The 72,089-nt window shown below is 42.4% G+C and overlaps 2 protein-coding genes across 2 annotated transcripts; both read right to left on the bottom strand.

The window, feature by feature from the left end:
- Positions 1 to 33,969: 33,969 nt before the first annotated feature.
- Positions 33,970 to 37,463, bottom strand: IFNG (interferon gamma). The gene is made up of 4 exons (XM_009988272.2): positions 37,341 to 37,463; positions 35,328 to 35,396; positions 34,785 to 34,964; positions 33,970 to 34,095 (listed from the first exon to the last, which is right to left on the bottom strand). Exons 1-4 carry the CDS (start codon positions 37,461 to 37,463, stop codon positions 33,970 to 33,972), a joined length of 498 nt encoding a protein of 165 aa, XP_009986574.1.
- Positions 37,464 to 63,482: 26,019 nt separating this feature from the next.
- Positions 63,483 to 70,222, bottom strand: IL26 (interleukin 26). The gene is made up of 5 exons (XM_086609668.1): positions 70,052 to 70,222; positions 69,634 to 69,690; positions 68,094 to 68,225; positions 63,654 to 63,719; positions 63,483 to 63,569 (listed from the first exon to the last, which is right to left on the bottom strand). Exons 1-5 carry the CDS (start codon positions 70,220 to 70,222, stop codon positions 63,483 to 63,485), a joined length of 513 nt encoding a protein of 170 aa, XP_086465794.1.
- Positions 70,223 to 72,089: the final 1,867 nt, after the last annotated feature.

The following is a 72,089-nucleotide window of genomic DNA, read 5'->3' on the forward strand; positions in this document are numbered from 1 at the left end:
AAAAAGTGAAAAATAGCAACCAATATCCTTTTCCTCTTATTCAGAAACAGGTAATAATGATTTGAGTCATACGTTCCAGGTATGGGAAAGCACATCTGCCACTTGCTTTTAGCAGCTCAAAGTTGAGTTTGAAATGGTTTTGGTATCTTCACCTTGAAAATTAACCAGAGTGGTGCTTAGGAGTTCACTTAAAAATCTGAAGTCCATCGGAAAGGTGGTCTGCACTAAGAGTGGTTTCCGCTTGTAACTATTAGCTTTCTTCCAAGATTACACACACTTAGTGCCAAAACAAGTGTCAGCAGCTTACCTTATTGAATTTCATAGATTTCATAGATTTCTAGGTTGGAAAAGACCTCAGAGATCATCGAGTCCAACCGTCCCTAATACCCATTAAACCATATGCCTAAGTAGATCATCCACCCTATTCTTAAACACATCCAGGGATGGGGACTCAACCACCTCCCTGGGCAGCCTATTCCAGTGGCTGACAACCCTTTCAGAGAAGAAATACTTCCTAACATCCAACCTGAATCTCCCCTGACTAAGCTTCTACCCTAATTCGCTACCTAAGCACTATTTACTGTCAGACATCATTTCTAACATCTGTCCTCCCACTAGTCTTACCAGTAAACACTGTGAAGGGTTAACATTTATCTCCTTCCTAGTCCAAACTTACTTTCCATTGTCCAGATCATACCTTACCCACACAGCAGTCCAGCATTTCCGAAGGATTTGAGGACTCCTACATCAAACCAAAGTATTTAGGAAATATTTTAATTCTGCATTATTTGTAGTGGGCAGTATTAGCACATCAAATCGTATTACTTCTAGGTTAGGTCCTAACTAGAAGTTCCCCTCAGCCAAAATAACAAGGAATTAGTGCAGGCTCCAGCAGCAGTACTCCCGCAGCAATCCAGCTGGGCTGCAGCAGTGATGTTGTCACCCTTAAAAACTTGTTAAGGGCAAACAGGAAATTCATTTTATGTGTAAAGATGATAATTTATTGTTAGTGTAATTGAAATCTTAATAGCATAATCAAGGTATTAGTATTAGCCCAGATCTAATTATTATGGGAAAAGAGAGACAAAGTAAATGAAGAGAATAATTCTGTTACAGAGGAAAAGTTTCAATAAAAACTATACACTTAAAATTCCCATACACACATGTCCTGGCTGTTACCTTCTTCTCTGGTGTGTGCTCAGCTTTCCACTGCCCTGCGAGATTCTAATGTTGATGGCTTCAGTCTAGGGGGCTGGGAGGGACATGACAAGTCATCCACAGCCCAAGTCTGTTGCAGGGAGAAATACCATGCTGGTGTCGATGGCTTCTTCTTCCTCACTGTAGGATCTGCTTGGAGTCATTTTCATATTCTACCTGTTGTTCTTTCTTCATGGGACTGTAAGTCCTCATTAAATCTGATTTTATTACACATGGTGTGTTTTATGTGTTTGTTAGATGCTTTTTGATGGTGCTTTTGCTGTGTTGGTTATCCCTAAAACCAGTATTGCCCAGCTCCAGGTCTGCATTTCTTTATCTGACTATTGGTGAGTTGCTTACCACCGTGCAGTCTCCAGAGCAAGGTTTTAATGCCCAGTCCTGAACTACTCAGCACCTCATCCTGTGTCCACACTTCCCCACCCCTCCACTGTCATACCAGGCCAGTGTTTCTCCACACGACATCATTATGTTAGTCACAAATACCCCATTCTATGCAGAATAACTGCATGTAACTACTGCCTGTATAAAACAATGATTGTACCATCTGAAGACAAGCAAATTAAAACAAATTTAAGGCATAGAATTGTAGCATCATAGAATGGTTTGAATAGGAAGGGATATTTAAAGATCATCAAGTCTAAATTTCTTACCATGGGCAGGGACATCTTTCACTAGATCAGGTTGTTCAAAGCTCTGTTCAACCTAACCTTGAACACTGCCAGGGATGGGTCATCCACAAATTCTCTGGGCAATTTGTTCCAGTGCCTCACCACTCTCAATGTAAAAAAATTCTTCCTATGCCCAATCTAAATCTACTCTCTTTTAGTTACCCCTTGTCCTGTCACTACAGGTCCTGGTAAAAAATCTTTGTCTTTCTTATAAACCCCCTTTATAATATTGAAAGGCCACAACAAGGTCTCTCTGGACCCTTCTCTTCTCCAGGCTGAACAAGGCCAGCTCTCTCAGCCTTTCTTCAAATGAGAGGTGTTCCAACCCCTTTGACCATTTTCGTAGCCCTCGTCTGGACCTGCTCTAACAGGTCCATGTCTTTTTTGTTCAGGGGGCCCCAGAGCTGGATGCAGTACTCCAGATGGAGTTTCACAATAATGCAGTGGAGGGGGGGAGAATCACCTCCCTCAACCTGCCGGCCACGCTGCTTCTTATGCAACCCGGGGTATGATTTGCTTTCTCAGCTACAACTGGATATTGCCAGCTCATGCCCAGTTTTTTTGTTCACCAGTATCTCCAAGTCCTTCTCGTCAGGACTGCTCTCAATTCATCCTTCCTCCAGTCTATACTGATACCCTGACCCAGGTGCAGGGCCTTGCACTCAGCCATGCTGAACTTCATGAGATTCACATGGGCCCCCTCCTCATGCCCATCAAGGTCCCTCTGGATGGCATCCCTTCCCTCTAGCATATCAACTCTGTCACTCAGCTTGGTGTCACCTGTGAAATTGCTCAGGGTGCATTCAACCCCACTGCCTGTGTCATTAATAAATATATTGAACAATAGCAGTCCCAATACACCTCCTTGAGGAACACCATCTGTTATTGATCTCCATTTGGATATCAAGCCGTTGACTGCAACTCTTTGGATGCAGCCATGCAGGCAATTCCTTAACCATCAAATAGTCCATCCACCAAATCTGTATTTCTCCAGTTTAGCAGCAAGAATGTTGTGTGATACCATGTCAAAGGCTTTACAGCAGTCCAGGGAGACGGCATCAGTAGCTCTTTCCTTGTCCACTGGTGTAGTCACTCCATGGTAGAAGGAGATCAGATTGGTGAGGCATGATTTGCCCTTGGTGAAGCCATGTTGTCTGTCTCTAATGACTTGCCTGTCACCCGTATGCCTTGACATGTCTTCCAGGAAGATCTCTTCTATGATCCTACTAGGCATAGAGGTGAGGCTGGCTGTTTGGTATTTCCCAGGGTCCTCCTTTTTATTCATTTCTCTTTTTACAGTTACTGGGAACTTTGCCTGACTGCCATGGCTTTTTAAATATGGTGGAAAGTGGCTTAGCAACAACATCCGCCAGTTTGCTCAGGAGTCAGATGCATCTCAACAGGTCCCATGGACTTGCATATGTCCAGGTTCCTCAGATGGTCTCAAATCTGATCTTCTTTTACAATGGGTGGGTTTTCATTGCCTGACTTGAGATTCAGGGGCTCAAGAGGTGTGGGAAGAGCAATTGCCATTGAAAACTGAGGCAAAAATAATTGTTGAGTACGTGACCACTTGATTAGAAAAAGTTACTGTTACAGATAAAACAAGTGAAAATGAAGTTTCAGGCAGGTCAACACAAGTTCAGACAAAGCAAGTCCGGAGACTTTGGAAACCCAGTGCAAAATCTGTGGCCTGTTCCTAGGAATGGCAATACTGTATGTACAAGGCTGCAGGGCCGCACTAAAACAGAGATCTGTGTAACAGAGTCAGCACAAAAGTGTTTCCCCATGCAATCATGAATGTCCAGAGAGCCTTTTGCTGTTGCACCATTGACCGAGAAGATCCGTTTCCCACACACCTCACCTATGCTCTCAGAAGGCCCACTGAATTCAATAGGAAAAATAGCCATTAATTTCAGTTGACTTTGTGTAGGTTTTGATTCCTGGTGCAATAATGCCATCAGAGTCAGAAGTGAATCTTCAGGGAACGAACATGCCTCCTGCACACAAGGTGCTTCCCTGTGCCTATAGACAAAACGTTGTACGAGAGGTTAGAAAGCTGTGCTGCCCACAGGGCACATCCTGCCCCTATTAAAAGCAAAGCATAATTCAGGTACAGACATTTAAAATTAACAACAATAATGGTGGTGATGATGACAACTATCAGGGTATCTTCATTTTGCAGTAAACTACCGTCTTTCTGCAAAGATGAGTTCTTCAGCTGCTAACCTGTGGGTAGCGTTAGGCCAAAGCCTTTGAATTTATGGTGAGTAATATTATTATGATGATGAGGCAGGGACTCGTTTTCAGTGAAACAGATGATGAGTAAGCTGAAACAAGGCAGTTTTCAAGGAAACACCTCAGTCATACATGACCTGGTGCAGCCACGGAGGTATAAATGACTTTGCTGGGCGTCTCAACAAAGAGAAACGCGTAACCACAGGAAGCAAGCACCCCATTTCATGTTAAGAGTTTATTCTTTCTGTGCCCAAGTACTTCTACAAAGAAGGGACACATAGAGAAAACCAGAGGGCACCCTTTTCACAGTGGGTTTCATTTTACAGAAAAGAAATAGGAAATCCCAACCCAGCAGAATCTCTATGGAAAGCAAAGACCATGCCGTTGTGCCTTCAGCTGCTGTTACAGTTACACCTCTTGCTTATTCCTCTGCTCTCGTTTTAACAAAAGTGCAAATGTTTAACAATACACAAAGTAACAACACGGGAAAATTGCAGAAGGAAATTATTTTTCATCCCCATGTTTTTGCACAGATGTTGGGTTTTTTAAGGAAAATAAGGGCCTTGTGCATTTGAAGACTGCAGTGCAGATTTCTAGTTACACGCTCATAACATGGAGAGCTTCCAAAAATCATTTCCTCACATCAGGACCTCACAATCACCATATTAAATCTTCAGGTCCTTTCCCCAGTGTGAGGGAACAAAACCTACCAGCAGCTGCTATTTCAGAGGGGGTGATGTGTACTCTGCTTAAATAGTCCTTACCACCTCCCCATCCCTGCCTGCCATCCGTCCGTGGACCCTTTCCCTTGCGCTTGCATAACTGCAGCACCAGGCTATAATCCTGGACCAAGACTGCTCAGCTGCCTCTTGTCTTTTACTAGTCACCTGCTGCTCAGCTTTCAATCCCCTCTAAGTGGATTTCACTGACATTTCATAGCTATTTGAGGTACAAATTTATTGGTGGCTTTCTGTCATTCAGATGTTTGCTGTACAGCTATATCATTCTGGTGGCAAAATAGAAGGAGCATCTTAATTTAAGTAGTGAGAGTCTCCTCCCATGACCTGGCTGTCACACTGACAAAGATGAGGTTTTTTTCAACCAGGGAAATACTTGCTGAGAAAGTCTGCCACTGGTGGCCCATGAAAAGGCTTGCCTGATGGCCAGCCAAGACTTATGGCATAGCCAAGAGAGCTCTTAACTGCTCCTGAGATCTCATTTGCAATATCACCATTTCCTGGAAAAAAGACTCCAGACGGGAAAGGCAGAGTAAGTTTTTTTGATGAATTCCTGGAGATATCAGGATGCTCTACCCCAGCTCTGTGCCCCTAGGCTTTTGGAGTGTGCCCGGGGTGGCAGGGGAGGACTCAGTCCCCTCTGCACACCCAACATCTGTACTGGCAGAACACCCATCAATGTCTTTCAAGCAGTTCCTTCAAAGTTTTTTCACACGTTTCTAGACAAATTTGTCTGTGTCCTTGTCTTTAGCAGTTCAGCTTAATCACAACTTTTAGTCTGTATTCTCCTTTCCTAAGATACCTTTATATAAAATCATAGGAGAAAAATCTCCCCCAAAGCTTTATGAAATTTTACAGAAGCAAATAAATGACACCTGGCAGCAGGAAGACATTTCGTCATCCGTTTTCCTTCTGGAGGAGCCAGAGAGCTTAAAATGAAAGAAGATGCAGCAGGAAAGCATTTCCAGCCTCCCTTTTCTCTCCTAAAGAGGGAGCTAGAGAGCTGGGTGGGTTTTTTTAATTGGTTTGGGTTTTTTCAACTAACCTCATAACTGCTGCATCGTATTAATTCAATGAATTTTCTATTATTTATTTAAAATAATGAGAATGGAAATAATTTTACTTGCATTCAGTGATTTCTTTAATCGAGTTTTAGGCTGTCAGAAAAAAAGCTGAGTGGCAAAGTGCTAATAGAAAAACCCTAAAGAATGGAGGTTTGATTCATCTTCAGGCTTGGCTTAAATGTGGCATATGTGATTTACTGTAGCTATTTTTTTCATGGATTTTGCATCTTAAAAATAATAAGTAGAAACAAGAGAAACTTTCCTAAGTGCCATGCCAATATTTCCACACTGACATTGAAGGTCAGATGTTGTATTTCTGCAGTAACATCCTTACTCCCCTACACCTCAATAACTCCCAGCCTCTGAGGTGTCAACTTATTGCTAGAAAAATGAAAATAATCGTTTCCTCTTGTCGTGAACACTATATACAGTTCAGATCATGCAATTCTGAGAAAGATGCATTGAAATTGGAATATGTTCAGAGAATAGCAATCCATGCACTTTACTCATTGTATGTGAACACCCAGGAGGGAAAAGTATTATTTAAGGCAAGGAAAGTCCTTAAAAAAGAATAAGAAGCCACTTTGTCTTACACACCTGTATCCTGAGGAATTAACTAATTCTTCCTCTACTATTCTGGTGGAGATCCTGGTTTTCATAATTACAGATGTCCAACTGAGGGAGGAAACAGAAGGCAGCTAATAAAAATATTAACAATATTTGTTTTGACAGTGGTAACATCAGCAAGTCTGTTGATCTGTTCTGTGTTTTCCTCTATACTTTTTGCCACTTATTTTATGCTTTTCTGTTTCAATTTCTCCTTCTAAAGACAGAAGTAATAGTACCTGTCATCTCCTGTAAAATGCTGTAAAATCTGGCAAAGCAAACTGCAGTGTCTGAATGAGAAGTTTCTATTTCCTGGAGCACCTCTGTATAAAGAAAATCCCATCTTTAAGGTGCTGTAGATTTAGTGTCTGATAAAGACTGGCCAAAAGTGTCTGGAATTTTAATGTGGTTCACCTTGAAAGAAATGAAGTGGCAGTAAAATCAACCACGCTTTAAGGTTTCTTGAATAAGGGTCAAAAAACTTCCTCTTTCAGGGATGAACTATGAACCTATTCTACTCTCTATGAGAACCTTCACATCTTCCTCTAAAAAAAGATATGCTTCAAATGCTTACCTTTCCTGTTGTAGTTGCCTGACTTATGCAAGTGTTGATCCAGCCTATAATCATCCACCATTACTTTTAGACAATTTCCTATTAGTCGGTTACGGTTTTGCACACTGCATGATCAGCTGGGGAGTTTTAAAATGGGTTTGAAAGCAGGCTAAGGGAGTTGAATGCCCTGATAATAGTGGAATTTGAATACTTTACACCTTCCTCTGGAGTTAAGGTATTATGGAAAATTATTGAAAAATTATTACAAAACACTAGGAACAATCTGAGAAATACACTTGAAGATTCCTCACAACTCTGCTAGCTTCTGTAATGACTTGTCTGGCAAGCTTTGTTCTCTGTAAAGCTATGGTTTGTGCTGTTCGATTTTATTTACATTTGATTCACTACAGAGGATACTTCTCTCAGAAAAGCAATATCCTAACATAAAAACATCACGTTGCCCCAAAAGATATTTCTTTACTTGACTGGAAAGAGACAATTTTTAAGTCTAGGCATGGAGTTTATTATACTCTGTCTGTGACACATATAATACATCTTTTAAATTTAAAAACAAGAAGTCAATTTCTTTTCCATTTTACTATTTTAATGTCCCTGTTGCATCTGTTCTGGGCCTGATTCAAAGTTTACAGAAGTAAAGGGATTGCTATCCAATGAATTCAGGAGGTACTGCATCGGTTCCAGTAGATTTAACAGAGATACACAACTCTTTAATAATGTTCAGCAAACGTAAGTAGCTGTCATATATGCCTTCTTGCAGTTAATTAGCACATACTCTTGCTGCCGCAAAGGTTGCTAGAGACAAAGTCTTGGATTTTTCTCTCTTTGACAAATGAGCTCCTGTATTGTAGCTTGAAGCTCTAATTGAAGATACCGGATGAGATTTTCCTGCTGCGGTTAACTTGCCCATCTAAAGCAGCCAAAGAACACAAAAAATTTCCTCCTCTGGTTGAGAAATTATTCCTCATTTGCAACTGAACTGCTTTGCTCCAATGAAGCATGAATGTTATTTGTATAGTACAATGTGCTACCTCATACTAGTAAACAGTGAGAAAAAACTTAATTGATGGTACCACTATTTGACCATTTGAAAAAGCAAAGTAATTGCATTCCAATTCTTTATGTGTATATAAGCTGTCTCAAAAGGCTTTTTTTGGAACATTTAGAGGCATTTGGAACATTAGATATTTAGTTTTAGATATCTTCAGATATTTAGGAGACAGGAACGCTGAGCTCACTTGCAAAAGAGGAGAAAATTGTAAATGATCGAGGAAGATGCCCAAAGACGTGGCCACTTTAGAAAATGTCACCCTTAGCATTTCTCATCCCCTTTGGCTGGCGAAGCCTGTTCCTGGATCAGGTACTAGTGGTGGTTAGTGTAACATTTATACTATTTTTTTGGTAGGTTTTCCTCAGGAGTATCTTTGAATAGAGCAGTCTTAACTAGCTTGAAAAACTGGCACCTGCCTTTGCATGGCACGCCCTTGTCTGGTGCATTCTGACCTCCCACAGGCCCTATACATCTCAGTTTGTCGTATGCACCATACGCTGCCTTAGCTTATTATAGGTCTGGTCCTTATAATCGTCATATCATTCATCTTTGTATTTTCCCAAGGTCAGGCCTGCTGTTGTTCCTCAGCTCATTAATGCTATGCTTTCCACAGAGCCAGTGGAAAAATACTTCAAAAAAGATGGTAATCAGATTAACTGGATTCCACCTGGAAAGGTGGAGGCATAATTGTCAAGAAATTCCGATTTCCACAGAAAGTAATGGAATGGATTACTGGTACATTATGAGTAACCAAAACAGGCTACTGAGATGTTTTTGAGGGGCTGGATTCCTGTAGTCCACAACAGTTTCATGAGGCAACTGTCAGCACCTTTTGATTGCTTTTGGGTGAAGACTTCACAGTTATTCATACCAAAATCCCTCAGCCTCACACTTGCTGGTACCATCCGGTCTGGTCAGATGTTCTGGCTGACCAAGAGTCTGAGGTGAAACATTTCACGCTCCTTCCCTCTACCATGAGCTTGGAAGTCATCTGGGGGAACTCATATCCTGCACAACAGTGCCTGAATTCCCTGGTTTTCTCCTGTTGCACTTAGGCACCCAAATTCCTTCCGCTTCAAAGATGCATGTGGAAAGGCAGGGACAGGCTGGTCCTCGAAGGCAGCTGTCTGGGTCTGTCTTGCAACATGTAGTACCAATTTCATCTGAGGGTAACTTAAGCTAAGCTTTTTCTCTAACATTGTTAATTAGAGCTTTTTTGTGTGGTTTTGCTGTTGTGGGGTGTTGTTTTTTTTTTTTACATTGCAAACTGAATTAATAATCTTTGCCTTCATAAATATTCTCATCACAAAATCCAAAAATACTGTTTAGAGAGCTCCTGAAGGACATCACCAGAGAAGTAAACAAACTAGCAGTTTTTAAGGATAAGTAATAGGCAATTTGGTTTCGCATCTCACTCCCTCCCATAGTTTTCCATCAGGAGACCATGTGCTCAGGGTGCTGAACCTGTGTTTTTCATTCCTCAGGCTGATTGTAGCTCTGAGGTTCAGCTTCACATGCTTTTCTAATGCAGGATCAGGTCTTCAAGGTCCCTGTACAGTTTGTGAGATTTGAGAAACTGTGTGCACATATCTGGTCTGCCTCCCTCCCTTCCCTTGCTCAGTTTATATCAGCAATTTGTATTATTCAAACAGCCAAAGCCATCACGCCAAAACTGTGGGAGAAGCTCCCTGCCCCAAAGACTTTCCCTTAGTGTAACACTGAGAAAAACACCAGAGGATGGACACAACCAAATAGGAAAGTAGGCACATATGGACAACATGACCCAGAGCACTGAGAACTGCATAGGAATCATCTTTGTATACATATACGCAAGCGGGATGTTACAGTGCTTGTGTCTCATGAAGGGGCACTTTGAGTTACATGAGCTGGTTTTCCACTAAATTAGTCTCACAGAATTGCTTCACTATAGCATGTAGAAGGTCCCTGGAGTCACCTGGGTGGGTGTGCTAATGGTCTTTGCTCACCGTGGGCTTACTATGCCTGTGAGGACATAGCCTGAGCATGCTGTGACACAAGTGAGGGAGGGTGAGATGGGGATAAGGGCTGGGTGAGCTAGAAGAGGGAGAAATGATGAGGCAGGAGGAGGTGAACAGTAGTCATGAAGGGACCACTGATCAGCCTGTAATAAGAAACTGGCTTTACGCCAGGGGCTGGGAACAGTGCGTGTCTAGAGAAAGGCATAAAAAAAAAAAAAGATAAAAAAAAAAGATTAAAAAAAAATTCATTTGAGGAACTTATGGGAGGATACTGAGCACTTGGCACATATGAAGACATGCCACGTTGGACATAGGTGATGTGAGGGGAGAGAGGCAGCACAGAAAACCATCAAAGTGGCCAAGGGTAGCGTAATGAAGGCTGAAAGAAGGGATGTATGAAAGAAGAGTCACGACAACTTGACAGTGCTGCTCAGCCGCTGCCACTCATGGGTGAGGAGGAGAGCATCACAGCCACAGCACTGGCAGCGAAGCATTTCCACGGAAGAGCAATGTGAACATCAGCTTCAGTGACCACCTGGGATGCTCAAAGCCTATCTCTTTCCCAAAGAGCAAAGAGAACCTCTGTGTGACATCTGCACCCAGTTTTGGTCTCCGGGCTCAAAGTCAGAATACACATTTTGGTTTTGCGCCCAGCTCTAGAGCTCTGCGTGTTGCTTTTGAATGAGGCTCGTGGGGAAGAGCAGCTCTTTGCTGTGCCGGAGGAGAAGGAGTTCCCCTAGGTCAGCTTTTTGCTTTGCGTGCCAGTAATATGCCCCATCAGCCCTCAGAGCAGTTTGCTACAAGGTGACAAAAAAAAAAGCGTCATTTTTCCAGGCAGTTTAACTTTTTCTACCATACATCTTTTTCCTTGTGGGAATGTCATTAGAATTCACAGCATTCTTTGAAAGTATAGTATTTTTTATTTTTTCTGAGAGTTGCAGGCTTAAAAACCTGTGGTAGCATCAGTCAGGTTTGTTTCCTGTCATTTATTGCCTTGTGAGTATGAACGCTTATTTTTTTTCTAAAGCGTGTATCTTGTGGTCAGCTGCATCTGGTGCTAATACACAATTACGGTAAATTTACATTTTACCAGCTGAAATTTCCTGTAAGCCTTCTGTGGGCTAGCAATACAAAATGAAACTAAGCAAGCCCATTCTAACAAATGAGAAATATTATTTGATTTGATTTATTTTTGTTTGTTTGTTTTTTCATAACAGTAGCTGGACTGGCTGCTGTCCTACCACAGCTTGTGGCAATTACAAAAAAAATCATATGGCAAATAATAATTTTTAAGATATTTACAGTCATTTTCCTCTGTCACGATTAACCTTGATACTCTGCAGGGCCTAATGGGTGGGGATTTTTCTAGTGATCAGTCAGCTCTGAAGGAGCTTGCAGAAGATCTGTTTTGCGCTATGTATCAGTCTAAGCTGTGCATAAGAACAAGAACATCATGGTTTCCTACTTGTTATCTCACATTAACGTGTGTAGCTTCTAGAGGCATAGTCCCCAGGGCCAAAGGGGTTTGCTTTACATGACTTAAATAGCAGTGGCTGGTGCCATTAGATATCAGTAGTATAAGGCATGAATGATTATCAGGTAGTATATGTAGCTGAAACTTTATTCTGTAGGACTTCAGCTGTGACTGGAGATTCTCTACTGTGATACATAAAAATGAATAATGCTGACAATGAAAATTACATTTTTTTCTCCTTTCCAAGGGAAAAAGGAGGGTGATCAGAACTAGTAGCATCCATATTAGTTTGTTATTCCTGTGTAAAATGCTTTTCTATGTTCCCATGTTTGCCATCCAGAAGAGAGGAGAATTCAGTTTGTCCAACCGTTTGCTCTCCATTGAATAGAGAAGCCAAGAAACGTGCAGAATCTTTTTTCTCAGCTGGCAATCTTTCCTCAAGCTGATCTTTCATAATCAGGCAGATGAAGATAAGCACTCACTGTGCTGGTCTGGGATGGAGACAGAGACTACTGAACCTTTCAGCCGTGGAGCTAGCTGAGCACCTTGCTTGCCTGGAGGACTGAATACAAACAGCATCGCCTTGATTCAGTTTGTGCCCAGGCTGGCTGATGTAAACGGATTTGAGGACCCACCATTTGACCTTGCGTGGTGCTTTGTGCCACACTTGCCCGAAGCATGTGGTATGTGCTGATTCGATAATCACACGCCTGAGGTTCACCTTGGCGTTGCATGGGCGGGTGAGGAAACAAGCTGCATGGTGCTATGTGGCCCCACATCTCTGCTGAGCAGTTTGCTTTTGCTTGGAGGAAATTGTTTCTGCAGTGCAAAGGTACCTGGGAACACTGCACATTTTCTTTAAAGGGTGGTGCTTTGTGGCCAAGAGTAGCAGGAAGCCAAGTGGCGAAGGCACTGGCAACCTTTCCAACAGGCTGACAGAAAGAAGGCAGCAAGCAAAACATTCAAAGTACCTTTTTCTTGGGTGTATTTGCTTGTGTTAGAGCTATCTTTCCAACCTGACCTTTCAAAAACCATCTGTTTACACATCCCACACACAGCTCGATCAGCAGTGTGAGGCAGTGAGGGCTGGGACTAGAAACACAGAGCCAAGAAGCGTGCAACCGCCCTGCTTGCACCACACCAGTCACACACACCCTCTGCCTGGCCTCCCCAGTTGGGTGCCAGGGGCCGACCCAGGCCTAGGAGATGATGGGGCTCCTGCATTCTCGTTGAGGCTACTGCAGAGGCTGTGACCACATGGGACTGTAGTCCAACCTTCGTCATCTCCCAGAAGTTCCCAGCTGCTCTGCATGACATCTCAGTGTCCCATGGCCTGGGTTAGATCAGTCATCAAAGCGCTCTTGGCCATTGAGGGCAGCGTATGGTCTGCAGCTGTGCCAGGATGAGAGGGCTGATGGACAGCCTGACAGCTCTCCTCCCTGGTGCGTAGCACTACGAGCCTTTCTGCTCCAGGTGACCTGGATTGTACGCCTTTTCATGGCTATTTTCTGTATCTTGACTGTACTGGAAACCATAGGAGAAAGAGCTTCACTAGATTGATCCTTAACAGGAATTTATGGCTGCATGTTACTATAGTTGTGTGTTATGGAGAACAGATTTGTAAAGGGATATATCCAAAGGCATGGTGCTAATCTGTGCCATGGTACTTTTAATTTAGGCACCTGGATCTGGCAGTGTAGTTCCCACAGTATCTGCCCTCCTCATGCAGAGGATGTGGGAGAGTAGAAGAGGGGGAAAGCTTCCTGAGAAAGTGGATTTCTTCACTGCAGTGTCACAGAAACCATATGCATCAAAGAGATTTTTATGGTAAAAGTCTTCTATAGCTTAGCCATGTGACTAAAATCCCAAAGACAAAGTCATTGTGTCCATCTGCATACACATATGGACATATAGAAGTAGCCCAGACCCATTCCAGACTCTGCGAGTGGGAGATTTTTGGATGCAATTTCAAAATTCCTGACTGTGCTTTGTTCCAGTAATAGTAATGGACTATGGCCTTTTAAAGCTGTAACCTGGCTTGGGTGAGGATAGAGCTTCCTCCAAGGTCTATCTGAGCTGCAGACTCTTTGCTTTCATTGTCACAAGGTGCAACTTCTCAGTGTACAATTAACTTGAGCTGACTTTTATTTTGATTTGGGGAGAGGGAAGAGGCATCTTTGACAAACTTGCTGGGGAAGATAAACTAGGTGAGAGTATTTTTGGAAGGTCATACTGCACATAACACAGCAGGGTGGCCGGGCCTCAGCAGGCGAAGCAGCAGATGCATCACTATTAAAGAAGAACGGCAGAGTGGTCTGTAAGCAGAAGTGAGAGCTGATAGCCGTCCACTGGTGTCCAAAGTTGGTGGAGACCACGGGACAACATATAGGAAGAGCTCAGTGGTCCCTTCTCTGGCATTTTGTACACAGATGTAAAAAGGACTTAGTGAAAGCTGGCATGCATGAGTGATTAACATTGCACTTTATCAAGTCTCAAAGGAACGAACAAATGGTTTCATATCACACCAGCAACTCCCACTAAACACAATTTAGTGTTTGGCATTAAATTGGAAAGCACGCCTCTGTAGTTTGCATGTAGAGCTACAGTTTAGAAGAACTTGATCCAAGATCTAGCAAGGTCCTTGTCCCACAGGCTAAACATGCAATGTCAAACTGACCCTTAAGTGCAATTAACAAATGTGAAATCTGATTTCACCCATTCTGAATTTCAATAGCTTTATCCTTCCCCATTTAGCTTTCATTTTCACTCACCTCAGTTGATGGTTATCATTCATTCTTAGATTCTCTTTATCTGATACTTCTTTAAGTCATACCTATTGTGTTGTTTCATGCTATACCAGTTAAATTCCTTGAGAGTTGATAAGCCTGACCTCAGATTTTCACAAAAAAACACCTGAAGAGATGATCCTATCCACACATAGAACAACTGGTTTGTTTTGAAAATGTCCATGTTTCCAAATAATAGATATTTCTTCTGCTTCCTGTACTCCAACAGAGTAGCTATTCCCAGTCTTTCCTGACTTCTCCCTGGCCAGACTCATAGTCAATAACCCAAACCAATCCAACAGTTAACCGCTATTTTTTGTCTCAACATCTTGGCTTTCGTGATGCTTCCTTTCCCTACCTGTGACTTCATCTGTTTGTTTACCTGTTCACCTGCCCCAACTTGCTGTGGTGGTTTCTTAAGCCGTGTTGTGTACACCTGTTCTTGATCTTTTGGTAATTTATATCCTTCACTCTTGTTTCTGAATAATCTTGTTTACAGGCAGGCATTCGTCTTTATCTCTGCGCTGAGGAAAAGCCACTCCATCCCTTACCCCTTGACCTTGTCTTTTTCGACTAAAGCTAAAGTCCCCGTGGTTTCTCTATGAATGACCAATACGAACTTCAGTTCATTATGGTCGCATGAAGTCATACTTTTCTTCCTAAGTCGCTTCTTTCAAGATCTAGGCTAGTAATATTTCCTCAGACCTGCAAGTCAGGTATCTCCTTCAGGTCAGCTCTCTTTAGTCCTCACATCCCAGTTGTCACTGTGTCTTGCAAGATGTACAGAATCTACAAATACGCAGCCACCAAACACAACACTACTTCCATCTATGCAGTGAAAAATTAACAGCCAGGTTTTTGTTGTATTGTCATTTTCATTCTTGTTCCACTCAGCGCCCCTTTTCTGGCCTTGAGCAATGCAGCCTCAGGAAAACCCAGGGAACTACAGGCCAGTCAATATCACCTCTGTGCCCAGCAAGATTATGGAGCAGATCCTCCTGGAGCTATGCTAAGGCACATGTCAAAAAAGGAGGTGATGGGTGACAGGCAACATGGCTTCCCTAAGGGCAAATCGTGCCTGACAAATTTCATTACAGCATTTGTGGATAAGGGAACAGTAATTGACACCATCTACCTGGACTTGTTCAAAGCATTTGACGCTGTCTTGCACAACATCCTTGTCTCTAAATTGGAGAGACATAGATTTGATGGATAGACCCCTTGGTGGATAAAGAATTGGCTGAATGGTCACACTCAAAGAGTTGTGGTCAACAGCTCAATGTCCAAGTGGGGACTAGTGACCAGTGGTGTTCCTCAGGCATCAGTATTGGGACTGACCCTGTTTAACATCTTAGTCAGCAACATGGACAGTGGTATTGAGTGCACCCTCAGCAAGTTTTCTGACAGCACCAAGCTGTGCCGTACGGTCAACACATTGGAGGGAAGGGATGCCATCCAGAGTGACCTTGACAGGCTGGAGAGGTAGGCCTGTGTGAACTTCATGAAGTTCAACAAGGTCAAGTGCAAGATCCTGTACATGGGTCAGGGCAATCTCAAGCACAAATAGAGGCTAAGTGGAGAATGGATTGAGAGCAGCTAGGAGAAGAAGGGCTTGGGGGTGTTGGTTGATGAGAACCTCAACATGAGCCGACAATGTGCGCTGGCAGCCCAGAAAGCCAACCGTATGCTGGACTACATAAAAAGAAGCGTGGCCAGCAGGTCAAGGGAGGTGATTCTGCCCCTCTACTCTGATCTCATGAGAGCCCACCTGCAGTACTGCATTCAGCTCTGGAGTCCCCAACATAAGAAGGACGTGGAGCTGTTGGAGCGAGTCCAGAGGAGGGCCACGAAGATGATTCAAGGGCTGGAGAACCTCCCCTATGAAAACAGGCTGAGTTGGGGTTGTAAGCCTGGAGAAGAGAAGGCACCAAGGAGACCTTCCAGTAGCCTTCCAGCACCTAAAGGGGGCCTACAAGAAAGCTGGAGAGGGACTTTTTACAAGGGCATGCAGTGATAGGATAAGGGGCAATGGATTTAAAGTGAAAGAGGATAGATTTAGATTAGATCTAAGGAAGAAATTCTTCCCTCTGACGGTGGTGAGGCACTGGAACAGGTTGCCCAGAGAAGTTGTGGCTGCCCCATCCCTGGAGGTGTTCAAGGCCAGGTTGGCTGTGGCTTTGAGCAACCTGATCTAGTGGAAGTTGTCCCTGCCCCTGGCTGGTGGGATTGAAACTAGTGTGTGGTGTTGTGGAGACGCTGGAGGGAAGGGATGTCATCCAGAGGGACCTTGACAGGCTGGAGAGGTGGGCCTGTGAGAACCTCATGAAGTTCAACAAGACCAAGTGCAAGGTCCTGCATGTGGGTCAGGGCAATCCCAAGCACAAGTACAGGCTGGGCAGAGAATGGATTGAGAGCAGCCCTGAGGAAAAGGACTTGGGAGTGCTGGTGGATGAGAAGCTCAACATGAGCCGACAATGTGCGCTGGCAGCCCAGAAAGCCAACCGTATCCTGGGCTGCATCAAAAGAAGCGTGGCCAGCAGGTCGAGAGAGGTGATTCTGCCCCTCTACTCTGCTCTCATGAGACCTCACCTGGAATATTGCATTCAGCTCTGGAGTCCCCAACAAAAGAAGGACACGGCGCTGCTGGAGCGGGTCCAGAGGAGGGTCACGAAGATGATCCGAGGGCTGGAGCACCTCTGCTATGAAGACAGGCTGAGAGAGTTGGGGTTGTTCAGCTTGGAGAAGAGAAGGCTCCAGGGTGATCTTATAGCAGCCTTCCAGTACTTAAAGAGAGCCTACAGGAAAGCTGGAGAGGGACTATTTACAAGGGCGTGTAGTGATAGGACAAGGGACAATGGCTTTAAACTGAAAGAGGAGAGATTTAGATTAGATATAAGGAAGAAATTTTTCACTCAGAGGGTGGTGAGGCACTGGAACAGGTTTCCCAAAGGATCTGTTGATGTCTCATCCCTGGAAGTGTTCAAGGCCAGGTTGAATGAGGCTTTAGGCAACCTGGTGTAGTGGAGGGTTTCCCTGCCCGTGGCAGGGGGGTTGGAACTAGATGATCTTTGAGGTCGCTTCCAACCTTAACCATTCTATGATTCTATGATTCTATCTTTAATGTCTCTTCCAACCCAAACCTCTCTATGATTCTTGTTTATGCTGGTTCAAGATGCTTCAATTTTAGTCTTCTCAGTGTGTCACATTAACCAGGTTGCAATCCCCACTGCATCCTCAGCAGATTTTCCTTTCTCCTTTGTGTCAAAATCTACCTGTAACCATTGACATAGCTTTTTACACTCCTCGTCTTCTGCTCATTGTAGAGATGTCTTCAATCTGGAGACCGTTTTTCTGCTGCTTCACACATTGAACTAAATCATAACTATACATGATTTCTAACAAAAGATCCAGGTTGGTTTAGAACCTGATGGTGTCTAGAAAGTGGACAGGAGTTTCCTGCACATCTGCTGACTTGGTAGAAATGATCAGCAAATACTGGTTTTACTTTGGGGACAAAAGTTCTCTCGGGCCATGTCTGCTTCAAATTGGTCTTCCTAACTCAGTGCTATCATGTTTCAGTCACAAGCTGCTGAGACAAACGTGTGTGCACAAGTTGATGAGACCTACCAAACCTACCATTCTTTATATATTTTCTTAAAACTTTTGGTAGCAACTCCCTGGATAAAAAAGTGTACTTGTTTGAGGCAGTTGTGCTCATAAAACAAAGTCAGCACTGGCGTCCTGTAAGTGCCTTTGACCCCACAGCCTACTGTATGCACAAGACTCAGGAGCAGCCTGTGGTTTTACTAGATATTTTTCCTAGCAGAAAAACCTCTCTCAGAACTGTAGCCTCTGCTATGGGGAAATTGGTTAGCCTCGTATGGCACATCCTGATCACGTTTCCCAACAGCATAAAGCTGAGGCAGAATACCAAAAGATTTAATACCTTCTAGCTGGAAAGTCCTGTATTTAAAAGTGGAGAACATGAGGTCAGTCCATTTGCCTCAGGAATTCAAAAAGTACTACAAGAAATTAAAATTTTCTAGCCACAAGAAATAACTAATTCAGTAAATCCCTGGTGTTTTCTACAACTTTTTCATTAAGAGGAGAGTGGAGAAGTGAAATGCAAACCTCCCAAGGTTCCTGTTATATCTATGAATTACTCTTATAAATGATCTCACCAGCCTTGTTACCTTGACTTTGAGATATGTACCTTGCTATCTATCTCAAAAGGAATACGCGTGTAATATTAAATATCTAACCCTACTGCATAAGCAACTTGGAGCGAAAGAAAGTAAAACAAAAGCTCTCTTTTTATTTTTATCCTTCCCCAAACCGGTGACAATAAAACATTGTGACCCAGGGCTCCAGCTGGGAAACTCCGAATTCCGTCTTAAAGAAAAGTAAATGAGTCTTGCTGGGCAAGCTCTGGCACAAAATTTAGCTTTTATACAATGTAAATTGACAAATCATAAAATTCTGCAAGTGATGAAACTATTCCCACAACTTCTGCAGTTCAATTTTTCATCTCTTGGGAATCCTGTTTGCTCAGCAAATAGGTTTACTATAGGACAGTAACCTCAACACTACAGCGATAACTGCTCAAGAAGGTAAAAAAGAGTCATTTCCACCTGAAGCTATATATGTAATTATTGCTCGAGCTTAACGGCCAACAAGTAAACCAGCCTAGAAAATACAGAATTAATTAAATTACAGACATAAATTGCTTTATTAGTGTAAGATATTAAACATGGATAAATCAACATGCATCAGTTTCCACCTATGGAAAAATGTTCTCTTCCTTGGAAAACAGGTGAGGGCAGGAGAGGAAGGCTTGAGGAGCTGGATGGAAACATCTAATGAATTCAGCCTCTCCTGTGGTAGCAGGCACCAAGTGTGAATGCTGTAATGCTGCACACACTCACACACACATTCCATCCTTAGTGGCAGCCCCTGAAGCTGGATTGATTTACCCCTTGACTGTGGAGATGATGATCCACCTGCAGCATTAAAGGACACCATGGCAATCGGCCTGCATCAGGATGTGACTCCAGAGCTTCAAGCCACCTTCCTCAGTCCCTCAGAGAGGGAACCACAGAGCTGTTCCCTCACGGGTACTCATCTCTGAGTAGGCTCACTCGAGACGTGCTCCTCCGTTCACTTGTGGCTGTGAGGTGAACACTCACGATGGCTTTGCATTTAAACACATTTCTCTCCAGCCACATTTTCTTTCTCATTCTTCAGCTGAGAGAACCCATTTCCACGATGTTCGTTTGCTCTGCCCTTCTGCATCTGCAATACAGACGTGTCTGAGCAATTTTTAATTACCATGGGTGACATCCTTTTAAATGTATTGTTTTTAAAATCAGATTTTTAAAGAATATGAATCATTAATTTTTTCTTGTAAGGCATTGTCAATCAATAGGTGATACAGTTTCTCTCTGTGCCCTTGTAGCAATAATCACCCTTGACTTGGCATCAACCACTCCTTCTCAGTTTTCTTTACTGTCTTGGAAAAGTAACCACAAACTGTTTTTTGTTGGCCATATTTTTTGTTACTTTATTGTCGCTTTGCTTTTATGAGTCAGCCAGACAGCTTGTTCAATGGCCCTGTGACTAATTTAGTGCCCTTTTTTCTGCAAACAGCTACACCAAAGAACACACTAAATAAGATCATTTAAGTGCTACTTTAATGCGCTACGTTTGAACTCTTTGCTCCTTTGCTGCAAACTGTGCTCACTGCTTAGCTTTGACCACAACTGAGTAAGATCATGGTGGGATTCATTCCTCTTCTTAATAAAAGTTTGTTCACCTCAAAATTGTTACAGTTGGCTTTACCATCTCTGCTTGCAAGTGGCCCAGCAAGAGCAGGTATGTAACACTATATATTACAGATATGCAGGGAATCCACAGCTCCTTTGAGCCATACCTCGCTGTGAGGTATGTGCTACCTCTGTAGCAGTTACCCTCTGTTTCACAGGTCTATGGTTTGGGTTTCTGCTGTTTTAGCCACCTGTGCAAGCTGAAGGCAGGCGGGGGTCGGAGCTGAGCTGCATGCAATGTTCCTGGCAGGTCCTTTGTTGCTCAGCCCAGAGGTGAACTTCTGTCCACACAGCTCAGCAATTCTTAAAATTGTGCGTCTGGTGGAAAGAAAATTTGGCTTACCTCTGACACTCTGAGGCAGATGTGGTGATACAAAAACAGGCTATCAGATGGTGGTACTGTATTGGACCTTTTCTTCTGAATTCCGTTACAGACCTTCTCTTCACCACAGCCTTCTCAAACACATGAAAGCTAGCACTTCCTTTTCAATAATTTTCTTTAATGATTAAACTCAAGTGTGTAGTCCAGGTGCTAAGTATAAATGAATTAATTCTGCTGCAGAAAAGTTGTTTTTTGGGCAAATTGCATGAGCACGTGCATCTCTCAATAAGACAAAATGTTGTGTGCCTGTACTTCGGGGTGGCAAAGCAGGACGATAGTGAAAAGGAAATGCATCTTTGTTCTTAGGCAGTCAGACATTTTTAAACTCCAGGCCATCAGTTCTCCTTGGAGTAAAAGTGTAGTAACAGTGCTCATCCTAATATGTCAGAATAGCAAAAGCTACTTTGTGTTTGTTATACATGTCTGCATATTCCTGTGGCTGAGGAGGTACTGTATAGAAGGACTCTTCTAACTCAATAGAGACAAACTAAGAATAGCTACCAGGAAGAAAACAATTAGCAGCAAAAAGGCACAAAACCCACAGACTTTCCTATAAAAATAAAACCAATTAACTACAGGTAAGAAATAGCCAGACAAGATCTAAAACTCCCACACTTAGTTGTTAGACTCATTATTTCTTATGTGGGTGAGTAAGAATCTCTCCAATTAATGGATACCATAAAAGATGTAAGGGACAGAGCGTAACAGTATCAGCTCAACTGAATTAGCTAACAATATTCGATTTGAGCTCATAAGGTGCTAATAAGTTTCATAAACCCAGTATGCAAGTGAGTGTGACAAAAAAAGGAAAAGAAATATAGAGATGATGAGGATGGTCATAATAAAGTCAAATAATTATTTTTAGAAACTGCTCAATTGCATGGCTGAGTGATGTGCAGTCATCTTAAGATATGGATGCCGACGGTGGAGAAAGGATGGTTTGGGCATTTCTGAAAATAGACATGCATGCATTAATACAAATACCCATGCATTCATCTGGTAGAGATTTCCTTTGTGCTCAGACAGCATTACATGGGTCACATCTCATGGGAAGCAGTAGGTCCTGAAAGGAAATCTGTAAGAAAGGATGGGTTTTGGCCCTATTCATTGGCCCAGGGAGGGTGGGCTCTGGAAAGGGCTGAGCAGGTTAAAAAAATCAGAAAACTCTCCTGGGAGTGGGAGAAAAAGAGGGACAGGTGGCCAGAGAAAAAGATGTCTAGTTACAAAGAAGTCACAGGAAAGCACTGGAAATTTGAAACAGAAACAAGGACTGAGGAGCAAGGATAAAACCAGTCCAAAACCTTGCTCGTTTTGCTGTCTCAACAGGAAGAATACAGCTAAGAGAATGCTTAGCTGTAGCTCATTCACTCTAAATATGAGGCTGGAGAAGGTACTGGGGAGCACAGGCATCAGCAGGAGCAGAGCAGGGCAGATGTATTTCATATTTTGTCCCACCTGGAGGTAAGTGCTGACTCGGATTGAGATTCTGACTTGGTATTTCCTAAGATCCCTGCTACATCACTGTGTTACGCTTTCAGAAATACCCCACAGAGAAACACACACGAGCACCTTGTCCTGGAAATGATAGATCACGCTGACAAGTAAGTTAAAAAGAAGTTTATCTTCTTGAAAATTCTTCTTCTGTATTGTCAGCCATTTTCTCACACAATTTCAGAAAGTTTATCAGAAAAGTCCCTTTGGAATAGAAAATGACATAGCAAAATTGAAAACGTGAATTGATGTTGTACATGGTCTAACAAAATAAAAAATAAGTGAGATGAGTCCTGTATGGATAAAAAGAGTGCCTAGAGCTATTAAACAATTGTAGAAGGAGAACAGACCTTCAGATTAGAGCTATTCCTTGGCTCTAGTCAGAGTCTAGAGGTCAGATGGCACTTCCCATGTTCTGAAAGAGCACTTCTTGTTTGAAACAGGACTTCCAGTAGGTGGATTCCATTGGTAATCAAACATCATTTGTGTAAAAAGGGCAAATGAAATTATATTTGGATTTTTAATAATTTTTTTAAGTTTTTTTATGGCATGTGAGGTGCTTATTGGGAAGCAACTTCTATCACTGGATAGAAACTACTTAGCCAAAGTGACTTTTACTGTTCATCTGAGATTGTATTTTTCTCTGTGCAGGTTAAAAGATACCTATTTTGTCCATCTGTGTGTAGCTTATTTTGGAGATACAGGCACAAACGCATGACAATTTCTTCTTTCAATTGCTGTTCTTTCCCTACAGTGTGTTCATGTAGCATTTGTGCGGTTGGTCCGTAAGTAATTTTAGAATTCATAAGAACTCTCTGAAAATGAAGAGCTAGCTTACTAAGACTAGTTCAAGGTTTTAAAATGAATAATTTTTTCCATTTATATCCATGTCACTAGCCACTTGTCATAAATACCATCTCAGAAGTATACCAAGCTACTTTTTACAGTGTTCAAGAAGCAAATAATTTTTACAAAGTCTGTGGAAAGAAATCAGTTGCTAGATGAACGACATGAACTTCACCAACTGGGTAGCATGTGTGGACTTTCATCACTGCTTGTTTGTTTCACGTAAGAAATCTCAACAATTTGTTAGTTTATACATTATTTTGCTTAAACTTGTCTGTTAATCTACACACTAAGAAAACAAGCACACGAATGACAAGGCAAATGACAGCATTTTATATATTTTCCGCAAATCTCTGAAAACTACTGCACATATTTTAAATTAATTGTTTTCTAGTATTTTATGTACCTTGAGAATTTTGTCATTTATCAATAAATTATGGCCCTTCCATAAATTCACAGACATTCTATTCCAAACATTCTTCTACTAAATTACTTTAGCACATTTGTTTGTAATCAAAACCAAAACAGTTGAGCTTTACAGCGAGTAATAAAATCTTTCCAGCATTAAGTAAAGGTGTTCCCTGAGTGTCTGAAGTGGCCAGAAGTATGACTCAGGAGCCAATAGACTGCAAGGCTGGATCATCTAAATTAAATAGAGCCCATGGTGTGGTGGGTTTCTGATGATGTGAAGCAACCCACATTCTTCATACTTCTCAAGGCTGTATAACAGGTGCAAATGTGAGGAATTTTGAGACTATTTAGGGAAAACAAGACTATTCTCAGCAAATGTGAACACTGGTGCTTCTTTTTGGTATAAAATCATGAAAGTGCAGGATCTGTAATAAAGTCTCAACCTCTTCTATACTCTTTCTTTTATTAGAGTAATTCAAATCCCTTTTAATTCAAAAGGAATCTTTCCATTGACTTTTGTAAATTTTTGAATCAATCAACTTGTAACAGAAACCTCAAGCGGCACCAGCTGCATGAAGAGTTATATACTTCAAGTGAACAGTATCCAACTGACTTTTCACTAGAGATAGTACAGAACTGTACATGATCGTTGCAATAAATTGGGTGAAATTGAGTTCTTCAGCATTTGTTTAGTCTGTTAGACAAATTTTCAATTCAGTAAGTATTTTAAATGTTAGTTACACCTCTCAATTTAGCAGTATGGTTCCTTGAAGTAGTGTTGTCATGTAAATACAGCTCAAATGGGGAGGAAATATTTTATAAATCCCTGAAAATACATTTTTAATCAATAGAAAAGCAGTATTTGCATAGTGTTTCTTTTCAATGGTCCTTCTAAAGACAAAGCTAAAATGAGGAGTCTAAATTTGTTCGTATAAGAACATAAATCACTGATACCTACAGTCTTTGAGGATGCAACCAGAAATCTGTGGAGGACACAGGATGATAGTGCAGGGAGACATAAAAGTGGACTGAGGACAGAGTTGTGCATGCCCTAGAGGGAGAGACGCCAGTGAGCAATATCTGTTGTTTGACCTTCAGGAGCATGTAAGAAGGGTGACTGTGCGGGAATTTCCTTACCACTAGTGACATTAACAGCCTAAGGATAACATAAAATCATGAGTTGTGGAATGACTTTCCTTCAAAGTGTCATTGGCTTTGGGTTCTTTGTATATGATGATACACTTTTAAAGAATACTTTTCTGTGGAAATGACTATGCAAATAGATATATTTTATTGCACCTTGTTAAATAGCATAGATCAAATCTGTGAAGTAGTACTGAATGTCATTTACTCCTGTTAATAGCATCTTCCAGAAAACTGCCAGCTCCTTATGAACACGATCCTATAAGCAGCACATTGGAAAGAATAGTGTATCCAGCCATGAACACAGAGAAATCCTCAGCCGCCTCTGAACAATATACTCCTATATGTATCATTCACCAAAACCTGTGTATTGTATCAGATGTGCATGCTGTGTATCTCCACATACTCAGCAGACATACGACTTAAGAGGAGATCTAATTCTGTACAGGACCTTATCCTGTGGAACACTAAATGCATGCAACCACAAGGTGTTTGGAGTGGCAATAACTCACAGACCTGGGTTGATTTAGAGATCATGTTTACCTGACCGACTTGCTTCCCCTTTTGTAAGGTCAGGACCACCTTAGACCTGTGATTTAAGGAGAAGTCTCGCAAGCAACACATTTGCCTGTGAGGCAGCAGTGAGCATGGAGTGGTGCAGGAGATTCCTACCCGCTTTGTGTGATGGGGAACTGAGCTCTCTCATTTTCATTTCCCTCTGGCATGATGTGACCACCATACAGCCACAGATCAAGGAATTACTCTGCTTAGTTTTGCAGGTAAATTCTTGGCATAGACCTTCCTTATTGCTTCCCAGGAAGTTTACTCACTGTAAGTAGGCATCTTGGAAAGAAAAAAGTAAAAGAGGAAGCTGGAAGACTGGTGGCCTTATTTTGCTATCTTGCATCAGGACCAATTGCTACATAATCCACCCAGAAGTCATATCTGATGCTGTTGTTAGACTGTTAAGCTGCTCATCACCTACTCCAACTGCCTACATACATTCCATGCATTGCAGAAGTTGCTGTTATCACTTGTCTGTCCCACGCAAGGCAGCAGAGAGGTGAGTTTTTGCATGAATAGCTATCTTAGGCTGAAAATCCCACACCCGTCTGCCAGGTTTGGTTTTTTTTTTCCACCTCCAGACCTTTCTAGACATTTTATTATTCCTGCTTCTCACTGACCAAAAAAACCCACGTAGTCACTCCTAGACTAATGGAGAAAGATGACCACAAGGACAGATTTGAGCTGACAACCTTCACTCATGAGTCCTGGAGGACTCAAGGGTGAAAGAGCTGAACAATAGACTATGGGGTGTAGGGTATATAACCTGCTTTTGAGTCTGCCTCTATACCAGGGATGCACAAAGTGGGCTTATTGGCTACTAATTTTCTAAAAGGCCTCAGGGGAATCCCAGAAAACTGTAAACTAGTAAAGCTGACATCCCTACCACGCAGTACTGAGACAGGCTGGGGCCATGGATAATTGTGGTGCATGAGAATAGTAAATATGACGTTTGAGACAGGATATACCACACTTCTTGGTAATACCAGAGTTACTGAAAAGCCAGTGAATATACAAACAAGTGGAGGAGCCAAAACAGCATCATGTCCACAGATTTTCAAAAGAACCTCATCTGATTCTCACCGTAAACTATCAAAGAAGTTAAGTTATTGCATTATAAGAAAGTCCTCACATAAATACGCAACTGGTTAAAAGATAAGAAATAATGGGTGGGAATCAGTGAATGGTTTTTGCAGTTGAGCAGGTTCAGTCATGAGAGGGTTTGCCTGGGACCCCTGTCATTTAATGTAGCCATCAGCAACATGTAGCCATCAACATCACAGAGATAAGCAGTGAAATAATTAAGTTTGCTGATATACTAAATTATTCAGAATTCCAAAGAGGAGGTCCAGCTGCAAGAACTATTAAAAGACTTCAAAATACTGAGTGACAAGGCAATAAAATGGCAGATCAAATTCAGTGCTGATAATATGCAGGAATGGAGAATAAGGACAGAATCAATATGCTGCAGAAGTAATGCATAAATCACAGCAACTTTCTGAGACAATGTTGTTTTTTCTTTTGATTTTTCCCCTTTCTAATTTTAACGACTAGATAGTAGATAATACCTTTTCTCTTGCGTGCACGCACATCTACTAACTCTCCTTCTCAGGTTGTGTAGTTGGAAAAATTAGCACTGACCTTCAGTAAAAATGTCTAACACTTCTGCTATGTTTCTCTTTGGAAAAATTTAAGGTAGCCATTAGGATTCCTTTCATGCTTAAATTCAACTTGGCTGGAAATACTATCGTCACTTGACTATAGCGAGGAATGACATAGAAGAGGAGATCCAGGACTCCCATGGATGTGAGAGAAGAGATGACAGATTTGCATGTTAAAAGTGATTCACCTCATTTGTATAGTGTACAACTAAGGGGAAAAAATGTGGTCTTATAGAGGCTGATTTTTGTGATGTTATTCTCTAACACTAGTATGATATTAACAGAGCAAAGTGAGGAATGATTAGTTCAGCAGTTTATCTTAAGCACCCTGTAGAAATGGATCTCACAGACTTACACTGGGTAGGGAAAACTCAGAGGGAGGCCAATATGAGAAAAAAGTTATTTGGATTCCTTTTAGTGTTTAGGTAACTATGGCAGCAATAGTGAGTCTCTGCAATGTCTGGTGTCATGGTTAACATGAAAGGTTTAAAGATGCTTTAAAACTTTTCAGTTGGAAATAAGTATACTTTGGAATGAAAAAAAAAAAAAAAAACCCACAGCAAAAAATCAACCAACCAAAACAAAAAAAAAACTCAAACGAACAATTTGCTGAAATCGGAGTGTTCAAATACATTTTGCGAGCAGCTGCCATCTCCCAGCTGCTCATTCCCTTGCTACTTCTCTGTCTCTGCTACCCAGCACTAGGATGAGAAGAACCTGGGAAATTATGTGACTGAGCAACAACCTCACCCAAAAAATCTGCACTGTTTTCAGTCAGATTTAAAGGGATAAAAGCAGGACTGTATAGGACAGCACAGCACAGCAAATGACACAGGCTTGGGTACACGCAACTAAGGTAGGATGGACGGGTAAATGTTATTCCTGCTGGATGTATAGCGATGACCTTAATTGTTTTTCCACGGACCCCTTTGGCAAGGTGTGGAAGGACTGTAGACTTTTCAGTTTATAGTCTAATAAAGCACCTCCTAAATAGTCCTGACTTTAAATTTTAAAAATAGAGTATTAATTTAATCAGGAGTAGTGGGAAGACTCATTGTCTCTCTGCCAATAGCTAATGAAACTTTAACTTTCCTTGTTAGGTTTTTCATTTTTCCTTCTCTTCTCTTCTCTTCTCTTCTCTTCTCTTCTCTTCTCTTCTCTTCTCTTCTCTTCTCTTCTCTTCTCTTCTCTTCTCTTCTCTTCTCTTCTCTTCTCTTCTCTTCTCTTCTCTTCTCTTCTCTTCTCTTCTCTTCTCTTCTCCTCTCCTCTCCTCTCCTCTCCTCTCCTTTTTTTCTTCTTCTTTTCATTTTCTTTTATTTACATGTCTTTCTTGTCTTTCTTTTTTTTCTTTTTTTTTTTTTTTTTCAATAGAAGCTGCTACTGCAGCTTTGCTTCCTTGGAGGACAGCTAGTCTCTTTTAAGTAATACCTCATGAAAGAGCATGTGCACAGATGAACACATTGCTTATGTTAAGTGCATACTGATGCTTCTCATGCTTAGTCCTGGAATAGGAGAAATCCCACAGCGTTATTTCACTTGCATCTCACATGCATACCCATGTCTGTAATGAGTACAAACAAGAACAGCTGTCTCCTTCAAAATCAGTTCAAGTCTCCAGGGTTACTGAGTCACTATGCTATGACTATAAAGCGAGGATATGAATGAAGGTATCTCACATCAGGGGAGACAATATTACAACTAAACTTTGGGCCAATTGGGGTGCTCTTTTTGGAATTTGCTGATTCAGCCAAAGTTCAGGAGGGAGTTGGAAGTCCCATGTTCGCAGGAATCTCAAGGAAAATCTGCCTCATTCTCAGTCAGACCAACCAGTCTGCCCCCAGATAATTTGCTTGGTAAATCTCTGAGGACATGAGAATTTGGAAGCCACACCAACTCCCCGCTCCAAGCCCAAGCCCAAACCCAAGCCTCTGACACTGGCCAAAGCCTGAGCAGTCCCAGGCCTCCGGCTTGTGCCACTTGCAAAGAGCCCAGCAGATGGGCTGACCCCAGTCTAGGCTCCATAGCTTTGACTTGCAGAGAAACTTGAAAGTGTCTTTTCTTTTAAATCAGAGTAACAACAAATTTCAAATGATCAATGCCTTCTTATAAGCCAAATGATGTTTCCTCATCCAGATTCAAGTAGAACTTAAAGAGCCTGGGAATTCTCATAGATAAATTTTTTCATAGAATGGCATAGGCTGGAAGGAACCTTAGAGATCATCTAATCCAACCTCCCTGTCATGGGCAGGGACACCTCTCAACTAGATCAGGCTACTCAAGGCTCTGTCTAACTTGGCCTTGAACACCTCAAGGGAGGGGGCATCCACAACTTCTCTGGGCAATTTATTCCAAATTCTTACCACCCTCATACTGAAGAATTTCTTCCTAAGATCTAATCTAAATCTGTTCTCCTTCAACTTAAACCCATTTCCCCTTGTCCTATCAGTGGACACTCTTGTAAAAAGTCTCTCCTCAGCCTTCCTGCAAGTTCCCTTCAGGTATTGGAAGGCAGCTATTAGGTCCCCTCGAAGTCTTCTCTTTTCAAGGCTGAACAATCCCAGCTCCTGCAACCTGTCCTTGTAGCAGAGGTGCTCCAGGCCCTGGATCATCTTTGTGGCCCTCCTCTGAACATGCTCCAACAGATCTATGTCTCTCTTATGGTGGGGACACCAGAACTGAATGCAGTATTCAAGGTGGGGTCTCACAAGAGCAGAGTAGAGGGGGAGAATCACCTCTCTTGACCTGCTGACCACGCTTCTCTTGATACATCCCAGGATGCAGCTGGCCTTCCAGGATGCAGCTGGCCTTCCAGGCTGCATGAGCTCACTGCCGGCTCATGTTGAGCTTCTCATCTATAAACACCCCCAAATCCTTCTCTTCAGGGCTACTCTCAACCTACTCTGTGCTCAGTTTGTATTTGTGCCTAGGATTGGCCCGACCCAGGTGAAGGACCTTGCATTTTGACTTGTTGAACCTCATGCAGTTTGCACTGGCCCATTTCTCAAGCCTATCAAGGTCCCTCTGGATGGCATCTCTTCCCTCAAGTGAGTCCTCGGCACCACAGAGCTTGGTGTCATCGGCAAACTCATCGGGTGCACTCAATGCCGTCATCCATGTCGCTGACAAAGATGTTGAACAGCACTGGACCCAGAACAGACCCCTGAGGGACACCGCTTGACACTGGTCTCCATGTAGACATTGTGCCATTGACCACAACTCTTTGAGTGTGATCATCCAGCCAGTTCTTTATCCACCGAGTGGTCCATCTGTCAAATCCGTGTCTCTCCATTTTGGAGACCAGGATGTCATGTGGGACAGTGTCAAATGCCTTGCACAAGTCCAGGAAAATGACATCCGTTGCTTTACCCATGTCAGTCAGCGCTGTAGCTTTGTCGTAGAAGGCCACTAAATTAGTCAGGCACGACTTGCCCCTAGTGAAGCCATGTTGGCTGTCACCAACCACTTGGTTATTTTTTATGTGCCTTAGTACAGCTACCAGGAGAATCTGTTCCATGATTTTACCTGACACAGAGGTAAGGCTGACTGGTCTGTAGTTTCCCAGGTTGTCCTTGGTCCCTTTTTTAAAGATGAGGGTTATGTTTGCCCTTTTCCAATCTGTAGGAACCTCACCAGACTGCCAGGACCTCTCAAATATGATGGCTAGTGGCCTAGCAACTTCATCTGCCAGTTCCTTCAGGACCCGTGGATGTATCTCATCAGGTCCCATGGACTTGTGCACCTTCAGGTTCTCTAGGTGTTCCTGGACCTGATCTACTCCTACCCTGGGTGGTTCTTCACTCTCTCAGACCCAGCCAACATCCTCTGTGATTTGGGTGGCATGGTTCGAGTGGTTGCCAGTGAAGACTGAGGCAAAAAAGTTGTTGAATATTTCAGCCTTCTCCATGTCCTCAGTAACCAGGTCACCTGTATCCTTCTGGAGAGTTCCACATTGTCTCTCATTTTTCTTTTTTCTCTCATGTACCTATAAAATCCTTTTCTGTTATTTCTAATATCGCTGGCCAGATTTGACTCCGTCAGGGCCTTAGCTTTTCTAACCTGATCTGAGTACACGAGCAACTTCCTTGTGATCATCCCAGATTACCAGTCCCTGCTTCCATGCTTTGCGTATTCCCCTTTTGGATTTGATTTTAGCCAGGAGTTCTTTGTTTATCCATATAGGTCTCCTGGTGGTTTTGCCTGATTTTTTCCTTTTAGGGATGCAGTGCCTTTGAACTTGGAGGAGATGATCCTTGAAAGTCAACCAGCAATCTTGGGCTCCCAGTCCCTCCAGGGCTTTATCCCATGGCACACTAGCAAGGAGATTCCTGAAGAGGTGAAAGTCAGCTCTTCTGAAATCGAGGGTTTCAAGCTTGCTGAGCTTCCCCCTCTTAGATGCCCTTAGGATCTCAAACTCCACCATCTCATGGTCACTGCAGCCAAGGCTAGCCATGAGTTCAACATTACCTACCAGCCCTTCCCTATTGACGGGAATGAGGTCTAACATGGCACCTCTCCTCGTTGGTTCCTCTATCACTTGGATAAGGAAGTTATCATTAACGCATTCCAGGAATCCCCTGGATTACTTGTTCCCCGCCGTGTTGTTTTTCCAACTGATGTCGAGGTGGTTAAAATCTCCCATGAGGACCAGGGCTTGTGAACGAGCAGCAACTCCTACCTGCCTATGTAGGGCCCCATCCACTTGGTCCTCCTGATTGGGTGGTCTGTAGCGCACCCCCACTGTAATGTCTCCTACCCTTCCTTTCACCCCGGCCCGTAGTCACTCGGTTCTTTTGTCATCACTTGCCAGGTGGAGCTCCATGCATTCTAGCCGTTCATTGACATAGAAGGCAACACCTCCTCCTCATCTTCCCTGCCTGTCCTTTCTGAACAGTTTATACCCCTCTAGTCCAACACACTAATCGCAGGAGTCATTCCACCATGTCTCTGTGATGCCAATTAGGTCTTGGCGCTGCAGGCTCACAAGCATCTCCAGCTCCTCTTGTTTATTGCCCAAGCTGCAGGCATTCATATAGAGGTGTTTGAGTTGGGTCCCTGATGAGGCACCTGGAGCCCCCGATGATGCTCAGATGTTTCCACAGTAACCAACCCCTCAACAACCCCTGTGATCTGTCTGCAACCCGGCATGACACCTTGATCCCTTGCTAATTCACAAGACTGCACGATCATGCTAGTGCATTCCTCCCCCACAAGCACTGGCATACTGCATTCTGGCTCCCTTCCAGTGATCCTGATTTCACCCCCACCCCCTTTCATACCTAGTTTAAAGCTCTGTCTATGAGCCCTGCCAACTCCCTTCCCAAAACCCTTCTCCCTCTGTGGGACAGGCTATTACCATGCATTTCTAACAGACCTGGCCTCTTGTAGATCCAGCGCTGTCAAAAAACCCAAACCCCTGCCGGACACACCAGGCTCGGAGACAGGTATTAATCTGCTGGTACATCCTGCTTAATCCCTCATCTTTGCCCACAACTGGAGGGATAGAGGAGAACATGACCTGTGCTCCTGATCCCTTGACCAGGCGCCCAAGGCTCTCAATTCCTTCTTCATTGTCCTTGGAGTGGTTCTTGCTAATTCATCACTGCCTACCTGAAACAACAAAAGGGGGTAACAGTCTGAGGGCTGTGCTAGGGAAGGAAGCTTCTTCCTTACATCTTTAACTCTGACCCCTGGGAGGCAACAGACCTCCCTGTGCAGTGGGTCCGGTCTGCGTATCGGGCCTTCTGTTCCCTTAAGCAGTGAGTCACCAATGACAATGACCCGTCTTTTATACCTTACTGATGAGGTTTTAATGCCGATGGCAGTCCAACTAGGCTTTGGTGACACCTCCAAGCAGGGAGAACCATCATCCTCACTGTTTTCCCGTTCCCCTTGCAGAGCACTGTACCTATTATGCAAGGACACCTGGAGGAGCAGGGGAATTGCCAGGCAGTTTCACTCGCCACACGGAGGGGCCATTGCCCCCTGTCCCCTAATTCTTCAAATTCCCTGATCCCTTTTAACCTCTCCACTTCTTCTTTCAGCTCTGCTACAACCAGATTATGGAAGCTGTCAATTTCCCTCTCGCTTTCCCTAACTTTTGTTAACCTGCTCACCTCCTCCCAGAGCTCCAGCACTTCATCCTGGAGCTGCGCCACCCGGTTTAGCAGGTCATCAACCTGCTCGCACCTCACGCAGCCATCCTCAGGATTGCTCCCAGCTACCAGTGAAAAGCTATGACATTTAGACCCTTCTGCCAGATTTCTTTAAAAACATTGTCCATTCCAAAATCTCGGACAGGCAGGAGGAAATAAAATATGTTTTTATGTATCTGGGCAGGGCCGTCTTTTGTGACAACATAGAGCAAGATTAGCATTCTACTTTTCACAGAGATTCTGGTGAATAAATATGCAAGCCTACTTTATTTATTTAACTTATTTATTTAATATCCAAATTTCAAAAAGTTTCCATTGAGAAATCCAAAGTTTTAAATAATATTTCAGTACAAAAATATAGTCCTTAAGATAAGAACTTTTATACTACTATCTCCAAATAAATACAACTACATCAGACACATTTAGATGATTCAGTACAAAAAAAATACAGAACTTCTCAAAACCAGTGAATTGAAGTTAGAGTAGTCACATTTCCTGGAGTTGCTAAGTAGCCTGGCCTCCTGATAACTTCAGTGCATAACAATAGTCACCAGCAATTAATCCTCAATTCCCTCGTTCAGAAAAGTGCTTCAGCATTCGCTTATCCTTAAGCATGTCTATTTGCTTGATATGGCTTTAGATATGCTTAGAAGTAAGCAGATATGATTATATTTTCCTGAGTACAGAAACTTCCCCATATTGGTGCTTGCCTCTCCATGTCAGATAGATGAATGATGAAACTAGTTTTATAACATCGCTCTCTCAAGATAGCACCAGATGGAAAGCTGGGTACTGTATCAGGTCATTTCAGGATTTCCAGATGGAAACTGAGTAAACATTGCCTCATTCTGTATTTTAAGGTCAACAAACATGTAACAGATAGACAAGATTTTAAGACAAAGTCATTTCTTATATCGTAGTAGGAGGTATAAATACTTTGATTGGTGTTTCTTTATAAATAATTATATAAAATACTTAAATATGAATAAATAAATGTACAAAAACTCAATAAAAAGATTGAAATAAAAAAATGTGCATCATAACAAAATTTGCAGAATAACTCAGTACAAAAGGTCATACAATGACATTAGCATTTGCACCTCCTCGGAGACTGGCTCCTTTTCTTTTTGAGAGAAGTTGGAGCCTCCACCAGTTTTTGTAAGACGCTGAACAGCTCATTCACAGCTTTGCGTTGAACTTTCAAGTCACTCATCTGTTATAAGTAAAATGGAATGAGGGTCATGCTATAATTATTTACTGATCACATTCTACAGACTACACTGCTACCAGGGTAAACCAGATGGACATGAGCAGTTTCCAATTACTATACTACCTAGTTCCTACAAGGAAGAGCTACTCATCACAGTTTGGTTTTTTTACCCCTTCTGTGCTACTTTGCAACATGCCACAGAGCAGCCATATTCTGTGAAACAGTGTTACTCTGTAGTTATTGCAATGATATATCTGTTACCAACAAGCCATTAATTCCACTGAGGTATTGGCTGCGGACCTCTGCAGAGGTCGGTGGTTTGTGCCATCAGCACTTGCTCAATAAGCCAAGTGCCTCCAAAGCCCGGGGAGGCATGCCGTAGCTGGGCACATCTTTCCCACCCAATTTCTAAACCACAAAAGACCGTGTCAATGGCAGTTCTGGTGGGCAGATGACACAACACCTCTGCTGGCACCTCCGTGCCAGACTCTGACAAGACTTGGGGAGGGCAGCCCCCGCACTGACACCCCACACCGCAGGCCCGCAGCAGCCCCTGCAGCTGGAAATATTAGGTTTTCCAGTGTGAACTGAGCCAGGCGGGGGTTACTGAAACATTATTGACTTGAGTCATACTCAAATCTCAACTGGAAAATATAGCATCATGAGCTTTGGAGGCAGAGGAAGAGCCTTACCTGAACCTTTGTCAGGTCCATGAGGTCTTTCATCTTCTTCAAGCCATCAGGAAGGTCTTTTTTCAGAGTAGAGAGCTCCTCAGATATGTGCCTGACATGCGCTTTTCGCTTGTCAGTGGTTTTAAGCATTTCCAAGTACATGGAAACAATCTGGCTCAGGATGATCCTTTTTTCATTTCTCTGTTGAAAAATACAGTCAGAAAGAAGAGTCTATGAGTGCCCATCAGCAGGAAAACATCCAAAGCTAAAACGCAGCACGTAGAGGTTCTCACTGTCACTTGAAACAAGATGATAAAGAAGATGCTGCAACTCATCTCCTGGGCTTGGCTGTACCTCAGGATGGGTTCATGGTGCAGCACAAAGCACCTCGATCCTATGGGAAGCATTTTTTTAGGAATTGTTTTCTTATTTCCAAGCTACCAAAGCAGCCTCTACTTGTGTTCATTCTACTCCAACTGGTTACGCTGGCCCTGGGAGCTGCTTTGTACCAAAAGTGCCCTGTAAAGTGCCTGAGATGCTTTGTCATATCTGGTTCTGACTCACCTCTGTCCAGTTTATCAGTTTGTCTGTAAAAATAGGTCCACCGTCAGCTACATCCGAATGACTTGAGTTCTGCAACAAAGAACAAATGTTACACAAACAATACTTACCACAAGGCAAATTTGCCTCCTCTATTCAAACGAGCAGTAAAAACCAGAGAGACGTGATTTTTGCACTGGTAGCCTACAGCTGTTACAATGCTTTCGCTTCTCTAAGCACCAAATCCCACTGGATGACTGCCTAGTACCAGAAATGGCCTTAGTCTGCTTTTCACTGACTTCCCCTGCTATAATTCATCTGAATAGAGACATTTAGCACCATCTATTTTACCAAACACTCCTTGCAAGTTTTGGTATTGACAACTGAAAATTAAACTTCATAAGCATAGCAACTGGCTGGGAAATTTTCAGATCTGATCTTGGCATATTTTCTGGTAAGTCAGAGATCTGTGGCCTTGAATTTATCCAGTCTTAGTAAAATCTCATATGGAATAAGAACAAATTAACTTTACTATAAAACTACAGTTCGTAGAACTGGAGAATAGCCCAGTAGTCCACAGTCAGGTGTAGGGATATACAAGGTAAGTGGGCTATTGAAAGGCTCACAGGGACAGAGTTTAACCATCAGATGTTAGCCACACACTGTGGCCGATTCTAGGAAACAAAGAGCAATACAATTCTCCCACCAAGGAGAGGTAAACTGAATCATTTCCTCTTCTGTGTGTGTCTTTTTTTTTTCTTTCTTTCTTTTTTTATACACTATTTCCTTTTTGTCTGCTCGGTAATTTAAATACAGTGAGTGCAAAGGGAAAACTTGCAAGCTCACAGAAACCTTGTAGGCTGATTGGTTCCCCATGCTGAGTATATTGCTCAACTTTGTTTTGCTGTTCTTCTGAAAGGTGGGGAGCACCTGCTGAGGGCCGGAGATTTTATTGTCAGCGCAAGAAGCTCACCACGGCTCAGGATCTCTCCGACAGAGTTATATATATTCTAGTGAGAATCTCTTTGATCTATGTTAATGACAAATGTAAGATATAATGCCAGTTTTACAGCCAGCTTCTTATCAATCTGCAAACACTGAAGTATCACATTCATTTTCTTTTTGTGATACTGCAGGGGTATTGTTTGGCTACTAAACTTTGACTTTCATACGCATAAAATTCTGACAAAATGAGAGCTGAAAATAGGAGCAGACTCTCGCAATTGCTTTCGTGCATTTAAGGAAAACAATCAAAAATAATTTGAGAATAAAAACTGTTAATTAGAAGTGACTCTATTGTAGATCTGTTATCTGTATGACTAATCCCCCTGAAGTCAACCGTAAACTACTTTAATGCCACCTAGATGAAGATAGGTGAATTAACATTACAGTTACCAAGTTATCAAAACTCTGTCTGAAAAGAAGCAATAACATGCTGCATAGCATTCCCATGCTGGATGATAGTCACAGATATGGAAGCAGAATGGCCGGAGGATGCAAAACAATAAGCAGTAGGAATCACCTTTAGGCAACACACTACTATTAATAAGTACTAGATGCATTCGTTAAAGCAAAAGTTCTCTATTTTGTTTATATTGCTAACTAATACTAAATCCCCCATTAACATTACTAACCTAAAACTAAAAAAAGTGTCAGTAAATTGCATCTGGATAGAATTGGATCAAGATTCATTCATTCAGCATAAATTGCATTAATATTTCTTGTTATAAAACATCTCATGTAATCAAAGGCTGAATGGAGCTAGGAGAAGCTCTTGTGAAAGGAAGAGTGCCCCTGAAATTAATGCAAACTACTACATTAACTATGACTATTGAAAAACTGAATTAAGTTAGTGGAAGAGGTTAGCAAAACCAAACAAATTGTACATATTCTTGTTTAAAAAAAGATATAACCAAAAATTTTTTCCATGGTTACTCTCTGATGGTACACATTAAGTATGCCAAGCAGTGCTCCTTTGGACTATATCTAAAGCACAAACAGAAGGAGAAAAGAAACGCAGTAAATGACCATACTTACAAAGTCAGCTTTCAGTTGGTCTATATCGTTTTGAAGCTGAGCAAGCATTAAGCCATTTCCAAAACGTCCAAAATAAATCATGATGACAGACAGAACAAGCAAGCTGTAGGTCTGGCAAGTCATTTTCTTGGTGCTGGTTCAGTTAAAATGCTCAGATATGTTCTGAGAGATGTCAGTTCTAAGAGTAGTGAGCTTCAACTTCTAATAGTTGTATCTTCTATTAGAAGAAAGTGGACGAATGAACTTCATCTGCCTGTCAGTGGTATTTATACCCGGTCTTGAAATTTTTTATTTCGTCATCACAGGCGGCGTATATTTAGACAAGATAGTGTTAGATAAGAACCCTTCGTTTTTGGCTAATCAAGGGAATCCCTCGAAAGCATTTTTCTTAAAGAATGGTCCTGGAAAAATTTTCAGTGGTTCGTCAACGGGCAACATTTACGTGGCCGATTCTGAAGTTTTTTTTTACACGTGGTTGGGGAAAGGGGGAAATTATGATTGAGGAGTATGCATTGTGGCTTAAGCATACCCTTACACGCTATCTGAAAAAAATCATGCTGTGTGGTTAAAGGGTCAGTATAACAGTCTACTCATTTCTGGTATTCTTTTAAAGTAACCACTGAGATTGACATGGCATTTTTCAGAGTCACTTAGAGATCTAAACATTCTCTCTACTTCTGTCCTTTTGTGAAATACTATTTACGCTCTTTCCACAGTCGAAAGTGCATTTCAGCCACTTTTTCATTCTTCACCTCCAGATTCAAAATATACTCAGGGAAAATGAGGTTTCAGTACAGATGCAATGATGCATCGTATGAAATGCGTCTATGGTTGCCTACTGTCTGCAAGAGTGGAGTGTTTAGTACTCAGGATACTCACTTCTGCTTGGCAATAATAAAGTTTCCCACCTGTCCATTCATTTGCAGCTATGTGTGTAGAATATGAAAACAGAAAGACATAGATGAAAAAAAGCCCAGCTGAACAAGACAGACAGGATGGTCTCCAGGTGCATACAGACTCCTGAAACGATTGTACTGAGGATAGCTGAGGAAAAGGTTTTTGTATAGGAACTGAACTCTGATTTGATGGATATCATGGGAAAAGAGCTTACTGTGAAGAGTTTTATGAAAAAATCAGAGTAATTTTAGGTTGTAGTATATGAATGCAGGGTAAGCAGGACCCTACAAGGGAAAGAAAGAAGGGACTCATAGGGAAAAAGAAAAGAGAGAGGATCAGGAAGAGGGCACTTGTGGGCTCAGATCACACAGGCTGCAGTGGAGGATGTCTGTGGTTTGTCAGAAACAGATGAGAATAAACCTGTTCCCCAACAGGTATGATTTGAGCTCTCTAGCACAGACATGGCTCTTTGGGTGTTCCTTGCAATAAATTGACCCCTTCCCCGGCAGCACCTCCTATCTCAGCAAGTAATCACTAACACCATCAAACATTTTTCATCTGCAACTTGAAAGAGGACCTCCATCTGTGGAACAGATCTAGTCTACTACTACTACCATTGCAAACAGGGAATTGCCATTTTGCAGAGACAAGAACCAAATTTCATCAGCAATCACGGGCCCGAAAGCTGCATGCTCAAACTGCCTGAGAATAGCAATGTGGACAGATGGCATGCATTTCCCAACAGGTGCAGCACTGCACAAAAATTAGGGCTGTAATCTGCTAGGGGTAGTAGCACTATGCAATGTCCATCTTGGTTTTAGTTTAGGAAATTTAAACTGGTTAAGCAATAACTTGATTGCTGGAAGTGTTGATATGGAGGTGAGGTGATAATGCTACTCAAGGATGCTTCCAAGCACTGTAAAAAAATGCAAAGTTATCATGCCTGCCCATCACAGAGGGGTTGGACTAGACAAATCATTCTATGATTCTGCTCTGGAAAGTAGAATTGCAGAATCATAGAATCGATTAGGTTGGAAAAGATCCTTAACCAACTGTTGACCTAACACTAGTAAGTGCACCACTAAAACATATTCCTAAGCTCCACATCTACACATCTTTTAAATACCTCCAGGGATGGTGACAAAATGGAGGCCCCATGAAGATTCAAACTGAATTCAAAAGTCGAAGTGGACTCATACATATCAGTACACTGAACAAACCCGTTGGCAATGTTGAAACATCTGAATTGCTTTGCAACACAAGCACAGTCAAATGGCATGTTGTGGCACAGCTGAATGTAGTTTTATGCATACAGGAAAACCAAGCGTATTTTACAAGGTGGGAGGCACGTGCTGAGGCATATCAACTGGCCATGAGCATGTGGGGCAATTCTTTGGCAAAGTGTTGGAACAGAGATGTCAGGTGGCATAAGGAAAAGGATTCCTGATATATGTGGCACTCTTTATGCTGTTTTATGCTCTTTATGTCAGAAAAATACAACTGGAAGAGGGACTGGGTCATCAAGTACAATTTTTTTGCAATTAGAGGTCCTAATTTGAGTGGTGCTTTTCTGTTCAATTACCAGAGAATGTGCAAAGAAGAGCTGCAAGTAAGGAGTTTGGGCAAGATTCTTTACTCAAACAGCTCTGTCTTCTTAACATGTTAAGGACAAATCACAACACAACTGAACATAACTAATTGCTGCAATTATCCAGCCAGGCAGAAGATGTAGTTTCAGGAGCTGAAAGATTAAGTCAGTAACACTGTCCTTCTCTGCAGAGAGCTATTAATCCAGAGAGGCTGTGCTGGGCTAGACTGCCTTGTTAAACCTGTCAGACAAACACCTCATCCACAGCAGGCTATACCTCCAGGTGGCCTTCCTTTGGTCTCCCGCTACTACTAAAGTTTTAAGAATAACAGGAAGATGAAATATCAGAAAGAGGATTTGTCCAACTCACCTTTTGTAGATACTGGTTAAAGTTTGGGGGGGTTTATATGGCTAATTTTATCACTAGGTCTCCTCAGCTTTCAGAGGAGGCCACTGTCAAGCATCTAATTTTGCAGATAAGAAAATGGAAGCACAGAGCAATGAGATGATTCATGATAATTCAGTATCTCAGAGCACAAACAGGGTCTACCAGTCCCATTCCAGTCCTTTGCCCACCAAGCAGTGCTACAAGTATTATATCATAAACTGAGGCAATAAACTAAGCAAAGAGCAAAGAAGAAGAAAGCCATGCCATCTGACTCTGTCATGCTATCTTCTGAGTGCAGATCTGAATTCCAGGTACCCTCTCCTGCCTGTGGAGGCTAGATTCAGGCCTTCTACTCATCTCCACATTCAAATTCTCATACAAATGGCTGAATGTTCTGTCGTAAATCATCAGCTAAATGAAAATGTATTCTAATACAGAAATATAGAATTCCTTTTCCAAATACTTTACATTCAAATAAATGATACCATGTTAATGTTGACATACTCGTCTCATAATGTTCTCTTCTATAGACACACACCATCACCTCTTTCCAAATCATTTTGAAACTAGGGAACAGCCTACAGCAGAACATGAGGGTCTCTGAGTCCCACGGGTCCTGCGCCCCTCCCAGACCTATTCTGCTTCACATTGCACCCAAAAGTGATGAAATAGACCACCATTGTCCCATGTATGTCTTGTTGCCCAAGATCAGTGAACAGTCAGGTTGTGAGGAAGGCTCAGGTTCAGATGGCTCCTCTGCACTGCTTTTCCTGAGCATCAACATGGTTACGAACAAAACACAGCATATCCTGCAAATATCTGCCCTTTACTAGACAGAGTCAAGGGCCTAAAAGCATCCAATTTTTTATCCATGTTCCTTAGTAGGTATCTGTTGAGTGCATTTTGGAGGGGAGTGAACACTCAGCCCTAATACAAGTTATTTGCCTGAGCACTAGTTCTAATCTAGCTGAAAGAGATTCCAGAATAGTAATAAAAGGTCTTGTGCAGCACAGAATTGGAGTGGCCCTCCTGTGTGACTCTATAGTCACAGCTGGACTGTCATCTGTTCCAAACACAGTAGGAAATGAAACCAAGGCATTTTTTAATTTTGCTGTCTGGAAGTCATCTGACTCTTCATGCAAAGCAGAGGTTTCACACCCTTCTGTTCATACAACACCTTACACCAATTACCCTATGATGTCCTTGCAGAGTCATGTCAAATTTCACTTTGACCACTGATTAAAGGTTTTTCTCTTTCATTTTTTGTTTTATGGGTACTCTTCGTCATACTGGCTGAACGGTGAGTAAGGAACTGCCCTTACCAGCCCAGCAGATCTCTGCCAAACTTTCATTTCTCTAAAAGTCAGTGGCTTCCTCGGTTAACACTGCCAAAGGAAAGCAGCTCCGGATTAGAAAACCCTCTCTGAGGTGTCGCTATGACCTTACATCTCACTTCACCTCTTAGCCTCCCTTTCCTATAAAGCAGCAGAAATAATCCCTTCAGTTCCTCCTTCACAGTGGTGGGAGGTGGGTAAGGGGTTTAAGTAATTAAAGTTTGCATATGCATTGTACTAGTGCTATGTAATTACTAAATATTGTTATTCATGCTACAAAGTAGATGTCTTCATAATCAGGCTTCATGACTTTGCAACTGACACTTATGAACACACTGTAAGACTAACATTTTTCCCTACCACAAAAAAAAAAAAACCACCACTCCCCTACAAATATGGATATGTTTCATCAGTGCTACACATCATGGAGGATGTGGCTATCTACTCCTGTGACCACCAGATCTCTGTGATTTAGAGGATGTTTCCGATTATCATTAGGGATAATGTTGGCACAGAACAGCTACTTTGTTTTATAAGAAATAAATTTCAGGGCAATGGGAAGTTCTGAAGTTTGCAAGAAGTTCCCTGCAAAGGCAGGGACTGGGAGAGTGAAGAATCTCCCACTATAGGAGAAGATCAGGTTTGAGACCATCTAAGGAACCTGAAGGTGTACAAGTCCATTGGACCTGATGAGATGCATCTGTGGGTCCTGAAGGAACTGGCAGATGAAGTTGCTAAGCCACTATCCATCATATTTGAGAAGTCATGGCAGTCTGGTGAAGTTCCCACGGACTGAAAAAGAGGAAACATAACCCTCATTTTTAAAAGGGGAAAAAAGGAAAACTCAGCAAACTACAGGCCAGTCACTATCACCTCAGTGCCTAGCAAGATCATGGAGCAGATTGTTCTGGAAACTACACTAAGGACATGGAAAAAAAGGTAATTGGTGACAGCCAACATGGCTTCCCTAAGGGCGAATCATGCCTGACAAATTTGTTGGCCTTCTATGATGGCATTACAGCATTGGTGGATAAGGGAAGAGCAATTGATAACATCTACCTGGACTTGTGCAAAGCATTTGACACTGTCCTGCACAACGTCCTTGGAGAGACACGGATTTGATGGATGGACCACTCAATGGATAAGAAATTGGCTGAATGGTCACACTCAAAGAGTTGTGGTCAACAGCTCAATGTCCAAGTTGAGGCCAGTGACAAGTGGTGTTCCTAAGGGGTCAGTATTGGGACTGACACTGTTTAACATCATTGTCGGGGACATGGACAGTGGGATTGAGGGCACCCTCAGCAATTTTGCTGGCGATATTAAGCTGTGCCATATGGTCAACACATTGGAGGGAAGGGATGCCATCCAGAGGAACCTTGACAGGCTGGAGAGGTGGGCCTGTGCAAACCTCATGAAGGTCAACATGGCCAAGTGCAAGGTCCTGCACATCAGTCAGGGCAATCTCAAGCACAAATACAGGCAGGACAGAGAATGGATTGAGAGCAGCCCTGAGGAGAAGGACTTGGGAGTGCTGGTGGATGAGAAGCTCAACATGAGCCGGCAATGTGCGCTGGCAGCCAGAAAGCCAACCGTATGCTGGGCTGCATCAAAAGAAGTTGTGGCCAGCAGGTCGAGGGAGGTGATTCTGCCCCTCTACTCTGCTCTCGTGAGACCCCACCTGCAGTACTGCGTTCAGCTCTGAAGTCCCCAGTACAAGAAGGACGTGGACCTGTTGGAGCGGGTCCAGAAGAGAGCCACAAAGATGATCCGAGGGCTGGAGCACCTCTGCTATGAAGACAGACTGAGAGTTGGGGTTGTTTAGCCTGGAAAAAAGAAGGCTCTAGGGAGACCTTCTAGCAGCCTTCCAGTACCTAAAGGGGGCCTACAGGAAAGCTGGAGAGAGACTTTTTACAAGGGCATGTAGTACTAGGACAAGAGGCAATGGCTTTAACTGAAAGAGGGTAGATTTCTATTAGATCTAAGAAGAAATTCTTCCCTCTGACGGTGGTGAGGCACTGGAACAGGTTGCCCAGAGAAGTTGTAGATGCCTCATCCCTGGAAGCGTTCAAGGCCAGATTGGATGCAGCTTTGAGCAATTTGATCTAGTGGAAAGTGTACCTCCCCATGGCAGAGAGGTTGGAGCTAGATGATCTTTAAGGTCCCTTCCAACCCAAATCATTCTGTGACTCTATGATTCTATGAAATTCTCAAAATGAACTGTTTTGACATTTCCCTAAACCAAATACTCTATCCTGCCCATTCCAAACACTTATTGGAAATGCTACTCTTTGAGATAACTGGAAAACCAGTTTGTACCATCTGAAATAGGACACAAGGAAGACCGTTTGGCCTCCATTACATACTTCTGTCTGGACGCAATTGGCAATAGGAAAATATATATTATTGATCCCTTTTTCCACTCACAATATTCCTCACAGGCATTAGCTGCTGAGTCTTCCAAAGAAAGGAAAGGAAGAGGAAACTGACACCTGGTGGTGTTAGACATCTAGAGAGACAGATGTTCAGATAGATAATGAGCTGATGGGTACAGCTTTATGTGATTAGAGTATAAATTCAAAATTATCGAAATCATGGTACCTTCACTGACATAAGATGTCTTCCCTTCAGAATTTCAATTTGGTAACCCCATGTGGGATGGAAAAAAATTTATAGGTTGTGAAAACCTTTCCCCAGAAAACACTAATGATTACTTTCTGAATTAGTAAGAGGAAATAATTGCCCCCTCATGGTCTGAGTGCTCATCTGTCCTGTAAGAGTTCAAGCTTTTGCCTTACCCAGGAGGAAGAGGATAGCTGTGAATAGCTGTTCTGGCTTTCTCACACACTGTTGTGGACTTTTTGGCCAGTCCCAACTGTATGACTATCAGCTCTATATTGTCTAGAGACTTCAGTAATAGCATAATAGGAATTCAGGATCTATGTTAAAATAATTTTAGCGTATGGATATGATAACAAATATTTTTCTCAGAACATCTGTCTCCATTAACAGCAGTTAATGCCCCTGTTTATAAAAATGAGCATAATGCTGCCTCCTTTCCCTTTCCTTGAAAGACTGTTGAACTGATGTATGTGAGAAATTCTGAGACTGGACAGAGGGACCTATAACATACATTTTCTCATTGCCGACTGTGCATGGGCAGCAATATGTAATGGAGACCAAAGAGTTCTCCTTGTTTCTTGTGCCATATTTCAGGTTGGTACAAACTGGTTTTCCATGTCTCAAAAAAAATACAGTCTGCATATATGAACGGTTAAGAAACTACAAGTTACCAGAGGGAGCTAACCATGAGAAAGGGAGACACAATCTTCAAATGATATTTTTCTTGTAGTGAATTATGGAAAACAATTACAGCATTGTATAAGACAGTAATGGAAAAACATGGGATGTGTTTTTACTCTATGCTTCTACAATTCAGCATCTTTTCACATATCCAACTCTGGATTAAAATCTATTACCCATAAAATAGGTAAAATAAAATACCCATAAATAAAATAAAATACCAATACAAGAAAAGATTTCAAATCTTATTCAATTTTAGTTTAAGTGCATATCAATGTAAAAGTAGCATAACTGTTGGCATGGCAGCAACCCAAAGTAGGACTGACATTGCATGAAATATCTCCTGTGCTACAACTGCAGAGCATCTATGGGTTTTTCCACAGAAAACCTTTCATTTTCATCAGTTCTTCTTGATTCTTCCAAGAAGAATAAAACACTTTTACTCTTGAAAGTTTGCTCTTTTACTCTTGAAAGTTTGCTGTTTTCAGCACCGTAGTATGCTTTGGAGGTACTGCCAGTTCTGAGCATTGTATCATGAATGTTACAGCATTTGTTTTCTTTTTAAAGCCCTAGCTTCTTATCTTATGTGTTTTCATCAATCTCAGGGTTTATTTAAGAGTTTTGGGATTGGGATTTTTTTCTAATCACTTTTTAATCATCATGGTTTCAGGGAAAAGATTGAGAACAAGACCTTCTAGAAGCATAATAAGGCAAACAGAAAAAAAAAAAAAAAACCAAACCAATTTAAACATAATTGTTTCAAAGTTCTTCCTAAAGACTTTTGAAATACTTCCACCTAGACCTTGTAGGCACTAGCAACACCAACAACATTCGTGCTGTTGATTTTTAATGTTAACCAGGCAATGTTATCAGTCCAATAATATCAGTACAACATACTGACTTCAGATAATGCACTTCGTGCACTAGTGGGTATAAATTCTTCTACAAAATATAGATATCATAGAATCATAGAATGGTTAGGGTTGGAAGGGACCTCAAAGATCATCTAGTTCCAATCCCCCTGCCATGGGCAGAGAAATCCTCCACTACACCAGGTTGCCCAAAGCCTCATCCAACCTGGCCTTGAACACTTCCAGGGATGGGGCATCTACAACTTCTCTGGGCAACCTATTCCAGTGCCTTACTTTATATCTTTTATTAAAATAATTCTCCTTACAGTGATCTTCCAAGGTAATAATTCACTTTAAGATAAATGATTCATTAAGAAAAAAATTCCAGTGTAATTTGGCCTGACTGTGTTCTGTGGTTCTGACTTTCCGCTCTTTCCTATGAATATATATGGATATGTCTACCTTTGCTGTACATTAATAGTTAGAAAAAGCATCACGTGTTTTGCTCACAGTATATTTCCTCAGTTCCCAGTAAATGAAAGCATGTTCTCCTTTATACATTAACTCTCCATCCAGAGAGACCTCTGGTATTTTCAGAGTCTGCTATTCAGTTTCATTTTCACAGGATCAGACCCACCTGAAGCCAAAAAGCTATCATCTGAACTTCTGCATCCAGGTACAGAGTCATAGAATCATAAAATCACAGAATGGTTTGGGTTGGAAGAGACCTTAAAGACCATCTAGTTCCAATCCCACCTGCCAGGGGCAGGGACACCTTCCACTACATCAGATTGGTCCTGGCCTTGAACACTTCCAGGGATAGGGCATCCACAACTTCTCTGGACAACCTGTTCCAGTGCTTCACCATCCTCATAGTGAAGAATTTCTTCCTTAGATCTAATCGAAATCTCCCCTCTTTCAGTTTAAAGCCATTACCCCTGTCCTATCACTATACGTCTTTGTAAAAAGGCATGTATCTGTGATAATATCTCACTGTGCCTTTTCAAAAGGACTGTGCTATTTTTAAAGAGAGAAGACCAAAGGATGGTAATCTTGGATCAATGGTCAGTTTCAGTATGTGTTGAGTGAATCCAGTCAGGAGTCTCCACTGACCTCATCACAAGCCAGCTTGCAACCTACCGAAATAGCAGGAACTCTGCTGAAAATTTGTTGCAGATTGATAACATTGGAAATCATAGTCCTCTAATCAATGTAATACTTTCCACACATTCTCAATACTACATCCAAATGGTACTTTTCAGACTTTCAACCTGTTGGTGAGCCAGCCCCACTCATCTTCCTCCCATTATCTTTAACGCATTTTCTCCGTGTGTTGGGTGTTGTGACTCATTCCTTCTCCTTATGTTGATTTTCTGCATTGTGGGCTTTTATTCGCATTGGAGTTTTTCGATCTAGTTTTTAGCAAGGATTTCAAGTGTCATTCAAGTTTTCATTGTACAGTTGCATTTGTTTTCACAGTTTAAGTACCTTTATCAAACAGATACATTTATTGTTGGAAATTAATACTCATATTTACATTCCAAAGAAAGCAGTAGTGAAAGCGATCTTGCAATGCTTTAATTTATTACTGAATTTTCTAAGTTGAAATGTCAGCATTTTGGGGGGAAACTTGATCATCCTCATGTTATCCCTTACACAATCTATAGTAGTTAAATATCACATATGTACATGCAAACACAAGTGTGTAGGTGCGGGAACATGTTGTAGGATAACTCAATGATCTGTTTCAAGCACCAGTAAGAAAATATCCATTAAATATTTCAAACTAGTCTACAGAGTGGGTATTTTTTGTCATAACCATTTTGAAACCTTCACAAGAGGTTTCCTAGCAGAAATCTGCTGTATGATGCAACCCTTTCTTCTAAAACAATCCAGGAGATAGTTTGGTGGGGATTCCCCTTGCCCACCATTCTGTTTAGTGCCATTCATAATTGTGTGACTAAGCAAGCCAGTCATCTTTACTCACAGGAAAAAAGCAGATTTGGTCCTACCTGTTTCTGTCCTGTCTCCAGAACACTTATGAGCATACCAGAAAATCAGGCGTACAAGCAATCCATCCACAGATGACATTTTACTTAGAACTGGACTTCCTGAGAGCAATTTGCTTGCAAAGACTTTCCAGCTAGATTCAGAATTTAAAGTGAAAGACGAAATATGCAAGACCTTTGCTTTTTAGTAGTTAAAAAATCGAAGAAATACTTCACACCCTAAGTACATTTCCTCTTCACCTCCACAGGAAATACGGCTGCCTAAAGAAGAGCTACTGTGGGTCAAATGTAGATGCATTTATTTTAAAGTCACATATCTTCTTTTTTTCAAAGGTCTGCACCAAAAACTATGAAGTGCTTTGAATGGACACTGTCTATTCAGCCTTAGGCAATGTGAAGATTTGATTAGCTAGTAAAAAATGCTTTAAAGACTGAAGAATGAGATAACTACGTTTCTGTTGCTTTTTTGAAGAGGCTAATGAATGTCTGTCCCTAAACTAAAATAAAGCAAGTTTCTAAAAGGACAATAAAACAAACAAATGTTGGAGAAGAATAAAATACGATCTCAAAGAGCATACTTTAAAGCAATCAAAATGTAAATACCATGGCAGGTTGAGTTGCTAATCTTTTTTCTTAAAGAAATGAAACTTCTCTAGTTGTCAGTTCCTTCCTCATCAGTAACTTTCAAACAGAGTCAGCAATTTGATCCAAATTTGAGAGACTCAAAAGTCTCACAGCTAATTTAGGCCTTGTTACTTTCATTAAAATTGACAGCTAAGCAACAGCAAGATTCTTCTACTAATCATGGACCACATGTTGATATTTTAAGGTGTCTATATGAGTTAATTACCAGAAGGAGGAGAATTGCTTTCCCAACACAGCTATTTGATTGTTGTGAAAGCATATTCATTCATTCAATCAATCACGAGTTAGTTAATACCTAGGAAACTCTATATGGCAGTTTTTCATAACTTGCAAAACTTACAAAAAAGAGTTGTGAAAGGAGCCTTACTCTCCCACTTAAACTAATCTTATTGTTTTGGATTAACTTGTACGAGGCTCTGGACTCTTCATCCTTTTTCAATATCTTTGGTTTGCCATATCAATCTACTCTGTGCATATCTGCACAGCAAAAGAGAAGGAGAAACTGTAGCATGTGCTACCATACCTAGGATTGTTTTACTTTAATCTAGCTAGTGTGGATATCAGTAGCAGCAGAGCTATGATATACGAGGCTGTAGCTGTGGTGCACTATCTCTATCTCCACGTACACAGGCAAAGTACAGCCGTTCTTTCAAAGCTTTGCAGAAGCAGATGCACAAGTTGGATTTCAATTAGGAAGGGCTCAGAGTTGAGGCACACCAACTCTGGTTTCCATCAGCACACTTGAAATTCTCTCCCTTTTCCATAAGAGATTTTTGTTTTGGAAAACCAGCAATTCTGGTTCCATAGTTGCTGGGGAAAAAAATAAAAAGAAAAGAAAGAAATTTTAGATTAGCTAATAAATTTTTTTCCCTCCCATGTAAGATAAAATGGCATATCAGTGAGATCTACATTAGTGTGCCATTTGTTCTATGCACGGGAATTTAAAACCATTCTCCTGATCATCCCCACTAACAGTTCTTTGGGTTGCATTTGGGAGCGCTTTTGGAGCCTGCAAAAATGGATTCCTTTCAGATAAATAAAATTGGAAGATATTTTCAGAAACTCACTTGACGTTCTCCAATTGTTAGCAGGAGTTCAGGCCATGGGACCAGACTAGACTCAAAACAAATGCAATGTAAAAGTTGGGTCCTCAATGCCATTTTTTTTAACTTGCAGGTCTGCTCCTATAGCATTGGTCCTTTTGCTAATGAAGACATAAGATATCTTTCAACAATATCTAGTATCTTATTTGAAAAGTTTAAGGACTGAAGTTGAATGGTCTAAGCGATGGGAAGCAGGAGATTAAAATGTTGCTTATACTAGACTCTGAATCAAGCACAAGTAGGCAGATAGGTGTACAGAAATAAATATTTGTGGAAGAAGCAATTAAATATTTAAAAGTAGTCATGAATCTTCTCATACCTGGGCACACATGGAAAACTATTAAAAACCCCTATAATTTCTTGCATTGCATCTTGAGTTACACTCAAGAGAGGCTGTGGTGGGACGCATCGATTCCTCCTCTGCTTCCAAGGAAGTCTTTGCAGGAACCGTATGTCAAGGAGTCAGTGATAATGAAGTGTTGATTAGCTGAAGAAAGAATGGATTCACTTTTTTTTTTCTAGTAGCTTTGAATCACAAGGTCATGCTTTGTTGATATTCACAGGCTTAGGAAGTCTATAGATCTTAGAGTAATTCCAGAAGTGCTGCAGAAATAATGAAAATTAAATAGTGAAGTAGCAGACATGCCTAGAGCAGAGGCAACAGAGTTTAGGAAAAACAGAAGTAAAAGCAGAGGTGATGAAGAAATTTTGTCTGTCACAGAAGGAACCAATAGCCAAAATGTCTCAAGGCAGAAGAGAAAACAAAATGGAGCTGGGTAAAATATCATAGTAAAACACATTTCTCTGCAGGCACTCCAGATAGGTGTCTGCTATCCAATCCTCTGGTTGGATAAAGATAAAATATAATAAAATACAGTATGACTGAGAAGGCAAGTACTACTGGGAAACGTATCATTATGGTAGACATTAATTCTCTGGATAAGACTGGATGTTGCTACATGAATTGTAACTTTTCAGTTAAACAATGATATTTGTATTTCAAAAAGAAACATTTTGAGAAGGTAGAGGAACTAATCACTGAGTCTGAGGATAAAGGTAAACATGAAGCAAGACTGGAATTTCCTCAAGTCTAAAGTGCAAAATTCTTTACAATTTGCCTCAAAAGTAAAGAAGAAAAATATGAGAGGCAGGAGTGTAGATCTGCTGAAGAGGACCTGGAAGTGTTGGACAGCTGAAAGTAAGTGGATTTCATCTTTGCAGCAGCGAAGGCAAACGATATCCTGGCCTGCATCACCAAAACTACAGTCAGCAGGTCCCAGGATGTTCTCTCTCCCATTCTGCCTCGCATTTGTCAGGCCACATCCAGTACAGTGCACTCAGCTGTGGTCCTCTCAGCTCAAAAGAGACACTGAAAAATAGGAGAAGGTTCATCTGGTGACCTCCAATGCGATTAAAGGGTTGGAGACCTCTACTGAAAAAGAAAGACTGAAAGAATCGGATTTGTCCAGCCACAAGGTGAGATAATTCAGGGGTATGTAACCACAATCTTCCACTACCCAAAGGTAGTTATAGAGAAGATGGAGGTACTTTTCACACAGGTGTATGATGAAAGGATGAGGTGCAACAGGTTCAAGTTGCTTGAGGGGGATCTTCAGCATGAGAAAAATTAAATATCAGAGTAGATTGCCCAAAGAAGTGATGGAACCTACCTTCAAGTATTCAGCACTGTGCTTGAGAGGGCCCTAGATATCTTAACCCAATATCCCACAACCAGCAGAAGGTTGGACCAGGCATCTCCAGGGCTTCCTATCAACCTGGATCTACAGGATTCTGTGATCCTATTCTGATGAGAGCAGCCAACTCAAACATCCCCTCAAGAATAGCAGGAACAAAGTAGGACCCCAAGGGACAGAAAGAAGGACTCATCAGCAGTGATAACTGCATTTTGGATGTCAAAACAGGTGCAAAAGAACTTCCCAAATTCATACCAAATCAGTCAATGTAAAAACAGAAGTAGAAAAACAGCAAACGATGCCATCATCATTTAAAAAAGAGGAGCATAAGGAAAGCAATAAGGTTAAGACTGGGCTGGATGATTGTATACATTGTAGCCCAAGAATTAAGTAAACAATTCATCTCAATTTTTAATATGGAGGGGGATATTAACAAGCATTGGTGAATGTAGCAGATGATCAAGATAATTTTGAGAGTTGCTGACGCAGAACACGGAAGCAAAGTCAAGATGACTGATAGTGACAGGAATGGAAACGGTCTCCTCTAAGGCAAAAACAGAAGTGAGAAGGTAAAGTTAAAAGTTCTCCCATCAAGGAAACAAACTGAACAAGTGGGGACATAAAAATGCAGTTGCAGTAGAGAGAAATTTTAATCAATCTATCAAACGAGTGGTAGCACTTTCACATTGGAAAACAGCAAATGCAATAGCTGTCGTTAACAAAGGGAGAAATAACAAGCAAGGCAGAAAGAGACATGCTGACAAGAGTGATGTGCAAGGCTTTAGAACAAACTATAAAATAATTAGCCATTAAAGACAAAGAGGGGAAAAAATAAAATGCAGCCTGGGTTAATCAAAGGTAGGTTGAAGTGAGAAGAACTTGATTTACTTGAGGATGCAATTAATAAAATAGGGAGAAATGTGACTGCACAAGTGCCAGTCCAGGTGTGTGGCTTCTAGTCAGAAGAAGCTGGGAGGCCACCCTTTGGAGAAGAGCAACGCCATGGTGCCACTGCTCATCACAGAAACCATCAAGGCAATGCTGCAATGGAAATGGACTCTGTGAAAGTGAACTGGGCAAGGTATTTCCAAAAGACAGAGGAAAATAATGCCAATGTACAGTTGTTGGTTAACCTTGTGCTATATGGATAAGTTCAAACTAGAAATGGTCCAGACAACAAGTATAAAGCTTCTGTTCTGTAAAAGAAGTCTAGAAGAGTTTGGCTTGTTCAGCTTCAGAAAAACAAGAGCTGAGAGAAGACGTAATTGTTATCTGAACTACATTAGAGTGGGAATACAGCAAATTCAGTATGTCACGTAAGCTAGCAATAAACTGATAATGGAAGAATTGGCTATAAACTGGCTATGGGTAAATTTAGACCAAGACAGAAGGCTTCTGGCCATCAGAGCATGAAATTCTGGAATAGCCTTCCCAAAAGAACACAGAAGGATTCATAGGCATAAAACTTCTTTGAAGTATCTCATTCTAGCCCTGAACTCAGCATCTGATGGATGTAGCTTATGAAAAATTGTATAGTTTCCATTTACGGTCTTAAAAGTGATCATTTGTATCAATAGGTCTCCTAAGTGGCTGTCTTATGGCTAATTCCAGGCAAACCGAATTTCCTGATTTTAGTACTGAGAAGTAAATCCTTGTTGTGCTTTCTTCCATCTGACTGGAGAACTGTGATGTTTCTATGTTATAAAGTCACTTTTGTAGAGGAACTGCAATCTAGTTGATTTTTTTGTCTTCCCTCTCATGAATGTGATCAAACTGATAACTTTCATGTCTCATTTTTACCAGAGGACACACTTTCTTATAATTCTCCTTTAAATCCTTTGCAATATTCCAATGTTTCCAAAAGTTGGAGGAGACTCAGAAAACCAATAGCGAAACCACACGCGGAAGTTACAACTTCTTTCTGCCTCCTCTCAGTAGTCCTCATTCATGGTTTTCCTCTATACAGAGGAATAAGCACCAGGATCTTGCTGAAAACAGATTGTGCTGAACATATCTATCAGCTGAGTGTGTTCTGTATCAGTGAGATACTTGCCTTGATTATCCTTTGGTATCAGCAGGCATTTTTGGGAGTACAGAGAATGCAAGCCCAAGTTGCTAGTATCAGAGAGGCCAAGCCACTCACTCAAATCACAGCCCCGTGCCAGATGCTGTGTCCCTTCTTTGTAGCCATTTGCAACCCTGCAATTTTCTCCGAGCTCTGAATGCCTTTGACTTTGCTCAAGTGGAATGGGAAATTTTTCTAAAACTTCCCCAATATTTCACAGAGTGAGAAATCTACTCCTACTCCTGCACTGATGTCAAAGTTGCCCCAAAACACCAGAAATAGCCTGAAACCGAGAAGCGGTGCGGTCACCGCATCACCATCCACGCTGAGGCTCCCCTCCGCACAGAGGAGGAAGGAGAAAGCAGGGGAGCCTCCTCAAAGTGGGGGTGACACTCAGCATCCACCTGAGAAACTCTGAATTGATGGCTAGGGTGGGTTGTCCATCCGCAGCCGCCGCTGCAATTGTCCGCCAGTTTGGAATTCACATCTGCAAGCCCTTGTGGGGCATCATCGTATGTGAAGCATTCTTTCCCCTGCTGTGGGTAGAAAAACAGGCTGCCTTTTCCACTGACAGCGTGTGGTTTCTCATTCACAAAAAAATTTTTTTTTCCTCACATCTAGGAGGCTCAATTGTAAATAGTTTTATCTAGTGACTAATTTACCGCTCCTGTGGTTTATCTCCGAGCTTTCTTCATCACTTGGAAAGTGCTACTGGTTATTCCCTACTTGTTACACAGGAACAGAGAAAATATTTACACTGACACGACAAAATTTGTCTAGGAGACGTCAGCGGGTTCTTCGCTCGTGGTTAGGGATGATGAGCTGGACTGGCACAAACCACTTCTTCTTTCGTGTGGGGAGGGAGAAAAGAGGAAATAATTTACGATACTTGACTAATGATGGACATGGGCTGCCAAGCTTCACCTGTGACAATAAAACCACCATGGTGTATTTTGCTGTTAACTACTGCTTGTTGAATTTTTAGGAGAGACAAGCAAGCAAAAACACACTCTGCACCTTTACTTCTTCAAGGAAGCTGTTTGTTTCCCTTCAGCTAGGCCAAATGCACGGTTGCACCATGAGTACCAAAACAACTTAAATGAGCAGCGTTGGGGGAAAGTGGAAGGAAAACCATGAATCAGTTAACCTTAACAAGTGATGCACACTAATAACCCAAAACTCTGTTATTATGTCATGCATGTAAAGGTCTTCTTGAGACCTTAAAGAGAAGAAAAATATGATAATTTATTAAAAGGCTATCTGAAAAGGAAAATCAAACCTGTCCACACCTCAGTATCTTAGTATCTATAGTATCTATATACACCTTAGTATCTCATTCAACCTCATTCATAATCTCATTAAATTTAATTATTTTCTCTGCAACTCCAGCTGCTGGAAGCTCCACTCCCTGCTGTCATTAAATAGATGTTTCAATGTGCAAAATACAGTAACACACTGAGGCTGTGGCTAAGAACCGAACAACCCAGGGTCCTCTACTCACCCATCATCACACTTCTTCTATGCTCCCATGCCAAATTCTTCCAGTTCCTTCTCCCTTTATACACCCTCTTTCACTAAGCTGTGTTAAATTCAGATTTTCTCAAGTGTTTATCTCCAACTATTTGAAAATCAGGGAATGGTAATCAGTTGTTATTACTTAAATATTTTAGTATGACGTGTTCTTCTGCTGCTTTGCCAGGTCGCTGAGACAGAAAGCTGCTTTCCCCCACCAGGAGGTGACCCATCTCTAGAAAGGGCATCATAACCTGGGACAAGGAGGGGAGGTACTCCGAGGCCAGCCAGAGTAATGACCGAGGAGCAGGGAGATTTGTGTGACCCTTTAATGGGTTGCACAAGAAAAACCTTCCTGGCAGGGCCCATGTTGCAAGGAGAGGAGCAGGAGCAAGAGCAGGAGCAAGTTTGTTTCCACTCCCAGGGTCTTGGACCAAAAGCCTCAGCATCCCTTGCAAGGGGCCTGCAATCTTCTTCAGAAATAACTTACCGGAAGAGAAATATCTGTGGCTTCACATCTGTCTTAATTCTATTTCAAAATTCATTTGATCCCTTCTTGCAGGACTTGACACTCACCTGCAGTTTATTGTTCACCTCGCACCTACATTTCGAGGCCAGACAGTTGCTAGTTGTTTTCCTTTCTACTATGGAAACAAAGCCCCTTCTCCTTCAGTTGCCCTTTTCATTGAGGAACTGACCCAGCCAACAGTCACTACGGGACTGTATTTGATTTAGTTACATCTGGCACAGAGGTGGGTTTGCCAGAGTGAATGAAGAGACTGCCGGGTGTGACATGCATGGTTTGATTACAGGAAAGCATCTCTGCACAGTCTCACTGCTTACACTGTGTCTGCATCCAGCTCTGTAACACTTTACCCTGACCAGAAATGATGCAATGGCCCTTCAAAGTCAGCCTTCTGTAACTCCTATTGCAGATTTTCAAGATCCAACAAGATAAAGCCTTGGACAGCCTGGAGCAGGAGATCAGATCAGAGGCCTCCAGAGGCCTCTGTCAGCCTCATCTACCCTGTGGCTCTGTGACTTTATGATTGTTGCCTTTCAGAGCTGCAATCCCGTCCATGGGATAGAAAAAACATAATCCATGATGTTTTTGCAATTTAGCATCCAAACTTACTCCTGACACGTCACCAACATCCTTATTCCATGATAGTCTCCAACTTCACTTGCTGGTATTATCACAGAATCATAGAATCATAGAATCATAGAATCATAGAATCATAGAACAGTTTGGGTTGGAAGGGACCTTAAAGGTCATCTAGTTCCAACCTCCCTGCCATGGACAGGGACAGCTTCCACCAGACCAGGTTGCTCAAAGCCTCATCCAACCTGGCCTTGAACACTTCCAGGGATGGGGCATCTACAACTTTTTCTGGGCAACCTGTTCCAGTGCCTCACCACCCTCTGAGTGAAAAGTTTCTTCCTTATATCTAACCGAAATCTCCCCTCTTTCAGTTTAAAGCCATTGCCCCTTCTCCTATCACTACCTGCCCTTGCAAAAAGTCCCTCTCCTTATATTTCCTTTCCCTCTGACAATGCTCCTCAGACCTACTGCCTGCCTTTATATTTCCTAACCTCTCTTCCACTGGAGCCAACAGAATAGGAATACCAAGATAAATACTGATTTCTAAATGAAAACTGAACTTAGGTAAGACCATTCTCTGCATGTGCTCCTGGAGAGCAAGTTTCACACAGCTCAGCAGCTCTTGTTGGTTGCCAGGAGCAGGTACCACCGTGGCAGTCGCTATTTACGATAAGAAGCAGCTTGGCTGGAGATGGGGCAAGCTGCAGAGTGACCACAACACGGCTGTGCGAGGGCTGCTGTAATCTTTCCGTTCCCGTAACAGCACTGCCTGCCCAGGCACCCTTTCTCTTCACAGTCCTCTCCCATCAAACACCCCACAGTTGCTGAGGGGAAAGATGACTCAATGTCGTGGGTTAGGCCAATCCAGCAACCGAACCCCACACTCACCCTCCCCCACCCCCAGGAATGAGGGAGAGAATTAAAGGATAAATGGGAAACCCGTGGGTTGAGATAAGAACAATTTAATACAGATGATTTAATACACAGTGTAGATGCTCACCACCCCCTCTTATCCGCAGTCCGTCTCGTCCCGAAGCTGCAATCCCGGACAAACGCAAGGCCCCAAAATAGAGAGGGGCAGAGAGAGAGAGTACTCCGAGAGTGGGAGTGCTGGGAGAGAGAGAAAAAAAAGGCAACAGAGCAAAAACGCAGCAAGCGCAAAAGAGCAGAAGCGGCGAAAGAGCCAAAGCATAAAAAGCCCTTCTTCCCGGCTGCCCCTCACCTTTATACTGGGCATGACGCTGCATGATATGGAATACTAATTGGCCAGTTTGGCCCTCAATCTTAAGTCCAAGTACAAATTGTAAGGAGAGTCGTGGACCCCTTGTCCCAGCTATGCTCCTCCCTTACCCTGTTGTGCTCCTGCACACTGGCAAGAACCCGGCAAGCTGAAAAGTCCTTGAGACCTCAGTGCCAACTATAAACATCAACTTGCTATCAACATTCTTCTCAGAGCGAGCCTCTGAGTAAAACCAAAACACGGAGCTCTTCTAGCTGCTAAAAAGAAGAGCTAACTCTGTCCCAGCTAAAACCAGGACACTCAAGCGGTACCTGACCTCGCTGGCTACAGGGGGCTATTTTGGGAAGCATCTTCTTAACCACTAGACCAAAAGTCCATGCATTTCACCTTTGGCCACGCATCTTTGCAGTGAGGAGGCTGCTACTGCAGCCTCTAGAAATTGGTGTATGTTGCGGGCATGAAGAAACAGTGACAAAATGGCCAAATCCAACACAAGTTACATTGTTGTTCAAATCCTGGTTTTATTTCCATGTTTCAGGAAAAATTATCTTCCTTCTAATGCTTTCTGAGGGAAACTACCCCAGCGTTTGCTAAGGACTACATTATAACACCATCTCAGGGCTCCAGCCAAGAACAGACATTTGCTGTAGATGGTTCTAGTTACTGCAGAAATTACTTATTAAGGGATAGTCTCTGCTCTGAAGATTTTGCACTTCGGAGAAATAAAACACTTCAAGGAAGACAGGTAAAATTTTGACATGGTCTTGCCTGTGATGGAAATTGTTGACTTTGCTGACTGTTGCTATATTATTTATATAACTCCAAAACTGCACGTGCAGCTGCCACTTTCCACTAGGTTAGTGATTTTCAAGAAGTTATGAGCTAGTGAAAATTTTAACGCACTGCCACATATTTTGCATTCTTCCCTTTGCGGGAGCAGCCACAAAATACCCTTTTTGCTCTGTAATAAAAGTCACTATTCCAAAAAGACCAATACACTGTGATAAGACAAGACACGCTAAGCAATAGTGACAACAACTAACACTACCTGGATATTAATATCCTTCCCTTCTGTACACAAAGCAAAGAAAAATTAACTTAGGCAAATAATTGATAGACAATTTTTCCGTTTGCCAAATGAGAACAGTGTCTTAGTGAACCAACTTGCCTCCATAAGAAGTCCATAGCAAAACCAGAAGCTGAATTAATATCTGATTTATAACCCTAGTCTTTGGTTATATGCCCATCTTTCTTCTCCCCCATTTTTAATTTCAATTCTAAGTTTGTAGCAGCTAAATAATAATTAAAAAAAACCCCTTCTAATTCAACTGTGTATCTATGTCAGTTTTACATCCAAGGAAACTGTTTATGAAACATGCTCTAACACTTTCTTCATCTACTGGAGTCAAAAGTAAACTGGGACCAACATGAATCTTGTTTTCTAAGAGTGACACCTAGAGTTTCATCTGAAAAATTAAAAAGCTTTCCTTTACTAGTCCAATTTTGAAAGGCAATATGCTTTTGTCCATAATTATTACTTTGAATTGTCAGTTAAACATATTTAGTACCAATTCTTTTGCTATGTTTTTGTGAAGATGCAGCACAATATTCGTTGCTAAGTGGCCTGTATATGGCATTTGTCATTTATTGCAAGGCTTCTCTATTAAATAATGACCTCTATCTTGCAGGTGCCATCTTTTGCCTTTCATTCAGGAGTGTTTAATTGCTTTGGAAATGTGATTTGCATTACTGCATGAAGGCATTCACCATGCCCAGAGACTGACTCCCAGGGATGCAGCACGGTGGCTGGGCTTGCCCTTCCTCACCCCTCTGCAGCGGGGCAGTACGCCAGTCACCAGGGAAGAAGGTGCTACTTCTGAGTTGATACATACTTAGACAAATCTCTTAAATCCGGCTGGAATTTGTAAAAACTAGCTATCTGGTCCACTTAGGTCCATTTCAAAGTTCATCTGTCTCTTTGTGCATCACCTGAGCACCTCTGCATCCCTTTGAAAAACAGGTGGCAGTGTTCACTTTGTGAAATTATTTTTAGCCACAGAGCTAAAAATATATCCACCTTCGCACCTTAGCACAGCAGAAAACACAAACAATTGTAGACCGCTTCTGGAGTTTTTTCTTTTCCAATTCTGAACATCTATGAGGGGAGAATAAAAGAAAAAAAAAAAATCCCTGAAAATCCCACTGACTGGATGTGAAAGCTCAGCAAAAATTCCACAAGAAAAATCTTCAGCAACATGAATCACCTGAAAACATTGCCTATGGATCTTCTGAATCAAACATGGAGTTTTTCTGTTTGCAGGTGTCACTGGCTCCCTCCTGCTCCTCGCGCTGAGCCCTCAGATCCTGGCTACTGCGCCCTGTCAGCAGCAAGGACTGGACAGTGACATCTGATGAAGGCTGGTGAGGCCATGCCCATGGCCAGTTTTCTTTTCCATACACCAGAGTTTGGACAAAAAGCATAAAAACATAAAGCAAACCTAAGTTGCACAAGCAAATGGATGAACTGTGTGAACAAACCCAGGAAAAAGGACAGCACGTTAAACAAAAATTAAATTATGTGCTCGAAAAGACCACAGCGTTAAATGTACCACTTTTGCCACTGTCTCTCTAATTAACCACTTTGGTTTTAACTGAAAAAAAATATATGTTGAGTTGTAATCCCCCTATCTTAGTTAGACATTTGTCCCAACCCTGCAAGCTGATGTTGAATATTGACTCTGCAGGATGGTGGGACTTAGCCGCAGTTGTCCATCCAGAGGGTGAGCATTTGAAATTATGGAGTTAAGCCTTTTATGGGTGAGCAAGTGAACGTACGCTCAGCCAGTTTCACCTCCCTTTCCTCAGGTCCCCCCACCGTTCAGCTCACCCTGGGGTCCATCCGCTCACCCTGGAGTGAGCATCACACCCTGGGAAACCTCCCGCTCCAGCCATGTGTGGCCAGGATGGGTCCTACCGTTTTGGGCAGTGGGGTCCTCTGTCTGCCCTGGTCTGTCTCTGCAGCTTCCTGCTAATAAAAGCACTGAGCTGTCTTTTCCTACTGCTTCTCCCCAAATGTGCTATTTTGTCAGCAATCAGCTTCATGAAACCTAAAAGAGAGAGTTAGGACTGCATTTCAGACTCCGTAGCCTCCTGAGTGTCATCTTACTGTGTGAGGAGAGCATTCCAAAACAGAAAAAAAAGTAAATTCAGTAAGATCTAAATAATTTGAAGGTGATTCCTCAGAGTCAGGAACGGTATTGAGACTTCATTTGCTTTATAATATAGTCTGCTCAAATAAAATACAGTTGTCTGTCAAGGTACTACACCAAAACCTGGTATGTCATCTACTGCAACTCCCTCTAGTAATAAAACAACAAATCATGAAATAATAGAACATAACGCTACCAATAATATAGAGGATTAAAACCATGTCTTGTTGCTAAATACTCAAGACATCCAGCTGGAGCTGGTATTCCTTTGGAATAAAGGGCATAAGGCAGTTTTCTTCAACTCACCTGCTCCTTTTATATAACTCTATATATGTTCTGGATTGACAGGTTCTTGTCAAATTTAAAATCACCATGTAGGATGGCATACTAGGTTTGCTGTCTCCCAGAGTAAGAAAGTACAAGCGTAAGAACATTTTGTTTGTCAGGCATATCTATTATTCCTCAAGAGGAACAGGTTTAAATTTATAGTGCCAGGGTATTAGGAACAATTTTAGCAGGTGATATACTCTTCATTCGTTGAGTACTTTTACATGTAGTTTTTTTGTGGGATTATTTTGAGAATTATTTACTGACTAGTTTTTATAGGACAGTTTGCAACTGAACTTATCTTACAAAATACTCTCACTCTTCTCTTTTACTCCTACCATGGTCACCTGGACAATCTGTTCCCAAGCTCTGTTCTTTCATGTCAATGGCTGTGAGGAAGCTGGAGATCAAAGATAATGTGAAAATGATACAGGTCAGAAAATACGAACTCTGCATAGGGAAGCTTTCAGTCACCATCTAACTCAATATGTGAGAGCTGACATTGGTTTATTCATGTATCGTATATCCTTTTGTCTGCATAACCAATTTTCCATCTCCGGAAGAGTAACGAGAAATGGAGTTTACCTGAGAATTATCCATGGCAAACACTGTTAAATTTTTTCCTCCATTAAGAGTTGTTCGAGTCAGTCCTTTTTACCAAAGCTGTGGGATATACACAATCAGGTGAAACCACAGTAACAGAAGAAAATTCTCAGCAAACAGAAACCATCATGTATGAACATTTCTTTACACAAGTGTTAGACTAACACCTCTCCAGTGTTTATCTTCATGCATTAACAGGTGTGCCTAGTCAGCTCCTCTGAACTGGGACAGAGGAGGGACATCAACACAGCGACATCAAGAGGCCCCTGCAAAAGATGCGCACCAGAGCCACGGCACTGATAGCTCATCATTGCAAGTGCACGCTGTTAGTGCTGTCCCGGCACCATAGTCAGTCAGTGGTATTTCCCAAGAGCATCCACCATTGCACTTCAACAGAAAAATGTCCTAAATTTCAACACGTAGCTAATATAATCCCCTGATGGTAATTGCTAGAATACAAAGCTATACAGATCATTGCTTGCACTGAAAGGCTCATGTCTTTATTCTACTGTTCTTCATATTAAACGTAAGCATAAGGTAATTGCCTTGTGTTCTCATTGAAGATAAGTCTTTGCATCTGTGTGAGATCATTTGTTCTATAAAGCACCAATGCTGAAAAATAGTGTATTGTCATCAGAAGCTGCTGTCACTGAGATTTGCTGAACACTTTGGCAGGTTCTCAAAATGATGGCATACTCCCTTTTTAATGAAGCAGAGGATATTAATGAGTAACTTGTATATTGCACTTTAACAATGCTTTTCTTTGGCTTTTGCCACAAGTGGCCAGTGCTGACACAGCGTGTTGCAAAGCTACGGAAGAAGCTGGAAGACAAAGCCAGCTCCAGGTCTCCAAGGCATCAGAAAGGACAAGTCACAGTTTGCGGGCAGGGAGAGATGAAGGAAGGTTGTGAGGAGCTGCTGGAGTATAAGCTAGCACATAGCTCTGATTCTAACAGAGCTAAGATGTTAGAAGAGATGCTCTTCTCTCTCCTCAGCCTTTACCAGCCACTAATAACTCACCTGGATGAAGATCAACAGCCCACTAGCAACAGTGGTGGCCATTTCATGAGTTCAAGAGTGGGGATAGTCAGGCTGCCTCTTACTGCCCTAGCTACCACCTGTGCAGGGACCTCAGTGAGTTTCTGAATGGTCCCTGAAGGAATAAAAATGAAGGTGCACTGACCATAGCCTGTTCAGAGAACACATGTAGTTGGACCCCAGAATCAAAAGATACCTGTCAGAGACCAACCACCACCCCTGGGCTGCAGAAGGCCACAATGCAAAGGAAGAACTGGCTGAGGTTCTTTGGTGTCAGCACACCAACGTATTCAATGCCCCTGACACACCAGCCACTATGAGATCTGAAATTTTTCAGGATCTCACCCTCGTGGAAATGCAAATATACAGATTGGGAATATTTTCATCATCTAGGTAGTTTCTCTGGTAAGTCTTTAAAAATGTGAGAAAACTAGAACTCCATCTTCTTTCTGGACTATATGAAAGATATTTTGGAAACCACTATCATCATTCGAGTAACAACTTCCCATAAATTTCTCTCAAACCATTTTGCAATCCTAGTCAAAGGTAATCTGTTTATTGTGTCTTCTGCATTGTATGATCTCATGTAGAGCATGTGACATCTGAAGGTCAGGCATGAGTCATAGACCAAAGTTTTGACATTAATTGGAGTATGTTTATTAGGTATCAATTATTACCATAAATTAATAATAATAATAAGCAGTATGTAATTTATTTTCTTATGTATATGTAGAATGGCTTGTATATACTGCTATATAGCTATAACAAAACAAACAAACAAAAAGAAGTGTAGCTTAGGGAAGGGATTTTCAAAAGTAGTCCTCGTTGCTTTGAATTGTAACCCTATGGGATGGCACAAGACATGGCTAGATCGTGCCCACGGCACATCGGACATTGTGTCTGATCCACACAGTAGCAGATTTCAAGTTACACTTGCGCAATGTGTCCAGGGGCTGCCTGTGAGGCTATTGGCAGGCAGGACCAGAAGTACATCACCATGCTGCTCCGGAGGCTGCTCTCACACTGTAAGACAGACGTAGTTGCTATGCCAGGCCAATGTGAAAGCTCTTGAAAATCCCTCTTTATGCCACTGTATTACAGAGGCTCTCCTTCAGTGGGACGGAGTCACTGCCAGGCCTGTTGTACAACTGGCTCTCCGTTGATTTTCAGACCTTTTGGGTAAGGATCTCTTCTTAGCTCAGAAGTGGTGTGTTGTCTGTTGCTTCTTTGTTCTTCATAAGATGGTTTGTATGTAGGCTTGAATCCAGGGAAGGAGAATATCCAGCTCATGGATGGCCTTGTAGATTCCCTTCTCTCCAAGCTGTCAAAAAGATAAAGACTTTAGAAAAGAAACCACCCACAGCAACCAACAGTGCAGCTGGGAGCCAACACCTCCTGCTCTTACCTTAAGAAACGTTTTCTTTAATTTTTTGACAGCAGAAGTTAACCTTGTGGATGGAGGACATGGAAGCTGAAGGGATGAGAAGAAACCAAAAGAGCTTGTCGCAGCAAAGATGCTGATGTAAGGACATAGCAATGAAGAGGAGTCCAACCCACAGTGTGGCACCACAAGACTATCGGTAAAATGCGTGAACTCGGCTTCACTTCAACATCTCCTGATACTACAAATGTATTATTTTACCTGTGCGGTTCCCAGAAAGTTGAGTTCACACCACAAAAAACTGTAACATGAGTACTACTAAGTCCTCTTATTAAACACTATCTCATGGATCTTTATATCAGTTGCAGTTACAGCTTTTGTACAGTGCAGCCTGGCTCTGAGATTCAAGGACCTTTAACTTAGAATCTTCAATGAAGGCGAGGCTAAAGGCCAAAGACCTTTGCAAAGCACAGAGGGCAATTTTGCACATTTCTGCAAACCCTCTAAATATGTTTATAAAGTTAATTTATGCTTCCCCCTGATTTTCCTGCACGTTAGTCTACTGTCTGGCTAATTACAGGCTAATCCAGCACCCTTTTGTCAAGCTAAGATTTCCATCACTGGGAGTTTTGCCAGAAAGACCCTACTCAGCTCCCAGGCATCCCACTCAAATCAGTCAACAATGTCTTACTTGCAAGTTCTGGTATCCCTCTACCCATGCTGTGATGTCAGAGACACAGGACTGTTATCACTGCAAAATTTGAGTCAGAAGGGTTTTAGGAATTGTATAATCATAGAATGGTTTGGATTGGAAGAGGCATTAAAGATCATCTAGTTCCAAGTCCCCTGCCATAGGCCACAGTGCCAAGGGACACCTTCCACTACATCACATTGCTCAAAGCCTCATCCAACCTAGCCTTGAACACCTCCAGGGATAGGACAGCCACAACTTCTCTGGGCGACCTGCTCCAGTGTTTCACCACCCTCACAGTGAAGAATTTCTTCCTTAGACCTAATATAAATCTCCCCTCTTTCAGTTTAAAGCCATTGCCCTTTGTCCTATCACTACACACCCTTGCATAAAGTCCCTCTTCAGCTTTCTTATAGGCCCCCTTTAGGCACTGGAAGGCTGCTAGAAGGTCTTCCTGGAGCTTTCTCTTCTCTGAGCTAAACAACTCCAACTCTCTCAGCCTGTCTTCATAGCAGAGGTGCTCCAGCCCTCGGATCATCTTCATGGCCCTCATTTGGACTCATTCCAACAGGTCCATGTCCTTCTTCTGTTGGGTGCCCCAGAGCTGAACGCAGTTCTGCAGGTGAGGTCTCACGAGAGCAGAGTAGAGGGACAGAATCACCTCCCTCGACCTGCTGGCCACAACTTGCTTTGATGCAGCCCAGGACGCGGTTGGCTTTCTGAAGGAAAGAGTTGATCAGTTCATCCTACAGGACCCCAAGGCCTCACCCCAGGTTTAACCCAGCCATCCGGGGCCGGGCTGACAGTGCCCGCGGGTGGCTGCTCCGCCCCACGGGGCCGCCCGGAGCGGGAGCCCCGGGGGAGCCGCGGGCGGGCGGGCGGTGCCGGGGCGCTGCCGGCAGGGGGACCCCGCGCCCGCCCCGCGCCCGGCGCCTCCGCGCTCCACCCGGCTCTGCCAGGCCGGTGCTGGTCGGGCTGGGCTTTTTGGAGCTGCCTGGCTGAGCTTTCTGAGCAGCCCGGGTTGCTGACTACCCGGCTGTCCGGGATTTCCAAAGGGGAGAATCGTTCTTTCAGGGAAAAATTCGAAAACGCTGATGTTTTTCAACCTACAAACAGGGACAACGCGTTTGAAAAGGCAAAAGGCAAAGGTCCTCAACTCGCATGAAAAGAGGTGACTCCGCAGGCATGGATGGTTAGTCCTTCTCTCTGCCTCACACAGGGCTTTTAAGAAGGAACAGCAAACATTTTCAAGTTACCTTTCCTGCTTCTTCAAAGTCACCTCGCAGGATGAGATTGTAAATAAAAGCAACTCTTAATTTGTAAACCTTTAAAAATCTTCTAACTAGGGCAATTCTTTCTGACTTGGGGCTTTTTTTTTTTTTTTTTAAGGTCAGCTTGCACTATGCAGATTATTTCTACAGGAATCATTTGGTAGCAGAATTGACCTTAAATGATTGTGCTGGTTTGAGTGGTAGTACACGTTACAAACTCGGTCCTTCCTGTGTAAAGAGTAAGCAAATAAATGAGCAAGCAAATAAATAAATGCTTTGTGAGCGATGCCGCAATCTCTACTCAAAGTCTACAAGTTCTGCCTATAATGATAGAGCAAGGATTAAAAATCTTGCAGTGAATATATTGCTTTTCTGTACACCACTCAAATACGAGAAAAACCTCTTATAATCTGCTACTGGTGTACGAACGTAAGTCCGACCTCAGAAGTAACTTCATACTCTTCTCAGCAATGTCCAGAGGAGGGCCATGAAAATGATTCAAGGGCTGGAGCACCTCTCCTATGAAGACAGGCTGAGAGAGTTGGGGCTGTTCAGCCTGGAGAAGAGAAAGCTCCGGGGAGACCTTCTAGTTGCCTTCCAGTACCTAAAGGGGGCCTGCAAGAAAGCTGGAGAGGGACTTTTTACAGGATATGTAGCAGTAGGACAAGGAGCAAGGGCTTTAAACTGAAATAGGGTAGATTTCAATTAGATCTGAGGAAAAAATTCTTCACTGTGAGGGTGGTGAAACAGGGGAACAGGTTGTCCAGAGAAGTTGTGGCTGCCCCATCCCTGGAGGTGTTCCAGGCCAGGGTGGATGAGGCTTTGAGCAAGGAGTGTCCCTGTCCCTGATAGAGGAAGTTGATGATCTTTAAGGTCCCTTCCAACCCACACCGTTCTGTGATTCTATGATTCTATGCTGATGATGCAGTAGAGCGCATGAGCAAGTAAACAGGGTTTTGCTGAGGGCGGTGGTGCTATAAGTGGATGCTCCCAGTATCCAAGAGAAAATATCTGTTCCCTTTACTGTGCAGGTATACCCTAAATGAAAGAGCCTGATTTCACTGCAGAAAAGGGATTTAGCGATTTTATTACCTATGTATTTTTGAAAAACAGGACTCGGCTCCTAAATCATTGGAACTGAACTCCTCAGTGTGTACTAGCACTTGTGTAGGGTGTAATTGCTTTTCCAGACAAGAATGCAATCTCTGAAAAGTGTATTGTAGTATACAATCTCTGGCATTTCGACAGACACAGATAACCACAACAATGTGTTGAATGCTGTGAATACTGACTGTAAATTGCAACTGTTTAGCATGGTTTTAAATGCCGAACCTGAAAGCTGGCAGAGTTTTCCCCGATTGAGAATGAGTCTTTTTACATTATACAAATATTCCAGCTGTGTTCTGAGCTATAGCACTGCAAAGAAATCTCTGAAGCTGCTTATTTTTGAATTGCAAATATTTGTGTGCATGTAGAACCAATGTCCTTTTCTTTCATGCTACCATATAATTCAGATTAGACAAAGTTTTAATTCAATAACGTTTCATGGACTTCTCATGCTGCCCTCACTTTTTGAAATTACTACAGACATTTGCCTGGATATCCACAGTTATATTTCACTCTAAGTCACGCTCTGTTTTTTGGGATGCTGTGACTCGTGAGGACTGCAGGTTTGGGGGGGGGGGGAAACAGCTATAGGACATAAAGTTTTAAGGCACACCTTGTTGTTATTCATCTACCCTTAAAAATAAGATGAAAAGATAAATGACCCACAAGTGACAGTGTTGTCTTGGCATCATAGTGTGTTAGTGTGCATATTTGCATGTGCAAAAGCGTGCTTTACTGCTGACCTGCTATTATTTACAGGGTGGGATGATGACACAGTGTTGGTAAAAGTGCCTTTTCCCTGGGACACTGGGATCCACTCTAGAGACATTTTGCCAATGGGCAGCATCACTCCCTGACAACCTGCTCCGACTGCAGGCATAGCTAACACATGGAAACCACTCCAGTGTGCTTCATAATTGCAGTCTCTGCTTACTCATGAGACACCACCAGCTCTCTCAAAATTCAGCATGGAGGAGCAGAGATGAAACCTAAGTAAAGATTACACACATCCAGTGGGTACGCTGTTGAAGAAGGAGAGCATAACCAGTGTTACACTGCAGAAACTTGTGGAGCCACATTTCTCCCTGTTATTACCCTGTCTCTTTGCAGTTTTGGTGCTGAGAGGGTGGCACAAGGTGACATCATCAGCAGGGAAGTGGCTTGTCTCCATGGTATCTCCACCATCTTGCCCACTCCCCACAAGCTCACTCTGGGAGGAAATGAGCAGTTAAACTTCCCCGGCCCCAGCGGGGAAGCCCTTGGGAAGTCAGGTCCTTTGTGATGTGGAGCACACCGTGACTCTGAACCACCCTCTCTACTGCTGAAAAACTGTGATGGAGCCCTTCCCTAGCCTTTCAGCTGAACAGTTAGTTTGGCTCTCAGGAATATACTCACACAGGCGTTCATGTTTGCTTGCAGGACCTGGAAGGCACTAACAACATACAACTTGTCACTTCCTGCTCCAAGATGACTGAAAACATTTTTCACATAGAAGGAGAGGAGCTGATCTCGAACACCGCAGTTTGTCTGAAAACAAAGCAGGTAAAGAGTTGCCACATGAAAATCTTGCTAGTCAACTTTGGCCCAAAACTTCAGCCTCGTAAAAACATGCATGTTTAGAAAGCGTACAATCAAAAAAAACATTTTAATGAATTTTAGTATCCTATTGGATTACTTCCCTTTTTTTCAAACAGCTTAATGTACCCCTGTGGTTTCTGAAGGAAAGGCAGGAGGATGCTGTGCTGGCAGCCAAAGGAGTATTGGCAAGACCAGCCATGAGCAGAAGTGACAGCAACAAATCTATTTAACACACAAAGAATAAATGGAAGATAAATTGGAGAGTTAAGTCAGGCCATCTTGGCCATATTGTAGGAGTCATTCTGAGTGTCTTTGTTCCATTTCTCCATGTCAGTGTCCCATACCATTCAAGACACTGTAGGTTACCTCACCCATCCCCAACTGCTGCTCCAGAAGAGACCAGTCATCCTGTACACTCTGTGTCCTATCTGCCTGGCCTGTGAGGTCTCTTGGATATCCAAAGTTATTTCAATGGCTAAATGTGTATTTTTAGGCAATGGAACCAAGTATCAGGTGTGAAATTCCCAACAGGAAGATCATACAGCAGTAGATTAAGCCACCCAAATGCAGGTGTCCATGTGTAGGTCTCACAGGCAAGCGAGAAGCGGCAAGGCAATCAATGAGATCCAGGGGAGTTCAAAGGCCAGTAGGTCTCTACTTAAGGATAAACTGACTCAGTTGGCCCTGGTGACTAGATCTCCGTGTTAAGAAAGCTAAAATACCTCACACACTTGTAGTCACTTACAAATAGGCACCCTAAGCTTAGTGTCTCACTCCCATGCTGAATTGCACTGAGGAACTATGATCTCCATCTTCCAGTGCACCTGCAGAGATCAAAACCCAAAGCAGCTCCTTGGAAGCCCTGGCTGCTCTGCAGCATCCCTGAGCCATCCGTGGTACCACACACCCTCAGCTCTGGCCCTCACGTGCATGGGCTGGTGCCTGAAAGCGTTGCTGGGGAGGATCACACACAGCCAGATGCTCACAGGAGGAACAAGTGCTACCACGAGCGCGCTCCTCCCCAACAGGGCAAAGACCCTCACCCCAGCTCCCCTGGCAGAGCACCACTGCAGCCACCTAGAGAGAAGTGCCTCCAGCCAGGCTTTCCAAATCCACCTCTTTCTCCCCATACCACACACAACTCTCCCCTCATGTCCCTTTCTGTGGGACAGAGATAACACTCTTCCTCTAAGTGAGGACTTCATTAAACATACAGCTCTTACAAATATAATGTCCTTCCCAGTTAAACACAAGTAATTTTTGTGTCAGCTGTCATTCCTTTTGGTCATGCATTCCTATCTCTACTGACAAGGAAAATCAAAGTAAGAAAATGGAAAACCAGTAGTATAAGTCTTACCATAAACAGCATTTTTGTTGTCTTTTTAAGCAGTCTTGTGTTCTTGATGAGATCCTTCTGTAAAATATAATGTATTAATTAACTTAAGCAGAGGAAGGGAGACGGAGTTTTAAGTCTGGTTTGTACGAAGCTTAGTAGTAATAATAATAATCATCGTCATCTTATTCAAATGTAGGATTAGAACTCATCAAATTTGTGTTCCAGTCTCAGCTTAGCTACAAAATTCTTCCATGGCAAACTCATCCCATTTCTCTATGCATCTTCTTTTTTCCCATCTTTACAAAAAGAGTAGTGGTGTTACCCTGTCTCTCAGGACTGTAGAGATCATTCGGCTTATTAAAGTTTCCAGGCGCTCAGTAATGAAGCTGGTAAAGAAGCATCTATAAATAAAACTTTTCAACTAGTGGCTTCAACTTACTGGAATAGATGATTTTAAACTAGTTGCCTTGATATACAGGTTCTCCGTCACTTGGGAGAGAAGTCCTTTTCGGCAGGTGTGTTTTCCTGTAGGTGACTTTTTGCCTTCCACAGTGAAAAGACAAAGCAGAACTAAAAAATGCCCAGATCTGAAAATAGAATATACTTTCATCTTCGCTCCCAAATCTTCATGCCTCTACAGTCACAGCAGCGTATGTGATATTGGTTAGATGACAGAGGTTAACCTAATTTTGTTAACCCTCAAGCAGCTTCTGCACTGAGATGCTCACGTAGATAACCTATTGCTCATGTGCTGGCTGATCAGTATTGTTGCTGTGCTTTTTTATACATCTTGCTCCACTTTCAACAAATTTGACCGCAATCATCTGTGACGTTTTTCTAAACGATATCTCCATATTTACTGGCAGCAGGGTCAAGGTTTCCAAGAAAGAAGAACTTCCCTCTCATGTGAGAAGTCTTCTTTCATTTAAGTGGTGGTCAAGTGAGGAAAAAGTAGTTGAGTTGGTTAGTTTGGTTTCATAACAAAGTATACCAAGTATGTGAAATGTTTTTTTACTTTTCCACAAAACCTTATGGCAGCACTTCTCTGAAAGTTAATGGCCTGGAGAGAAAAAAATCTTTGCTAATTTACCCTGAGAAGCATTAGAAAATCAGTTATCTGTAAGGAAGTTGGACTGCACTGTCTTTAAAACTTCACTGTCCAGTCTTAGGAGAAGTGTTTTGTTTCAGGGGTACAGCAGCTAGTAGCAAAGGAGTTTGCTGCCTATTTTCATCTCTGTAATTAGTCTTTTGCCAGGGCAGGATTTGGCCCAGCAGAAGCAGCAGGCTGTTTAGCGTGAAAGGGAGGACTCCAGGGAGGGCTCTATTTAAGGACCAGAGCATGCTTGGCCATCAGAGACCCAGGAGGACTGGGAAATAATGTGCAAGGTCCCAGCATACCCACCATGGAGGTGGTAGAAGTAAAACCGTAGAGTTAGATGGTCATTCTTCTACAGAGATGCTCAAACAGAGATTGGCCAGTCTATGTCTCTGGGCTGTTTCTGAGACAGCCAAATGCTGACAGTGTCTCAGGTACCACTCCAGACATGCAAGGAGCGTCACATCAAGGACAGACTTGGAAATCCTGAAGTGACACCAGCAATATGAGGCTGTTAAGCCAAGGATGGATGTAAGTCAAATGTCAAGATCCCTGGAACTGGCTGAGGTGCGTGCAAGAAGAGAAACAAAGCGGGTTTTGGTCTAGCATGGCAATCCCTCAGTTTACCATGGCGATACCATTTTTGTTGGAAGTAAAAGCAAGGTCTTGAAATGTTCACCCAGGACAGAGTTTTTTACTCCTTTGGTGTTTCCAGATCAACACAGAAGGGCTTAAAAAGATCAGAGAGAATTATTTAAACTACAACTGAAACAACTCAAAGGGATGTTGAGTTGCCAGAGCCAGTACCAGAGCTGTGTGCTCCTCTATGGCATCACCAGCACAGCCTTGCCAGGGGCATGAGCCAGCTCTGGGAGGAAGGGTAGGATGAGCTGGATAATAAACTCAGTCCAGCCTTGATCCCACTGCCTGTTTACACAAACAAAAATGCATGCAGCCTCCAGACCAAGCTGGACTCATATCAAGCTTCAAGGATCTCACCTGTAATGACTCTAGGAAATGCATTTTACCACAGGACCATCCACCCATTCCAGTAGCTTCACCACCACTGAAGTGCTCATGGAGCCCAGAGCTAAAGAGGACCAACAAAGGGAGGAGAGCTTAGACTTTCAGAGAGTGAAGATGATGGAGACCTGAGGCCCTATGTGCAATTTAGTGCTCATTTGAACTGTGGTCTGTACTTAAACTCTCTAAATGCTGTCAGGCTTGGCAGATGAGGTGCACCAAACCTCAGCACACAAGGTATGTGGACAGCAGATTAGCCACTTACTCCTAGTTTGTTCCTAGGAGAAGATCTCAGGTGATAGCAAGAGCAGAGTCAGAATGCAAAACTGCCTTAGGTTCCCCAAGGTGTGGTACTCCT

The sequence above is a fragment of the Tauraco erythrolophus genome, chromosome 4, assembly GCF_009769465.1.
Source record: "Tauraco erythrolophus isolate bTauEry1 chromosome 4, bTauEry1.pri, whole genome shotgun sequence".
Classification (NCBI taxonomy): Eukaryota; Metazoa; Chordata; class Aves; order Musophagiformes; family Musophagidae; genus Tauraco; species Tauraco erythrolophus.

Coding starts and splice junctions, on each gene's coding strand:
- IFNG (XM_009988272.2), bottom strand. CDS start 37,463: ATGACTTGCCAGACCTACAGCTTGCTTGTTCTGTCTGTCATCATGATT. Junction 35,397..37,340: donor ACCAACTGAAAGCTGACTTT/GTAAGTATGGTC, acceptor TCTTTGTTGCAG/AACTCAAGTCATTCGGATGT. Junction 34,096..34,784: donor TGGACCTGACAAAGGTTCAG/GTAAGGCTCTTC, acceptor TACTTATAACAG/ATGAGTGACTTGAAAGTTCA.
- IL26 (XM_086609668.1), bottom strand. CDS start 70,222: ATGAAAGTATATTCTATTTTCAGATCTGGGCATTTTTTAGTTCTGCTT. Junction 69,691..70,051: donor GTTTAAAATCATCTATTCCA/GTAAGTTGAAGC, acceptor TATATTTTACAG/AAGGATCTCATCAAGAACAC. Junction 68,226..69,633: donor CAACAAAAATGCTGTTTATG/GTAAGACTTATA, acceptor CTTTGTTTTCAG/ACAAACTGCGGTGTTCGAGA.